Source organism: Ascaphus truei, chromosome 5 (genome assembly GCF_040206685.1).
Source record: "Ascaphus truei isolate aAscTru1 chromosome 5, aAscTru1.hap1, whole genome shotgun sequence".
Taxonomy (NCBI): domain Eukaryota; kingdom Metazoa; phylum Chordata; class Amphibia; order Anura; family Ascaphidae; genus Ascaphus; species Ascaphus truei.
The window spans coordinates 297,903,991-297,976,079 of NC_134487.1; the positions used below are offsets into that span (position 1 = coordinate 297,903,991).

Consider the following 72,089-nt stretch of genomic DNA (forward strand, 5'->3'; position numbering starts at 1 on the left):
GATGTTAGGGAACCGATCCCTGAAATGATCGGTCTTCCCGGGGGTCTAATAGGGTCCTTGTGCAGTTTGGGGATGAAGTAAAACACTGGTATTTTGGGCTCCTCCACCATGAGAAACTCTTGTTCTCTCTTGGTTATCACTTCATCCTCCAATCCTTTATTTATAAAAATTGTGAGTTCTTGCTCCAGTATGTTTTTAATCGTGTAGTTTAATACATTTTCTTTATTTTTTCTACAGACGGTGAGTTGTTTAGTGCTTTTTCGGAGTGTTTTGCTGTTCAATCAATCTTCTGCAGTTTTTTCATGCTGCTTGATATTGGCCCACCAAACCCGCAGGACATGACTCCCATATTGAATTCCCAGTGGGACCACTGAACACCGGCACCAACATTTTTTTAGTATAATTATGTGGGGGGGAAAATAAAGAAAAAATGTAAAATGTTGAGCAGACGGGATTGCTGTTTTAAGATTACCAACACTATGCTTCATTTTAAATACATTGTCACAGATTCCCTATTATAGGAGACCCCTTACTCTTTATACAATATATTGCAGGCTCATAGCAACTGTCTTGGGTTGAGTTTTCCATACATTTGGTAGCTTTATCATCAAAATAGAAAAGAAAAATAGAAAATTGTTACACCTAATTTTCCGTAATGTTCTTTTCCTGGAAAGTCCATCCGTGGCAGTGCTCAACCATTCTCTCCCAAGAGTGATAATTACCGGTAATGTTTCTAGTTATACATTTCAGCTTTTGTACTGAGACTACCTGGGGTGGGGGGGGAGGAGGGGCTATTCATAGGTGTTCCCACAGGTAAAGATTTCTGTCCTATCTCAGCTGGAGGGTGGAACTTAACCCATTGGTGACCACTGCCATGGGGACAACCAGGAAAACAGAGAAGGCCTTTCGCAGATCTATTATATTGCTATGACATCCTGACCCATTACAACCTGGGGATGAACCATGGGGCCGTTTATAAAAGAGGGGGGGATTCTGTTTCTATTTGGTAGCAGCGGCAGGGCAGGGTGAAACACAACAATTGAGGAGGTTCCAGTCATACAAAATGGGAATTGTCAGTTATTTTTATTTGCCGAATGTAGTGTGATGACATCTGTACTTCCGTTGGCCAGGACAAAGGTATTTGGCACCGTAGGCAAACCATCAGTCGCGCGCGCCCTAATGTTTTTGACGGAATGTCTTCTATTTTGATTGGATCTGCCCGACACAATCCCCTCTCTCTCTACACCCCCCCCCCCCTCACACACTTGAATTAAAGGGGTTTAAAATATTACTGCATTTGATCTACTTTTTTTTTTTTATCAAAAGTATATAACAATTATAGTCACCTGTACATTTTGTCATCAATGATGCTTCAAAAATATATAAAACAATTTTTTTTTTAAATGTTTGTAAACTAGATTCATGTTACACGCTATTATTTTTAATATATAATAAATAGGCCAGCACAAAATATACAATATCAAAAAGACAGAATGCAAGTTGGTTTACTTTCTTTTATTCCTTTTAAAAACAAAAAAAAGGTACATGGAACGTTAAAGATTTTTATTCATGTGCTAATGAGGATATCCTTGGTTCAGCACAGGTGGCTCAATGAGTGCTGAAGCAGGAATATCCTGCAAACCTGACCAGTTGGTGGCCGTTGAGGACTGGCGTTGACCACCCCTGTCTTAAACACTTCATCGCAAAAGGGGACAGCACCATGTAGCAGGCTCCTCTGCCAGGGGATAGTTTACCCTGATCAGGAAGGAATACACACATACACACGATATGAAAGCCTTACAAAATGCAGTATTTTTGGTTGTGTGTTTAAAGGCTTTAGTGTTCTTGCTGCGCTAGGGAGCAGCAACCGCTAAAAAGTCCAGGGTACATCGTTCATCCCTCCAGTACCACAGAGATCGTCGTCCGCTTCAAATAAGCTCAGGAGCTCGCCCACTGAAGAAGTTTCCTCAATTGCAAAATCCAGATGGGAGCCATCACCTAAAAAGGCAACATGGCTAATTAATTAAACCTAACCTAACCCAGGTCCTCCAATTTCAGCTCTGTCCCATGCCCCTGAGAATTCCACCTTTAAATTCCAAAAAGGGCTATCTGTTGCCCATATAAACATCCGGAGCCTGCTGCCCAAACTGGACGAACTAAGGGCATGGTGCCTTATGCATAAACCCAATGCCATCGTTCTTACAGAAACATGGCTATCCCCTAAAACCCCTGATTCAAATATCGCCATTCAGGGATACTCCATTTTTAGGAGAGATAGGTCAAAGAGAGGAGGAGGGGTGTTATTTTATATTGCAGACACCTTACAATTTACACTGTTAAATTGCCCCCCAAGCCCACCCTCTTTTGAAATTCTAGTTGGCAAAATCTGTCTCCCCTTTTCTAAGCCCATCTTGCTCGCTGGCATCTACCGTCCCCCTACAATCCCTGACTGATATCACCCAATTTCTTGGCTCCATTTCCTCTCTGAATGAGAAGAGTGAGCTGCTAGTTCTTGGGGATTTCAACTTCAATTGGCTTGACCCTAAAAACCACAAAATCTAGATACAACTCAAGTCACTTAACCTATCACAACTCATTTCCCAACCCACACGGATAAACCTGAAATCGCATAACCATTCCTTGCTAGACTGGATTCTCTCCTCAAACCCCAGCAGAATCCAATCCTCTGGCATCCTTCCTGACATTTTCAGTGACCATGCAATAGTGTACTGTGTAAGGAAAATTAAACCGCCCCATTCAAGCCCTAAAGTTCTCCTCACTAGAACATTTAAAAACTTTAACCCACAACAGTTTCTGGATGACCTTACCAACTGCCCATGGCACAGAATCGATTTAATTCCCGACCCTGATTCTGCGCTCAACAATTTCCAATCCGAGTTCTTAAAACTCTGCGATACCCATGCTCCACTACGCAAATAAGGGTACAGAGGGCCCCCCTTCCATGGGTTACAACTGACCTTATTGCACTCTACCAGCTCAGGGATACCTTGTGGAAAAGCTACAAAGTAACTGGCTCTACCAAGGATCTCAATCACTACAGATGCATGTGGAATATGTGCACAAGGCAAACAAGGCACGCAAAAGCACAATATTACTCTGACAATCTCCACCAAAATACATCAAACCCAGCTAACTTCTGGAAGGTTATCAACAATATATTCCAGCCTCCTAACCATCAACAACCAAGTAATATCACTAAGGGGGATATTACTCTGAAAAACCCCACTGACATTGCAAATGCATTCAATGATTACTTTGTGGGGTGTGCCACTAACTTATTAGCGAAACGCAGCCCAAACCACAAATCTGAATCTCATCCTGGGAGTACACACATAGCCCCACTCCCTCCCAACACTGCCCACAATTTTCAATTTGGCCCAGTATCTGAAGAGGAGATTATACAAGCGCTCCTCAAACTAAAACTAAGCAGCCAATGTGGACCCGACTTACTACAATCTAGGTTCCTACGACTTGGTGCCCCAGCCATTGCCAAACCAATTGCGTCCATAGTCAACTCTATCCTGTCTGCAGGCCATATCCCTAAGACCTGGAAAACTGCCAGAGTTGTCCCAATCTTCAAAAGTGGGGACAAAAACACTATCTCAAACTACAGGCCAATCTCACTTCTCCCAATTCTATCCAAAGTCATGGAAAAATTGTGTCCACTCCCAATTAAGCGATTTCTATACCAAGACAAATTTCCCTAGCCAATTCCAATCTGGGTTTCGTCCCAAACACTCCACCGTAACTACCCTGCTAAAAGTTTGCAATGAAACCCAGTGTGGAATGGAACGGGGACAACTCACTGGTGCAGTATTCCTAGATTTTGCAAAGGCTTTTGACACAGTTGATCATGCTATCCTGCTTAACAAACTCCAGAGCTCTGGAATATGGAAGCATGCTTTAAACTGGTTTCAGTTCTACCTATCAGGAAGATCCCAACATGTGTCCATCTCAGGCTCTAACTCCAACCCCCTGGATATCATCTGTGGTGTCCCACAAGGCTCTGTTCTTGGGCCCCTACTCTTCTCAGTGTTCATTAATGATCTTCCCACAGCTTGTAAGGAAGCCTCAATACACATGTATGCAGACGACACAATCCTATATGCACACAGCCATAGCCTCTCTGACCTTCAACACATACTTCAGTCTGACTTTTTGAGACTCGAAAACTGGATTTCCCAAAACAAACTGTTTTTAAACACTGACAAGACTGTAACAATGGTATTTGGGACCAAGACTAAATTTTTAAAGCTTCCAGCGACTGAGCTCCTGATTAGAACCAATGCTAACACCACCCTAACCCCTGTCACTAGTTTTAAATACCTGGGCTTATGGTTTGACTCCCACTTAACATTCAGAATGCACATTGATACCCTGACAAACAAGACCTATGCCAAACTAGGGGTACTTTACAGGAACAAATCCTCCCTAAGTCTCCTGGTCAGAAAGCGTATCGCACAGCAGATGCTAATGCCAATTATTGACTATGGAGACATAGTATATGGCTCGGCACCTCAAACCCACCTTAGCAAACTTGACACCCTCTACAATTCAATTTGTCGTTTTGTTCTCCAATGCAACTACAACACACACCACTGCGAAATGCTCAAAGAACTAGATTGGTCATCACTCGAGTCTAGGCGCAAAGTTCACCTTTCCAGTCTTGCCTTCAAATTCTTCATGGGCAAGCTACCCATCTATCTGAACAAGCTCCTCACCCCTACCACATGCAGCACGTATCATCTGAGATCAGACTCCAAAAGACTGTTCATGGTCCCAAGGCTCAACAAAGTATCCGGTCGTTCCTCCTTCTCCTACCGTGCACCCCAAAACTGGAACAACCTACCAGAGACTCTCACATCCACCACCAGTTTAAGTTCTTTCAAATCTAAGGCTGTCTCGCATTTTAATCTGGTCTGTAACTGTTTCATACGCCCATAATTTATATTATCTTTAACTCTGCATGCAATGTCTTGCATATAATGTATACCCTGCACATTATGTAACTGTATTTGTAACCATGTATTATTTGTCTTACTCTGTGCCCAGGACATACTTAAAAACGAGAGGTAACTCTCAATGTATTACTTCCTGGTAAAATATTTTATAAATAAATAAATAATTAAAAGGGGCCAGTTCCACGTCGCAGGCACTTTCAGGTCTGAAAACAAGGACTCCGGAGCGCAAAAACTCCCAGGGTATCGATAAAATACAAAAAGAGTAAGAATATAGTGCGATACGTTTAAATAATGTATCCAATAATGTGGCGAGAGCTTAGTCTCGCTCACGTGGTGTTAGATGTGCTCAGGCATTTTCAAAAAGGTCATAGCTTCCTTTGGTAAACGATGAAATGATGTTTGTGGAGAGAGCAGGGCACCAGCGTCCAACAGGGCACTGGCAGGGGCAGGGCACCAGCGTCCAACAGGGCAGGGCACCAGCGTCCAACAGGGCACTGGCAGGGGCAGGGCACCAGCGTCGGGCAGGGCACCAGCGTCCGACAGGGCAAAGCACCAGCGTCCGACAGGGCAGGGCACCGGCGTTACGTTTTATAGCCTTTAAGTGGTCTCAATGCCTTTATTATTACCAATTGTAAGAGTATCACTTATCAGCATAACACAATATTGTACTATGCTTGTTTCTCTGTCCTATTGGGAGGATTATTAGTTCTTGCCATATTGAAGACACGCTGTTTACCAAAGAAAGCTGTGATCCTTTTGAAAATGCCTAAGCACGTTTAATACCGCGTGACTGGGACTAAGCTCACCACATTATTGGATACATTATTTAAACATATTGCACTATATATTCTCTCATTGTATTTTATTTATACCCTGGGAATTTCTGTGCTCCAGAGTACTTGTTTAATGTCTAAGATGTTTGGGGAAGTCTTGTTTTGAAGCCGCTATCATCCCTAAAGGTCGTATTATTCTGTTATCTTTATAGATGTATAAATAGATGTATTTTGGAGCACTTCCACATCGTGTTTTTCTATCACCGCTTCACAATATTGATATTCTTAGTGAATTTTGAACTTTAGCCTTTTTTCCCCTTTCTTCTATTCTCAGGTCTCAACTAATTTTATTAAACAGATGTTCAGCATGCGGTCCTCACCCGGAACCATCCTACAGAGACCACGTATCGCGCAGATATTCATCGTTATTAATGTAATGCACTTTGAGAGTTTGTTTCATAGATTTGGCAGAAACCACTAACGGAAAACATTAACAATCGGCTCGAGTCCGGCGAGCAGCGCACCGCTCTCTAAGGCAGGGGTGCGCAAACTTTTCCCCGTACGCACCCCTGCCTGTCTCCTCGGCGCCTTGCGCCGCACCCCCCCTGCTTAACCCCGATGTCAAATGACGTGCGGGGTCATGTGATGGCATGTCGCCATGGTAATGTGACCTCTCTGCGTCATTTGACGTCGGGTTACCAGGACGACGTGTCGCTGGAAGGGAAGTGTATTATAGAGGTCTCGCGCGGTCCCCCGGCATTTCATTTAAATGCCTGGCGGGAGAGCGTAGGACCTCTATAACTGCCGCACCCCCCCCCCCCTCCCAAAAAAATATCTAGCGCCTCTCCCTGTGCTCAACAACTTTGGCGGTCTGGGCTCTACCCTTAGTTCTGCCCGTGTTAAGGCGAGATTCCTGGGTCTGGGAAACCTGTAGCCGGTACGTCTGTGCAAAATATGATGCACACCAAAGAAAATAATAATAAACAAATGATAAGTATACCGGTGCTCCCGAGAAAACCTGTTTGTAATACGCGAGAAGATTCAGATAAGAAAAACGAATCGGGACAATACGTATTTCTAAATAAACTGCTCTAGCCGTCTTTCTCCGGTGGAGTGGCGTGATTTTAAGTGTCTCAAACGTCCGATATAAATAGTCCCGAATTCCTAGGTGTCCGTAATCCGGTGCCTCACGCCAGCGCAGTCAGGGTCAGTCACAAAATCCTGCGATGTTTCCTCCTGTGTCTGACATTGCGCACACGCTTCCTGCGTTGTCAGGATTGTTGCTAAGCGACGATCCTCTCTCCACGCAATACACAAGTTCTCTGCTTCAGCGTTATCATATTTATAAAGAAGACAAGATGTTAAGGTGACAATCGGTAGGGATTCAGTCCATCTTTCCACACTCCCTACACCAGTAGTAAGTGAATAAACGGGTCTTGTGATTTAAAAACAGTAAAACAAACAACAACAAGGTAATCTCTCATTAATTCCTTCTTTTAACATCATCCATAGAAGATTTAAATGTTATTTTCGCAATCCAGAGAACTGTCTACAGGAATATTTATGCGGCTGCTGCCGCTGCTGTCCATGCAGTCTGGGGTCTGCTAATTTCATCTATTATAATTTATAGTTTCAAAAGGCGAGTTCTCTTCTGGATTAATCACTTTAAGTCGTTTGTTCTCTGGATTGCTGAAATAACATTTAAATATTTTTTTGGATGATGCTAAAAGATTTAAGAAGGAATTAATAAGAGATTACCTTGTTGTTTGTTTCAATAAATACTGGTGCAGGGAGTGTGGAAAGATGGGCTGAATCCCGGCTGATAGTCACCTTAACATCTTGTCTTCTTTATAAATACGATGACGCTGAAGCAGAGGACCCGGGTATCATGTGGAGAGAGGATTGTCTCTTATAGCATCAATCCCAACAACTGAGGACGCCTGCGGGGGTGCAGGATGACGTCAGATGCGGGAGAAAACATTGCGTGATTTTGTTGCGGAACATTGACTGCGCAGGCGCGAGACACCTGCACAGGATTACGGACACCTAGGAATTTGGGACTATTTACATTGAACTTGAAATCACGCCACTCCACTTTAGAAAGACTGAAACGTCGATTTAGCTGTTGGCCCCAAATACATTCTTTGAGAAATCCGCCGTGTCCAGATTCGTTTTTTCTTCTCAAAACCTATAACCTGGCCGGCTGTTTCCAAAGGGGAGGCCAGAGAAAAGAGCAAATATATGACAATTACCCAATTGTAGCCGGATAAGTGGAGGCACGGGGCGATATAGCATCTTCCCTGTACCAAAGAGTGTGGGAGCAGGAATTAAATCCATAAGCTAGGCCAGTGGTTTCCAACTTTTTTTGGTTAAGAAACCCTGTGAAATTCTAAGGAAACCCAACCCTCTCTAATAGCGCGTCTGAGATCAGATGCATAGTAAGGAACCCCAACCCTCTCTAATAGCGCGTCTGAGATCAGATGCATAGTAAGGAACCCCAACCCTCTCTAATAGCGCGTCTGAGATCAGATGCATTGTAAGGAACCCCAACTCTCTCTAATAGTGCGTCTGAGATAAGATGCATTGTAAGGAACCCCAACCCTCTCTAATAGCGCGTCTGAGATCAGATGTATTATAAATTATTCTGTATTTGATACAGTTTTCAAATGACCAGAAAATTGCAGGGAACCCTTTAGGGGTGCCCGGGGAACCCAAGGGTTCCTAGGAATGCTGGCTGAAAAACACTGAAGTACGGGGAAAGGTCACAGCTGTGGCCTAAAAGAATCCTATTTGCACTCACTATTTACAGATGCTAGGCTAGGAAAAATTCAATCCTTGGAGTTGCCCCCATAGCCATACATAAACAATTTAAAACCATATTTATTGAACATATATGCAACAAATGACTAGTAAAAACAACCACTATGTGGCTAAAAGTGGGGGGAAGACAGTGGGGTGTGGGGAACATGTGTAGTGCTTCTTGTAACTGAACATAGTTCAGTTTGTATATAGAGAAGAGCGGCATCACAGGATTGTGAGTGACGCGTCTGTGCTGAGGGCATAGAGATACTGAGTGGATTCACTACATAAGCGAGAAGCTGAGCACTCAGGCTGTGTGTAAATACCTAAACGGACATAAAAGTATATTACTTGTTCCGGCCGCGGCCATACCATAGTGACCTCTCCCTCACATATACACAGCATAGTGACGTCACTCAATTGCGGAATATCCGCATGTAGATACGATTATAGGGGGCTGGCAAAGTTGCCAAAACAGTAGCTATCAGCATACTTTGACATATGAATTAACCAGTACATACCCTCTACCCCCTATCTACACGTATTTGGGATTACACCCCATTTGGTCCTGATCAGTATTAGAAGTCTCCCATTGCTCTGGTAACAATACCAATACTCGTTCCCCACACCCCACTGTCTTCCCCCCACTTTTAGCCACATAGTGGTTGTTTTTACTAGTTATTTGTTGCATATATGTTCAATAAATATGGTTTTAAATTGTTTATGTATGGCTATGGGGGCAACTCCAAGGATTGAATTTTTCCTAGCCTAGCATCTGTAAATAGTGAGTGCAAATAGGATTCTTTTAGGCCACAGCTGTGACCTTTCCCCGTACTCTAGAATTACCCTTTCCCGTATGCACCCTATTTTTCACACACCCTTATGAATACCTCTATATAGTTGGAGAGCGGCAGCCATCTCTTCTATTTTGAAAAACTCTGAACTAAGCTTTTCCAAACCGAAGCTTAACCACTGTACCGTACTACCTCCCATATAATAGAAGTGGTATACTGCACTGAATTAGTTTGCAGTAGGCATTATCGTACCAAGGAGATGATCAGGAATAAGGAACGCCGTGAAGCCTTCATTGTCAGGAGATACCTCAAATTCGTCAATTTCCGATGGCGATAAACCCACCATCTTCGTTTGCACCTGGAATGGGGGGAAAAAGGAATTCATTTTGATATAGGATTTGATCAATTAGAATAATCTGAATAAGCGGAATTATCCGTTTTAATTAAAAAAAATTTAAAACTAGCAGGCTGGGGAAAATAATATAAAAATGCATTCAGATGAGGGTCAATGGGCCTGAACATTATAGAAAAGACCCACTTACTTCTCTGGAAAGGAAGTTCAAAGCTGCAGGGGATTTCCTTAAAATTTCACTGGGAGTTAAATTAGCGGAGGAGTGCAACCTGTAAAGTGTAAGACACCAGCACAAGGTTACATGGAACACACTAATTTACAAGACACATATCAGGCCATGACCCTAAATATTTCAACAATGACTGCTTCAGGAACCTGAAACACACACAAGAGATTCAGAGTCAGCAGGGCAAGCCAAGCTTCAACACATCAACGCATCTCATGTGTGGCAATAAGACGTTTGAAGAAATGGCAAGTGCAATGTGAGATTATTCAACATAAACGATTACAATGGAGCATTTTTCTAACTTCTCTAATGAAATAAAAGCTGTATATTGTGGATGCAATGCCACATTTTGGCCATAACACTTTTGTTAAATCTACACATATTGAAAAGTAATAACTGGTGTTATATTAATAACTCCTATTATAAAGTACTCCTTCATTTCAAACCACACCAATTATTTTTGCAGCTTTTGTGCAGATTTTTGGGGTGCTTTATGGTACACACGGGCCTGGGCGTCAGGTGACAAGCAATATTAGTGTTCTTGTTCTTCACAGGTGGGTAAGAAGGGATATTCGCATGTCTGCGTCATACAAGCTATTGTAACCAAACCGCTAATTATGTGCATACACGCGCGTGCAAGTGACATGTTGAAGTAGCAGAGCGCAGTTTGATATGTAACCTGTGGGTGGTTTCTTTTTATCATCTTTGTATTTGGAAGCCAATTAATGAGAATGTTCCTGTGACTTAACGATTCGCTTTGGACAGTGATCCCTTCACGGCCTTCCTGGGCACTACTGGGGGGAAATAGCCACAGGACTGAGGTTCTTCTGGACATAGCACCTGGGAGGCACTTGGGAAGCTCACCCAGAATCAGGTAAACTAAAAAAAAACAAAGACGCAACATAACCACAAGGGGGCGAAAAAGGTCTCAGGCCAGGTACAATCCTCCTGGTAACACTCAATCGCATTGTTTTGCTGGTTCAGCCTGGATACTTTTATTGTGCTTTACATTCATGTATTGAAATAGTAAACAACTGGTGAATTGTAAAAGTAGTTCAATGGTTTGTAATGTCAGACACTGATATGTAAAAAATTCCTGGAACGTTGCTGTATCGTGCAAACCATAGAACATAAACGATAGAAGCACATAGTAGTACCTTTGTGAAGTTAGTATTTCATTCGCGATCTGTGTCCCTATGCTTCCAGCACCAAGAACTATTCCAGTGGACATGCCAGGGACATTTATAAAACAGCAAGGATCTATAGTAATGAAATGCAGTATTAGTAATAGCACTCCCTTCATATTCATCAGTAGGCATTATGTTATTCAAAATACACAAATGATGTTTACAGCTAGTTTGATATACCCATGTATGGAGAGATATAGGTGTGTGTGTGTGTGTGTGTGTGTGTGTGTGTGTGTGTGTATGTATATATATATATATCCATAACCTTAATATATATATATATATATATATATATATATATATATATATATAAATTGTGAAATATATGCGCTAATCAACATTCAATCAAACTATACTGAAAAAGTAACAGATGCAGTAAATATTTTAAACTCAAAGTGGGATTATATACCTTCTGATGAATGGGATCTACCAGGGAGAGATGCCGTTTCCACTGATGAACAATGCCCTCTGCGAGAGAAAAAGAAATAGTGAGGGGATGTTTTTTTTTTTTTAAACAAAATTGCACAGTCAAAAAAGTATAATTGTGCACGAACGTAGAACAGCTTTTTCCTAATACAAGCAAACAAACAAATCAATATAAGCCCTCTAAAAAGCGCTGACCTACACACTGTGAAATTAAAGGTGATTATATCAAAAAATATGTGATTGACAATAATGTGATATAGAATAAAGCAGCCTAAGGAACAAACAAACAGCAGATTATTCCAAATCTGTACAAACAATATATATACACAAATTAATCGTTCCTGGCGCTGTGGATAAAGTCCAAAATACCGTGAACCAACAAGGCAGTCTCTAATGCAGGCTTCCTTAAGCGGGTTATTGGTCTTGATAGTGGTGTTTCAGACAGGGGAGTTGTAGTCCTTGTAAATGATGTTCAGCTGTTTCTGGAATAACAGAAAAGACAACAGGGCACGCCAATTGCGTAGTGTGTTTCTTCAATTGTCCCCCTATCTAAATTCCTAGAATCCTACTTACAGGATATGGGCTGGCAACATTCAGTTGAGAGAATCTGTGACATCCGTCCCTTTCCTTCAGATCATCTCACGGATTCCACGAAGAAACACACTACGCAATTGGCATGCCCTGTTGTCTTTTCTGTTATTCCAGAAACAGCTGAACATCATTTACAAGGACTACAACTCCCCTGTCTGAAACACCACTATCAAGACCAATAACCCGCTTAAGGAAGCCTGCATTAGAGACTGCCTTGTTGGTTCACGGTATTTTGGACTTTATCCACAGCGCCAGGAACGATTAATTTGTGTATATATATAGCTTTTTCCTAATGAAGGGGAAGGTGTGTCCAAGTGTTAGTTCAGGAAAGTTATGAGTGCATATCTAGTGATGCGTGTCTACTTGTGCAAAGTTTAAACGCCAGTTTGTAATAAATCTGTCAAATCTCACAGCCGATTTACGACGGGGGGTGGGCTTATGTTGTTTCCATGGGGAAAATAATATTTAAGTCTTAGCAATGTATTAGGAATTTCAGATTTCAACAGATGTGTGTTTGGACCAAATACGTGATTTCTCAGTTCTTCGCCAGTGACCTCTCTGGGGGAAAATCCTGATATATAGTAATGTTATTGGGTTTTCTGTTTTTGTTTTATCCTTTTATTTTGAGAAACTGTTCTGCATTTATTGTAACTGTATGTTCTTCTAATGCTTTTTCTGTAATCTCAGCACTGAATTTATATATATATATATATATATATATATATATATATATATATATATATATATATATATATTAAAACATTTAATAAGTGATGCTTTGGGCTCTGAATGAACTGTTGCACGTTCTGGAGAGAGTATTTACATTTTCGGACACATTTTGCTACAATAGATTTGTGTGTGTTAAGTGCATAGTTTTTCTATCATAACCAGGGACCTGAGAACCTGACAGATTTGTTAAGATTACATCTTTTATTTGCATTTCTCGGGTGGTGGCAGCAGCGTATAGATATGACTGCAACTGAGTAATGGGTTAAGGTACCTTACACAGGCAAAAGGAGAGTGTTTTAAGCCTGGTTGCATATGTAAGTCACGTGCCCACTTGCGTGCTGTTCGTGACAGTTGGTATATGGGGATGGATTTAGGGGAGATATTGTCCATTTGAGGGACCTTTGCGGCGGTGAAAAGTGGGACCGCATGCGAGCTGTGTATTAACCCCTTGTCCCGCATGCAGGTAACGTGCTCACAGGTGTGCCGTACTTGACAGTGTGCATTGGTTTACAATCCAAGTGTTTGTCCCGCTTATTGGAATGAAGGCCAGGAAGAAAGGGGAGGCGTTGAAAGTCTCCTACTGGTAACTGGGAGGCAGGTGGGGGGAGAGAGACTTTTGAACTCCTCTGTTCTTGGGCTGAAAGATTTCATTGATGCTACAATTTAGATTTAGGACTTACGAAACAACAGTGTTGATGGATACAATGTATTCCAGTTCTTTGGTCCATGGGTTAATGAAGCTAAACCACTGGCTTTTTAAGGTGATGAAGGATCCATGTTTTGTCTTAAATTTGTAGGCATTGGTCAGAACTTTCGCCTTGCTTTGCAGTACTAAAGAAATGCAAAAGATAATGTTAATAGATGACAAATGTAAGCTCATAACACACAAACCTATTCTGCATCACAGCTCTGAATGACACACACTGCTCTCCTACATACTATTGCTGCAGCGTCCAGTTACTGGTCAAATATTTTACAATACTCTCGGGCCCTTATTCAATATGATGTGAAGCCTATTCTTTGTGTCAGGAAAAGCTCTGAGCTCTATTCAAACAAAAGGAGCTTAAAACCTTCGCTGACAGGAGAAGTGGTTTATGGGCATATTAAACAAGGACCGTAAAACAGTTGGATTATGTATACTCATACAATGTTGTTTTAAAAGGGCCTTATACAGAGGTGTGGAATTTTCGCAGCACTTTGCAAACCATGCGAAATTGACCCTTTGTTTTGCACGTAACAGTTCACAAGCATTTCTTTGTGTTGCCTAAATTTACGAGACAGACAGAAATAGGCATGGACTTCTATACCTCCCAAAACGTTTATTTCCCAGGTGTGCTCACAAATCTCTCCATGTGTTGTATAGAGGAGCAATTTGGGAGGTATACAGGTCAATCGGTCCTCTAATAAATAGGACTCCCTCCATCTCTCTGCATTCAGGCTTGGGGGCGGGGGGCGAACGCGCAGAACAAAAAGTAATGAGCACAGTTGGGACAGTTTCGAACATCGATGTCCCTGAAATATCCTCTTTTATGGACTTCACACTTGCAGATCACAATTCTGCCAATATACAGGTCTTTTACAGAATGGCCTAAAACAAGGGTGCGCAAACTGGCGGGCGCGAGATTTTTTTTGGGGGGGGGGGGAGGAGGTGCGACGGTTACAGAGGTCCCGCGCTCTTCCCCAAAGCATTTAAAATAAATGCCGGGGAGTGCGCAAGGCCTCTGTAACTTACTTACCTTGGCTTCGGGCGACGCGTCACCATGGCAACACAATGTCACATGACCCCGTGGCATCATTTGATGCCAGTTCCTAGGTAAGGGGGTGGGACATGAGCATTGTGGCTGAGAAGGCAGGGGGACGCAGCGCATAACGTTTGTGCACCCCTGCCCTAAAACATACACCAATTTTGATTTTTCTATAGGACACGTAGAAATTTGGTTTCATTATACATAAGGTTGTGTGATACCTTTTTAGTGGACCAACAGGAGGGTTTCCCCATTCATGGAACGGTGTATATATTATTATTTGTAAAGCGCCAACATATTCCGCAGTGTGGTACAATGGGAGTTATGTATCTTATACTATATTAGTGAAAGCACTGTATGTTTGCCTGCCTGCATGCATGCATGCCTGCCTGGATGTCCGGTGTCCCTAGGGGAAATCTCATTGGTCCCTTGGCCCGCCCGCCCCCGCACACCTCTCATTGGCCTGAGGCGGAGTGACGGGCCAAAGGACACACAGGGACACACACACACACAGGGACACACACACACACAGGGACACACACACACAGGGACACACACACACACACAGGGACACAAACACACACAGGGACACACACACACACACACACAGGGGGACACACACACACACAGGGACACAGGGATACACACACACACAGTGACAGACACACACACACACACACACACGTGTGTAGGGGGGGTGTTACCTACATTAGCGGAGCTCACAGTGTTAGCAGCACCTGCGCGCACCTCCTCCTCTCCCCGTGTCTCCCGCGCTTTCACCCCGCCCCCCCCTCTCCCGGCGCCGCTACAGTCAGCGGGACACACACACTATTATTACCCCTTCAGCGCCCCCCCCCCACCCAGTGTCAGCGGCCGTGCGAGACCCCCCTCTATATCTCCCACCTCTCCCCCCCCCCCACACATATACATGCCCCCCCCTCCCCGGCGCTACAACTCACCCCTCCCCGGCGGGGGAACAGCCAGTGGCCAGGCAGGCTGCCTCGCGGCGCCGAGTACCCAAGATGGCGGCGCCCGGGACACAGCGGGGGAGCGGCCACAACACGCTGCCTCCCGCCTCAGATCCACGTGGGACCTGCCGGATGGGTGAGTGAGCGGCCTTCACCCCCCTTCACCTCTCCTCCACCCCCCCTTCACCTCCCCTCCACCCCCCCTCCCCTCCAGTGTCAGTGTCTCCCCGATACCCCCCCCCCCCCCCCCCGGCGCCGCTACAGTCAGCGGGGGAGCGAGTGAGCGCCCGGGACACAGCGGGGGAGCGGCCACAACACGCTGCCTCCCGCCTCAGATCCACGTGGGACCTGCCGGACGGGTGAGTGAGCGGCCTTCACCTCCCCTCACCCACCCCTCACCCCCGATCACCTCCCCTCACTCCACTTCTCCCTTCCACCCCCCTTCACCTCCCCATTTATCTCCCCCCCCTCCACACCTCCCCTCCACCCCCCCCCATCACCCCCCTTCCCCCCCCCCCTCCGCTCCCCTTTCCACCCCCCCCTCCGCTCCTCTTCCCACCCCCCCTCCGCTCCTCTTCCCCCCCCTCCACCTCTTTTTCCCCTTTCCCCTCCCACCCCCTCCCACACTTCCACCCCCTCCTCTAACCCTTCCCCCCCCTCCTCTAACCCTTCCCCCCCCCCTCCTCTAACCCTTCCCCCCCCCTCCTCTAACCCTTCCCCCCCCTCCTCTAACCCTTCCCCCCCCTCCTCTAACCCTTCCCCCCCCTCCTCTAACCCTTCCCCCCCCTCCTCTAACCCTTCCCCCTCCTCCACCCCTTGCCCCCCTCCTCCACCCCTTGCCCCCCTCCTCCACCCCTTGCCCCCCTCCTCCACCCCTTGCCCCCCTCCTCCACCCCTTGCCCCCCTCCTCCACCCCTTGCCCCCCTCCTCCACCCCTTGCCCCCCTCCTCCACCCCTTGCCCCCCTCCTCCACCCCCTCCTCCCCTTCCCGCCGCCCTTCGCCTTCATGCCCGCCTTACCGCCTCCCAACCCCCGCCTCTGCCTTTCACCCGCCCTTACTCCGGCCGCCTCTGCCTTTCACCCACCGCCTCACAGCCGCTGCACGCACTCAACAGACACCCGCCACACTCGACACATACCTGCCGCCACACACACCTGCTGCCTCCCGCCCCTACGCACCGACATCACTGACCCACCGCCTCACACCCTAGCAGGACCCCCACTCACAGACAGCACTCACAACCCACGCGCCAGCCGCCGCCTCACACCCTTGCAGGACCCCCACTCACAGACAGCACTCACAACCCACGCGCCACCCGCCGCCTCACACCCTAGCAGGACCCCCACTCACAGACAGCACTCACAACCCACGCACCACCCGCCGCCTCACACCCTAGCAGGACCCCCACTCGCAGACAGCACTCACAACCCACGCGCCACCCGCCGCCTCACACCCTAGCAGGACACACGGCTCAGATTTTTACATCACTTATGGCACCAAAATATACATTGTACTGTGATGTGGTTACAATAAACCATTTTTATACAACATCGTATTACATTTTCTTCCATCTTTCTTTTCAATATTATTATCCAACCTTTACAACAAACAGTCACCTTTTGTTCCACGATTTATAAATAATACTACCTATTACGCATTTACATCCCGGGCAACGCCGGGTCTCTCAGCTAGTATTACATAAACAGATACAAATAAGGACAAACCGAGTGCAAACAGATACAGAAGATAACGGGGGCCCTGCACATGAGAGCTTACAATCTAGAGGGAATATACAACGTGTTCTAAACCACACAGGCCTCATCAAAAGCTTTATTACACAACAATACAGAACCATCTTAATGGCTCATTAAAAGAATCCCAATTACAAGCCCTTCAGCTCTTCATGCATTATGTGGCTAATGGAACTTTACACTGCATAAAAATACTACTGTAAAGGTCTTGTAGGAGTTTTTATTCGAGGAGGGAGATAACAAATGGGATATTTACCAGTTTTGTGCTGATCTGTTAGGTGGCTGTGATCATCCTGATGGAAGTATTCATAGCAAGAAGTCCCTAGAAGTTCCTGAGGTAGGTATCCTAAAATAGCTGTAGCCCTAATGCAAAGAGATACAGTGCTACTGTTGTTACATAGAATATACAAATCTCAGCAACACTGTTTCACCAACTATTTAAAAATCTATCAATATTCTTCTGCAACTCAGGGGTTAAAGGATCTAACGCAGGCGTGGTCACCATCAGTCCTTAAGGGCAACCAACAGGTCAGGTTTTCAGGATATCCCTGCTTCACCACAGGTGGCTCAATCAGTCCCTGCATCAGCACAGGTGGCTCAATCACTCTGTTTGTTTCAACACAGGTGGCTCAATCAGGGCCTGATTGAGCAGCCTGTGCTGAAGCAGGGATATCCTGAAAACCTGACCTGTTGGCGGCCCTTGAGGACTGGCGTTGGCCACCCTCTGGTCTAACGGTTAAAACGACCATGTAGAAACCCTTTATGTTTAGCCGAAGAGTATACACTTTGACACTTAAGGGTTTCCCAAACCAAGCAGTTGTTCCTCAAAGATCTGCCATTGGCTTAAGATATTAGGAGGTTTCCTCAGGGTACAAACAGGAGACTTTTTGAGCAGTTTCAGTGGGGGGGACAGAGATGCAGAAATGTTGGCCTTTCAGATCCAATCATTTATAAACATGCAATTTACTGGTTAGAAAACCACACCGTTTGCAGTAAAATACAACATACTTCTCATTTCTTAAAAATGAAAAATAGATGTATTTGCCCAAAGTTTTCAAATATTTTAATTTTCCATTTCTGCAATTTTATACTTCCGATTTGTTCTTTCCCTAAAAAACAAAACGGTGTACATTACTTTAAAAACATGTAAGACGCATAATGCTTACCGCTGGTCCACATAAACAAATTTACCATCCATGGCATAGCGTGTAACAAATTCAGCGGGTTTGACTTTAATTTGTGCACTGCTTTGTGGAGTAATATATGGATGTAGCCTCCCAATGGCAACAAGGCAACTAAAGTTGGTGGACTCTTCCTTGGTGTCACAATCCTCGGTCATTCCCACCTCGCTTGGAAGCCAGCTTCTCAGATATCCGGTGCAGTGGATAGTACAATACATTCTATGATCTGCATGCAATGTGAGAATACAATCATTAATACAGCAATGTATCCATCCTTCACTGCCAACTGGGGTCATTACAGCACTGGTAAAGGTAGAATTTTCAGGAGCAAAGACTGGCTGCCCTGAAGAGCTTACAATCTAACGCATGTTATCTGAAGTGCAGATTGATAAAGTGACCTGTTCAAGATCAAAAGTAGACAGGGAGATTTAAACTAGATTCTACTAGTGTCATGTACCACTAGGTCATTGTTTTATCCCATCTATAAAGAAATGCAATGTCCCTTTCTAACTTTATTTTTTCATCGTTTTGTAGGTGGACAAACAAACGAAAAAAAGATAGGTTTAAAAACAAAAATACCTTTTTTCTCCGAATTAGGTAAAATGTCCCTTTCCTCCTTGATGGGGACATGGCCGCTCTTCATACGGCAAAAGAAGGACCTTCTTGACCCGCCATGCAGTCGAGAAGACCCAGCATGAAAGTCTGTGTGTACTTGCAAACCAGCTTTCAAAATAGTTTAAGAAGACTGTGTCAGTTCAAAAGATGCCGTCGAGATTAATGAGGAAACACATCTGTTTTGATACAATAAGGAGTCCTTAAGGTGGGGAATTCTCTACGTCCCTTAACCCTTTTCCGCTGGCCGAGGGGCCTGCAATAAAATGCTTTGCTGGCCCCTTTGATGGCAAGAGAGAGAATTTTCTCTTTAAAAACAGCAGTTTCTTCCAAATTATAAATCAAACAAATCGCATTGGGTATTTCTTTCAAGCCTTAAAAATTGTGTTTGAAATGACATGTACATCTATCGATTTGTATAGCATATGACAGCACTGATAAACGCACCAAAATAATAACACAATGGCAATAAAGCTTTTTAAAGATACATCTCTCTGTGATCTTCAATCTGTGCCACTTAGTGTCAGTAATATTAGTCAATGTAAACCCATGGTATTATTTGTAACACTAATACCCCCCTCCGTCTTTTTTTCAGCCCCGGGGATAACTTGGTTCCTGAGATACACACCGGGAAGGCTGCTGCTGGCTACTTACTGGTATTTCAATTCACCGCGTCAGAATAGGAAGATGCTGCGGTTTCCTATTGGCCAGTATAACGCTGGAGGTTTAAATGGCCCCAGCAGTACCTTCCCTGGTACCAGGTGGTCCCCCAGAGGTGAAATTAATGCTATTCAGCTCCAGCCCCCCCCACCCCCCAGCCCCCCCCACCCCCCACCCCCAGTTTCCCACCCATGTAGAAACTCCTCCTTTAATTAATATTCTACCGGTCAATAATAAAATAAAAAAGAGCAGATGTACAGATGCATCTAAAACAGAATAATCCCTGCTCAGAAGATTGGAGCAGAAGGAAGTGCAGCGTGGAAGAGTTTAAACAGGAGGACGCCTATCCCTTCAATCATGCCCCATGGAGGACATTAGGCAGCTATTAGTTGGCGTATTTTCTAAAACCTTTCATTGTAATCTCAACAAAAGACCCACTAAATAATAATTAGGTTAGTTCCATAGATAGTATAGTGCGACATTAAATGGATACACAAATGCCTATCCAGCCAAACATATATACTGAGTTTTAATTGCAATACGTGGTGAACAGAACTCTTACTTACACCGGGAGGCTAGAGCAATATTTCTCGAGTGGCAGCAAGAGTGCTCTACACTCATTAAATGTAACAAATTAGCCCCATAATTACCATCCAAGAAGTGCTACTTCTGAAGACTTCATCTAAAACCTGATGTGCGTTTCGCTGCCTACGGGAGCTTCATCAGGGGTGGAATGTCTTCTTACAAGGAGTGATATCATACACTACTGTTGTCAAGACGACTCACCGGCCACATGTTAACCCCTCAATTGCTTAACCCTGCTGCTGTCTAGGAGACCGATTAGTAACCACATGTTAACCCCTTCATTACTTCATATTACATACATGCCAGGTATGAAGAAAGCTTATTATGTATTTATCCGTACAAGGAGGTAAATATACCAATTTGTGGCCTAAGAAACCAGCTAGCACTCACAGGGTAACCCATATACTGGCTTTACCCTCCCGATGTCTAAGAGATTAAATAAACCGATAGTTTACCAAGGATATCCCTGCTTCAGCACAGCTGGCTCAATCGAAATGGAGCCACTGATTGAAGCAGAGATATCCTGAAAAAATGACCTCCTTGAAGGAGCAGCACCAGAACGTCCTCAACCATACAGTTTGTTATTTTAGAGGCTTGACATTTACTAAAGGACTAATATTCTTATTATTTGATTATTTTTCCTGAATTTTTACATTTGATACTAAACTTTATTTTGGATTGTGTATTCCCCTGACATATAGATAACATTACAATTATGATTTTATATATATATATATATATATATATATATATATATATATATATATATATACATACAGTGGTCGACAAATCACCAAAAAATCTACTCGCCACACAAAATAAATCTACTCGCCACCTAGTACCAAACGTGTGCTGCTTGGGCCAATAGGAGCTCGCCACGATGTTAAATCCACTCGCCCGGGGCGAGCAAATGTATAGGTTTGTCGAACACTGTATGTATGTGTATATATATATATATATATATATATATATATATATATATATATATATATATATATATATATATATATATATATATATATATACACACACACACATATACACACACACATTACCGCATAGCAGCAAAAAGGAGACAGCACTCAGGTGAATGAAAATTAATGTATTAAATACAGCACATAACTGTATTTAATTTTCATTGGAGTTATGTGCTGTATTTAATACATTACTTTTCATTGCAGTTATGTGCTGTATTTAATACATTAATTTTCATTCACCTGAGTGCTGTCTCCTTTTTGCTGCTATGCGGTAATGTATACTTTTAATATTTATATGGGACATGCACCTATTCATTATTGAATTTCTATTGGAGTGCCAGTGATTTTTTATCACACACATTATATATATATATATATATATATATATATATATATATATATATATATATATATATATATATATATATATATATTATATATATATATATATATATTAGATATGAAACAATGTGAAGGAATTGGGGGACTGCAGAGAGGATGCTACTATCAAACTAACTAGAAGATACTGTACAAAAATAACAAACGAATAGGCACACCTAAAATGTGCAAAACAATGTCTTATTGACCCAACATTTTGGCTACCCTCTGGAGCTTTGATAATTTTTTGTGTGCATCATACCTGCATGTGTGTGTGTGTGTGCATCGTACCTGCGTGTGTGCGTCATACCTGCGTGTGTGTGTGCGCATCATACCTGCATGTGTGTGTGCATCATACGTGTGTGTGTGTGTGCATCATACGTGTGTGTGTGCATCATACGTGTGTGTGTGTGTGCATCAGACTTGCGTGTGTGTGTGCGCATGCACACAGTTTTAGTCCAAAATATCATTTAAAAAAACACGTAATGTTACTCAAAAATTAACTGCAAGAAGTTATGTGCAGTGCCCTCTTTACTCCACTACTATACATGTATATTATGTTTATATATTTGTGCTACTGATTGTGCAAGCGCTTGTTTATAGCCAAGATATTTCCTCAGCACATTGTCTGATGCTTTTGTTCCTGTAATGCTGCTATTAAATCTATCTTTTTAATGGTTATTTCTAAATCAAAGTTAGGGGTCTGGATCACCTTAAGTTCATCAGCAAAGACCTGATTACTAGTCTCTAATAACCTAACGTAACAACATTAGTTCCTTGGAATAACTGGACAGAATCCCGTCCCAACCAATAATGAAATCTTCTGATGTTATGTTTTTTGATAGCACCAAACTGTATTCTCTGAAGCCTTCTGGTTTCATATTGTTTTTAATATAATTTTGTAGGCTTGTGATCTCCCATCATAACTTTGCCCGCTTTATAAAACTGTCAGAAATCAGGTGACAAATTCTCACATTTTTAAAGTATCCTTCGGAGTGACACACTTTCTATCCCAGGAAAACACTCCCCTGGCGTCCTCCTGCCATGAGTTATATCCCATTTACTAGATGGCGTAAAAGAATATAAGACTTTTTTTTAAATTCATGGGGTTTTCTACAGGATCTTGGATAAAGACCTTTCAACATAATTTAAAAACAAACTATTACTCATTCTGAGAGAGAGAAAATCTCTATAAAAGGAATTGGTAGAGCTGAATTTGGATGGTATGCATGCATGTATATATGCACACACACATATACTGTATATATAAAGTATCCCAAGGTATCAACATTCTATTACCTCCCCAAAGATTACAAGAACCCTGTTCACCTTCTAAGTATACCAATTGTCTACAGCTGTGGTAGGCAACATGATACACATCCAGAGCCACATTTGGGGCCCTTAAACCCACAATATATATGGTGCACAGGCAGAAGGGATGTTGTAGCTGTGGGTAGGAGCATCTCCCCGCTACGGTCAGCAGCTTAATGCCAACACGCTGACCAGTACTGTCCCACTCCTCTTCTTACCGCGGGAACTAGTGATTAGCACAGGAGAGGAGCGGGCCAGTATTTATCAGCGCAGCAGAGGGCGGGGAGAACCTACGGTCCATACCAGCAGCCTGTCCGATCCCTCTGCACAGGGAGACAGAGGAAGAGTGGGCTTCTGGGTCAGTAAGCAGTTGGGGGCCGCAAGTGAAGCCCCCCTAGGACCATCAATGGTCTAAAAGTATAGAGAGAGAAAAGCCAGCTATGTTACACCAGTAATAAATCTGATCTAGGGCTAAAGAAGGAAGGGTAATGCAGACGCACAGATGTAGCAAACTTCATTGTTAAGCCAGGTAAGACAAACTGGAATACCACAGAATATCAACAATTTCAAAGGATTCAAAGGCAGTATTAGTGCAGAATACAACTTATTCCACCATAAGGGTACAACAGAGCCAGCTACATCTGTATAATACCGTTGGCATCACCAATAACAAAAGCAGGTATAGCAGCAGGGTGATGTAGTCCATCAAAATGTGTTGCTCGCTTACTTTTGGCTTCAATAAGTTTCTCATGCGGGGTCATATCCGAGGATGAAAGTTGCTCCTTAACTTTGGCAACATCTTTGGGGTGCAAATAGTCAAACAAGCTGTGTCCGATCAGATCAGCCTGAAAGGATAGAGAGGTCTTTGAAAAAAACACGTCTATAAATTCTGCGTTGCAGGGTGCACATCGACAGGAGGAATTCCAAGGGTTGTCTTTTTTAAACAAGGTATCAGTCACAACACATTTGCCCATTTAAACATGTATTCAAGTGCATTAGATTACACTTGTGTATATCTTCATGGTCCAATTGATTTAATAATCCCACAGTTATTGCCTTCTTTAAATGTATTTGTTTAAGGGCGCCTCAAACGACAACTGCCCTTTTAACTCAAGTCCTGGTGAAGTGCGGATTTCCAGGCAATCTTTCAGAAAAGAGGCAAAAACTAGGCCACGATAAAATACATTTTTTTTCTGAGTTAGGGTGACCATTTCCTGAAGACCTCAATTTGCATTTTGATGCAAAATAAAGAGGAAAATCGGGTCAGGAACCCAGAATCACGGACGTGCGCACAGCTTTAGTTAGTTTGTGTCACCCACCTGGGTGTACTTCAGTGTTTTAGAAACGGAGTCAGAGACAAAAAGGAGGTTTCCTCTGTCGCACCCAACCACAAACAGGAACCCGTCCGCAGCCTGTAATAAAAGGAGCAACATCTTCAGCTGAGCAGGAGGAAGAAAACAGAATGTAACGATGCACAATGTGTGCTGAGCACAGCAGTATTAAAGGGAATGGGACTGGGTCCCTATAACTATAGTGGTGCAGCATAGCATTTTTATACATGACGTTGCAACCACTTTGCACAAAGGGTAATGTTAAGTTCCAAAGTAAACATCCCTAGCTAAATGCTGTTACATAGTAGATGAGGTTGAAAAAAGACGTAGGTCCATCAAGTTCAACCTATGCTAAATTTAGACAACAGATACTTTATCCTATATCTATACTTACTTATTGATCCAGAGGAAGGCAAACAAAAAACCCCATTAAGGGGAACAATTAATTCCTTCCTGACTCCAAGAATTGGCAATCGGATTAATCCCTGGATCAACATCCTTCCCATGTATACTTATTTGGTATATCCCTGTATACCTTTCCCATCTAAAAAGACGTCTAACTTTTTTTTTAACAAATCTATTGAATCTGCCATCACAGTCTCCATGGGTAATGAATTCCACATTTTAACTGCCCTTACTGTAAAGAACCCTTTCCTTTGTTGCTGGTGAAATTTCCTTTCCTCCAACCTTAAGGGATGGCCCCGAGTCCTTTGTACTGCCCGTGGGATGAATAGTTATTTTGAAAGCTCCTTGTATTGTCCCTGAATATATTTGTATATAGTTATCATATCCCCTCTTAGACGCCTCTTTTCTAATGTAAATAAATCTAATTTATCTAGCCTCTCCTCATAAGTTAGATTGTTCATCCCCTTTATTCATTTGGTGGCTCTTCTCTGCACCCTCTCTAGTTCTAGAATGTCTTTTCTAAGGAGTGGCGCCCAAAATTGTACTTCATACTCAAGGTGTGGTCTTACTAATGCTTTGTAAAGGGGCATAATTATGTTTACATCCCTTCCATCCATTGCCTGTTTAATGCAAGATACGATCTTGTTTGCCTTTGCAGCTACTGCATGACATTGGGCACTATTGCTAAGCCTGCTGTCATTGGCATCAGGGAAAAAAAAAAAAAAAGACTCGTATTGTTGTGGAAAGAGAAAGATGGTACATATATTGGTATGAAAAGTGTTAGAGGTGACAACAATGTGTGTGAATATACAGTATATATACACATGTACACACACACACACACACACACACACATCTCTCTGTGATTGGGTGAGTGACAAGCCGTTCAGCCCGAGACAGCCAGTATAAAAGTAATTTTTCTAAACGGATTTTAAAAAATAAAATGCAACACCACACGCGATAAATGATGAATAAGCTGGAATTTGTGCTGAGATCATTCACAGTGTTTACATTACAAATTAGGCGTAATACAGAAAGATTTAAAGCCATACGTTCAACTATGAAAAGTACATTTGACTGTAAATACAATTCATTGCAATTAAAAAAAAAAAAAAAACCTATCCAGTCTTTATATTGCAACATTGTAGCTAGTGATCATGGATATGAATGATGAGGTAGTGCTTTGTATAAACTTTAACAGAATTATCGGTTTAGAGATTAAATATAAGTATTTATTGCATAACGAACATTTGATAACACCATAAATATAATACATACTCGTGTATGGACATGTCATAGCTCTGAGATTTATGCCTACTAAGCTCTACAGTCCATATAAGCCCTACTATGTAGCATATACATCTTTATTGGGGAAACACATGAATAGCCTTTAGATATATAACAGGTAACATTCCGACGTAGGAGCACTGTTCTCCAAACCTCTCCTCATGACCCGCGGCCACACCAGGTTCCTGAGACAGCCACCCAACATCCTATTAGTATGCAAACAAAAAGGTGCATTCACCTGGATGCAAGTACATTGGTTATTCCCAAAACCTGGTGTGTCGGCGGGTCACGGAGAGGGGTTTGGAAAACACTGAAGTATAGGAATTTCTCTCAAGAAACAGCCCAAAACTTCAATCTATTCATTAATCTTCCTCTACTTGAGCTTTAGCTGAAGCCGTTTCAGTTGATGCTAGCACCCATGGCAGTATACAGTTGATGCTAACACCCATGCCAGTATACAGTTGATGCTAGCACCCATGGCAGTATACAGTTATTAAAACCAGAGACATAACATAAAACACAGACAAAGCTCAGTTTTTAGCACATCTAGTGAGACTCATACACGGTACAGTGCCTAAATATATATGGATAAATATCTAATAAGTAAATGGTCTTTTAGTTTGACATTTTTGGCCAAAATTGTTGTAAGCCCCTGAGCCAACGCCAAGGCAGACCACATATCAGGGGTCCCTAACGCTAATATAAATTCTTAATAACCTGTTTAATAGCAGGAAGAATGATTTATAGTAAATCTGTCAATATTAGCTGCAAAGTTCTGTCTGACTGAAGCTTTTATTAACCTGTACATTACCAGGAAAAGCACTCTGTATTAGAGATGTCACAGCCAAACTGCAAGCAGGCAAGTTCCCCTGAGTGGAAGATGCTATGGAGTGAGCCCATAACCATTTAAATGTGGGAGGGGGTGAGCTTAAATTAAGTAGGAGGTTGCCAACCTCCAATCAGCCATGACTAGCTGGACAAGAATTGTAAAACATACTGGACACCTAACAAGCTCCTGGAGCTTGTTAGGTGTCCAGTATGTTTTAGTATACAGTTATTGCTAGCACCCATGGCAGTAAACAGTTGATGCTAGCACCCATGGCAGTAAACAGTTGATTCTAGCACCCATGGTAGTATAAGAAACCCAACGAAAACGTACCTAAACCGGATATTGATAATAAACATAAAAATATAATTGGAACCATTGTCTTTACTAACCCTAAGTATTAAGTCTCTGAGCTCATCATGCGGTAAAAATGAAGGCTTGTAACGCTCTTCTATGAAAGGACTGCTGGTATCTGCAAACAAATTTACAGGTCAAGATTATCACAACGGTTTTTCAAGAACAAATATCATAAAACTGTAAGAAATAGGAAATTAGATCATCACGTTGCGACTTTGTCCCAATAAATACTCCAGTACAACTGGATTTCTTCAACTGAAATGGTTGTCCGACTATAAGTAAGGCCCAGACGGGCCTACCAAGGAAAGAACCAACAGTCCAAGGGACCGATCCAATACGCACCCAAGCGGCCAATTGTGCCTCTATTGTTCCCAACCACCAGTGACCCTGCTTTAGGGTACATTGTATTGCCCCACTAGTTGCCTCCCAAGTCTCCCTGTGACAAGGTATATGAGGATGTGGTTGCAGGGAGAGTCCGTTTGCTTTGTGTTTACCAGCTGGAGTCTATAAGGCTTATTTTTAATAAGCTCTGAATCGGCCAACGAAACCGTCGCTGGCCGAAAATTCCCATTTACTTGAATGAGAGTTTTTGGATGATCATGGTTAGATCGGCAACTTCGGGGCTTATTGAATAAGCCCAATGTATCAATAAGTACATGCATGTCGGAGTATGTATGTATGCAATAATGAATGCATGTAGTTCTGAGTGCAAGACCCATCATACATTTTTTTCTGTTATAGTTATACAGCGGGCCCCTGATCCGTCTGCATCAGACCTAGAATATAGGGGTACGGTCTGCATGTGACCGTACATCCCGGATAATATCTCAGGGAGCGTGTGTGAACAATGTAAAAACGCTTTACAATTCCTGTACAAAAAGGAAAATGTAAGACTGCTACGATTAGGCTGCTACACACTAACCTACTGACAAACAAGTGACTAATTATGACTGGTCTGGAAGTTGAAATAAAAACTAAGAAATAAATTAAACCAATAATGCTATTAAACAATAATATAAAGCAATCATGGGATGCATCAGAAATAATACTAGATGAAAAGCAAGTAGAGACCTGGGTGGTCACCAGTAAAATGGCCAGTTTACTAATTGAATGACTTAAGGCAGGGGTCTCAACTCCAGTCCTCAAGACCCCCAACAGGTCAACCGCCTGTGCTGAAGCAGGGTTATCCTGAAAACCTGACCTTTTTTGAGGGGGGTCTTGAGGACTGGAGTTGAGAACCCCTGCCTTAAGGAGGTGGTGTTACGCCAATGATGCAATCCCACGTAGAACCCAACTGAACTAAAGACAGCGATAGGTTTAAAAATAGTCAACTATTTGATAGATGCCCTTCTTTCTAACGGATAGTACAAGCATCTTAAAGTTACTCCGGAGAGTTCATCATGGAAATGTTTGCAAGTGGAAACATAGGCTGTGTTTTTGGTACATATTTTAAAGGGGTATCAATCCATTTTAACCCAAGTATGTTAACCAGTAAATAGCTCAGGGACCACGGCGACCTCCGTGCTGAATATAGCGTATTTGGCTCAGGGGACCGCCTGTAAATAAAAAGGAAAAAAAAAAACACAGGCAGCCAGGATCGCGGTTTTAATTAAAAAAAAACTACAACAAAAAAAAAACAGATGTCCAAGTTGGTGGAAAGATGTATCCAAAAAGGAATGTGTCTAAAATAGAGATGAAATCAGCATAGCGGACGCACAGAGATTGAAAAGACTCACCTTTTAATGACTTCAAGTGCAGCACTGCCTTCCGTAACACTGTTAGTTTGTCTAATTTACGAGGAAAGGGACCGCATTGGGGGATCATAGCAGACAGCTCTTCAATCAGGATATTCATTTTATCCCTCCGACGTTTCTCTGTCTGACTGTGGGCCTCTCTAGGGAAACCATTGAAATAGAACAGCAGTATAAAAGCCATAACCTTCCACCCCGAGGCTTAAATACGGTGTCTAAATCAGCAATCCTGACTGTGAACCATTGGTGGCCCCTAGCATCCATGGACCGCCCGATTCCCAAAATAGTTGTAGTTTGTTTGGGTCTGTTTTGACACCCACACACAAAAAAAAAAAAACCTATTGGGCAGTGGACCACAAACATGACCATTGGGACACCAATAGAACGCCACAGTGTCATCTCCCAAGGACTTTGTGGCTTCTTCTTTGGCTGCTGGAGCAAGCCCTGATCCTGGCAGCCATATTGTTTACCCAGTGGATGCCAGGTCTCCGTCAGAAACAAGGGCCCACAGATATTAGGGAACACTGATGAGTTCTGGAAAAACCCCAGCATTAAAAACTTGCATACATATGTATCTGTTCGGAAAACCTGGCCTGTTGGTGGCCCTCGAATACCGAACCAAACTGATATAAAGTGGCAGAGGTGGGCAGCCCCATCCTCTTGCTTTCTATCCACCGTTTCAGACAGGGGAAGCCTCCCGCCCCCCCCCCCCCCCCCCCCCCAAGACGTGCTGGTTACAGGGGTAGCCCTGAGAAAACTTTTCGTAATAAGGCCATTTTCAATAAAGATATTAACTGACAAATTGTAATTATCTGTAGATCAAAATTGGCTGCATAAGACTCCACATACACTATCACACTGGACATGGTAGATATTGAATGATACAGCACATTAGTGAATCATAGAAAACTTGGCATTTAAACGTGGTTAAGCGTCTTGGCTAGTTAGGTTTGTATTCACTGGTTATGTAAAAAGCAAAACAGTGCTTAGCATTGCCATGAATCCGATGGCTAGAAGGGATACCATTATTAGCATGCTGATGTTCTAAAGTGTAGAAGAACCTGCCAGTTAAAAGATTTGATATATTGAAATTATTAACAGCTTTCCCTACCCCTTTTTCCTTTCTGTACCCCAATACTTTAATTAAAATAAATAAATAAAAATGATTCGGGGTGACTTACAAATATGCCATCTCCCCTACCAGACAGTGAAGGGGAAAATGCAGTAGTGCTGGGAGTCATTCATGACACCGGAAGCCTTGTGTGTGCACAAAGCAGTATTATTACTTCCAACCTCCGCTACTTCTCCTTGCCCTGAACTTATTTGAAGTCCTCCTTTGCCCCCCAGCTCTTAATTGCACATCCTCTTTACCCTGTCGTACCCAACCTACCAGTCATGATTTCTCTCCCTTCACTAAGCACTCACATCCTCTCCATACACCTCATTAGCTTGTTGCACAAAATAAAAAATACTTTACTGGAATAAAATATCTGTAAAATCTATCAAATATCTCCCTCCCCCCCCCCCTACCCTTTGAGACCTTTTACCTGCCTTGGAGATCATTAACATCTATTCCATCTGTGGTTCTGTTGGGGGAAAACAAAAGATGTATTAAATGGATCTTGTATAAAAGGTTTATCCATAAAGCATAACTAAAACGCAAACGGTTACACTTTGTAGCCTCCAACCTATGCATTAATCCAGCAGCGTCAGCAGGCGGTATATATTTCCCATCCCTATGATTCAGTCTGCAGAACTCTCACGTCTTGTTTCACTGGAGTCTTTCTTCCTTGCACAGATCATAGGCTAAGCAGATCGCTCCTGTACGCAAAGTGAAACCGTGCTGTGGTATGCGACAGGGGGGCTCAACTCCAGTCCTCAAGCCCCCCTCCCCACAGGTCAGGTTTTCAGGATATCCCAGCTTCAGCACAGGTGGCTCAATCAGGGGCTCAGTCGAAGACTCTGATTGAGCCACCTGTGCTGAAGCAGGGATATCCTGAAAACCTGACCTGCTTGGGGGGTGGGGAGGGGGGGGGGGGTGGCTTGAGGACTGGAGTTGAGCACCCCTGCTATATGACATATTAAAGGGACTTATCAGATCAACTAGAACAAAAAAATGTACCTGTTCTTCATGAGTTTAAGACATTGGAAAAATAGAGTTATGTATACAAACACCATGTGCCTTTTCCCCGTTGGTCCGAGTAGTCCCCTTGTGTCCAGAGGGCAGAGGGCTGCCAGAGGACAGCAAAGGAACTACTTGGAGCCAACACAAAAGTGGCGTGAATGAGTTAAAAGGTGTTAAAATCTGCAAAGAATGTATTTTATAAGATCATTCACCTTCCGACGGTCTAAGTTATCCCTACTTCTCAATTAGATTGCAAGCTCTTCAGAGTAGGGACGGCTTTTCCTAATGTTTACTTTTATGTCTGCAGCGCTTATTCCTATTATTATGTCCCATGTATTACTGAATGGCACTACACAAATAAAAGATCCATTACCGCACATACAGATCCCTCCAACTCCAGACCTCTCAGTCATACACATTTTTATTCGGCAGGAATCCATGGAAAGAAGCACATGCATCATCATTTCAGAGGGCGCAACCCCCTTGTCAGGTGCAAAGTGCATCCCGAAATCACCCCCGGCGATGGAGCCGATAAGGAGGGACGTTTAGAACACTCACTGGCTATCGGAATCACTTATTTTACGTTTTCTCGGGAACTCCACTGCATATGAACCGATGGAGCTGGAGCCGAGAGCTGGAGAACTCGGTTTAGGGCCCAAAATGCTGGAGACTGCAATGCACTGATCCGCTTCCATCAACAAAGTATCTGCAGGGTTAAATACAGAGCTTGTAAACCAACATCGTATATTAGAACTATCACAGCAGCTTAGAAGTACAGGGTTATGGATCTCTTTCCTTACACGACAGCAAGATGAAATAGCACCACGAATATCAAATGTTGAAATGTTTTATGTTCAATCCTCCCATATATTAGAGCAGATCGTGTCACACACATATTAGGGCCCTGCTTCTCCCGTCTACATTACTGTGGGCAGCACTATCATACACCCAGTAGCACAAGCACACAGCCAACGGTTCACATTTGACTCTCTCCCTCACACTTTGCTCTCACATTCACAATGTAGCTAAAACCTGACGTTTTTTTTTACCTCCGTAACATTGCAAAGATACGCCCTTTCCTCTGTCGCTCTACTGTTAAATCTCTAAGAACGGGGTGTGCAAAGTTTTGGCGCTGTGCCCCTCTGCCACTGCTCCTCCCGTGCTCGCGACCCCCCTTGCTTTCCTAGAGCATGAGATGACGCTAGGGGTCATGTGACGTGACATCACGTGACCCCGCGGCTTCGCCACAGCAACGCGTCTTCTGAGCCAAGGTAGGATAGAGTACAGAGGCCTCGCGCTGTCCCCGGCTTTTAATTTAAATGGCTTGGGGGAAGAGCGCGGGGCCTCTGTAGGCGCCACTCCTCCCCAAAACATCTTGTACCCCCCCCCCAGTTTGAACACCCCTGCTCTAACAGACCCTCATTCTCTCCTATCTCGATTATTGTAACTTCCCACTGTTCCGCCTTCCTGCCCCTAACGTGTCTCCCCTACAAGCTATCTTAAACGCTGCAGCCGCACGCGTGTGGGGGGGATGGGGCAGTGATGCAGCTGCACGTGGGGGAGAGCAGAGAAACAGCCATGTGTGGGGGGGGGGGTGGGGGGCAGAGGGCTGGGTGAATGCATTTTTGTGAACAAAATTCGATTTGCAGATGGATATTCGCTGGCGTTTTGGGCAGTAAAAAATAAAATAATAATAATAAAAAATGTGTCCCCCTTTGCCCGCCTTTTCTGCGAATGTCATTACATCCGCGCGCGCGTGTGTGGTTTGGAGGGAGGGGGTAATATTTTACTAGTCCCAAATTCTTTATATATCACCTGAAAACAACCCGTGGAGAGACACCGGAGCTACCTGGGATATAGGCCAATAGGATATGAAAAGTACATTGTAATGATTCCCATTAGCTTATCTCCCAGGTATCTCGCCACATGTTTGAAAATGGGTTTATTGGGATATATAGCACTTCGGACTCTATATAGGGCTTTCCCTCTGACTGTGCGGTGGTATTGGACACACTTGAACAAAGTTAGGATAATGTTACTTCTTAAATATAAACAGCTGCAAAAAAGCGCCACATTGGCAGCGAATCCAGATGTCGGTGAAAAGCTAATTGCAAGAGCACTGAAGGCATTAACAGAAAGGGCTAATAAATGCATGATAGTGATAAACCGTTTGAGCACAGCTAGACAAAGTGTTCCCTGTGCCAGGGAGTGGCACGAAGGATTCCTACAATTAACAATTTATAAGATACGTGTCCGTATCCGTCATGACCTCAGAACATCACTGGGATATTTGTTTAATGAGCTGTCACTGCATGGCTATTATTTCCTTAAATCAACACTTGCCACATCAGCACAGACCTAATTATTTGCATACAGTCGTGCTGTAGGTTCAGGCCTTGGATCATACATACATACATACGTACGGGGATTTCCGGAGCTGAACGGTGTTAATTTCAGTGCCGGTGACCCCCTGCTTCCAGAGATACGTAGGGGGTGCCACGAGCAGCAACGGTTGGAATGTGTGGATCAATCTAAATGGCGTCTTAAATGTCCTGCTTCACCCGAGTCAATAGGAAGTCGTGGTGTCCTCCCTGGCGTCTTCCTATTGCCCCACGTAACCAGGATCTTTAAGCCTGCGGAGCAGCTACCGGCACCGAATATGGAGATAAGTATCCAGAGAAGCAGGGTTTCCCCGAGGCTGAAATTAATGGCGTTCAGGTGGCCACCTCCTTTCTGCCGCCCTCCTGCTCTTTGGGGGGGGAGGGGGGAGGGCAGAGATGCAGCCGCACGTGGGGGGGGAGGGGGGAGCAAAGATGCAGCTGTGCATGTGGTCGGGGCGGGGGGGGCAGAGATGCAACCGCGTGGGGGTGTGGGACGTGGAGATGCAACCGTGTGGGGGGGTGGGGCGCAGAGAGGCAACCACGGGGGGGGGGGCGCACCCACGCATGTGTGTGTGGGGGGGGGACAAAGATACAGTTGCGAGTGTGTTGCACCAACGTGACATTGCACTGACATGACAACGAGATGCCGTGTGACGCATTTGCCGCTGGAGTTCCAAAGAAGGACGGCAGAAAGGCGGTTCGAGAGTGCGGCAAATGCAGGTGGGGTCGCAATTTTTGCCGCCCTAGACCTGGGCCGAACGGGAAATCTGACACTGCGTTCAGGTCTGCGGGGACAAACAGACGCTTTGCTCCTTTAAAGGCATAATCCTTCCAAGAACCAGCGGCGTGTTTAATAGGTCAATGTAGATACCCAACTCCTTTTTTAGGACACATCAGGAAAAAGGAGCCCCTTTCATATTTTTTTTATCCCGTCTTATATATTTCTCGCGCAATCGTCATGAAAATGTGCACAATTGTAGGTTTGTTATATAGATTAACACTATACAAGAAGCACAATGTAGACAAATCAACTGATGTTAACTAAATTGATGTCACCGTATTATATCTACACGTAGCAGATACGCTGCGGGAGGTTCATGTTTAATAAACGAGAAATAGGAGTTTTTCCTTCGTAGCTTGTAAATGTGTTAAAACTGTTGTAATCTAATCTGAAACACTAAAATGTATTCTAAAGTTTCAGTTCAGAGTGTTCAAAATGTCCTCATTCTGCTGCAACGCGCGCCCGAAGACGAGGATGCTGCGGTCCGATTGCATAACTGCGTTGAGCCAGCTGCTCCCACTCCCGAACGATACGCTGCGGTTTTACAAATTCATTTTTTTACGTCCTAGAAATGATCCTTTACAAGGATTCAAGCACTTTATAACGCGCTTATCTTCTTCGCTAAGCAGCATTTTGTAACTGCGCTTGATGAGGTCATCACGCCGTCACCGATTCCCAAGAAGTCATTACATTATCAAATAATTCATAAATGTAATTATCTACTTTGACAGACCTATAATTGCTCAAATGTTCATGAAACTGTAGTGATTTTTCTGCAACATACGACAAAAACTAAACAGGTGTGGGGGTACATTTAAACTTCCAATGTTTCCCTGCTTAGGAGAGCTTTGGGTTATACGGTTTGTGAACTCTTGGATCTTAATCCACGCACTGTTTGTTTGGCTAACGACCTAATTACTAAAAACAACAAACAGATAAAAGTGAGTGACAGCAAATGATCAGCTCGTACTGGAATTCCCCAGGCCATTGCCAACGCATTGCACCACTAGCCTATCTGGCAGAGGGAGGGTCCAGGAATGTAGCATATACAATAATATGCTTAAGCTTTGCAAAATCAGGCTCCACTTCCTTAATGATTCATTATTTTTTTTATCCTTCACAGTTAATATATGTACACAGTGCCATCCAAAACCAGGAGGTGGAGGAGTGGGAAATCCCTAAATGAAACTGGAAGAGTACTGTAGTGGCTTTTGCGGCCCTGGTTCCAGATAGCGCTGTGCAACGCCACATTTCCATACAGATGCCCCCCATTAGTGTGTATGTTTGTGGCGCGGGGAGATTGAACTGGTGAACTAGGACGCACCAGTCTCTCCACTTCATACTAGTTAAAGGGGGGACTAACGAATCCAACTGCAATCGTCATTTTGGTTGGGAACATCATATGGATATTTAAAGGACTGCACTGTATGGACACTTTCTACTGTATTAAGTGCCAGGTATCCCATATGGTCTTTGTATGTTGTAGTAGTTAAAGGTGGGATTGGGGTCTGTGTCAATGTGTTTATTTGTACGATGGTTCCAATGCAGATATAGATAAAAAAAAAAATAAAGTATGGTGTTCGTGTTAGGCTGGCAAAGAGAAATATGGCTGAAGTTTGAATGCGCGTTTACCAGTTCCCATATGGAAGAAGCTCTACAGAGGAGGTGCTGCTAATGAGTGTTAGAATTGTAGAGATAACATTATTTTTATTATGGTACCTACTCTTCACCAGGGGTGTTCAATCCCAATCCACATGACCCCCCAACCCCCTCCCAACAGGTCAGATTTTCAGGATATTCCAGATTCAGCACAGGTGACTCAGAGGCTCAAATCGAAGACCTGTGCTGAAGCAGGGACTTGTTGAGCCACCTGTGCTGAAGCAGGGATATCCATAAAACCTGACCCGTTGAGGGGCTTGAGGACTGGAGTTGAGCACCCCTGCACTACATGCCCCCCCACAATGCCCTATTAGAAATGGAATGGATGTTCTGAACACACTTTTCAGTCATTTAAACCCCTATGTTCATTTCAGAAAAGTAACTCAAATTAGCCCACTGATTGATTTGAAATTTGGAGAGCATGTAGGACCATATATCCATCAGCAATGTGAAGGGGGTGTACAGCAGGGGGGGGGGGGAGAACGGTTTGAAATTAAAATAGTGTGTAAGGAACCCCATATCAGCATTGAGTCCTATTGTTTTAGTGTCAAATACTTATTTATTTTATTTATAAAATATTTTACCAGGAAGTAATACATTGAGAGTTACCTCACACTGCTGATGGATATACAGTATGGTCCTACATGCTCTCCAAATTTCAAAGTCACCCTTTCATCCATTTATTGCCCCATCTGTTTGTTTACCCTTTGCAATGAATTCTCCACATCTCAGGTCCTCCATTATCTTGTTTTTTTTTAACATCTGTGTGAACGTATGGCATCTCTGTAAATCAGTATTTAAGACATGAGGAAGAGAGAGACCTCTCGGAAGCTCGTCTTATAATATCGATTGTTAGTCCGAATAGAAAAAAAGGTATCACCTACAGTAATACTCAAGTACTCACTTACTCTGCACTATCACAACTGGGCTAACGGGGCTATTTCTACGTTATACACTGAAAAGATTGGGAATGAAGCCATAAAAGAAACACTTTTATGCTTTAAACTTTCTCCTATATATTTTAACAGGCTTTTAAGTCGGAGCCAACCTAGCGTCAAAAGTTTGACAATGCACCTGTAATTGCAAACATGCTGCCTCGGCAAGGCGTACAGACAGATTTAAGAAAGCAATATAGATTTTAATGACGCAGGCGCACGGAGCCGGAGGGGAGGGAGGGCTAGCATTGAAAACACAAGCATTTATTTTTTCTTTTGGCAGGACTAGAGTGAGAGGAAATTAATCTTATCCATAAAAGAGACAGAAGTCTGGAACAAAGAAGTCCTCTCCACTGATTTGCAGCACTGGGAGAAGGCAAGACAGAACAGTCCCACTAACTCAGGGGTTCCCAACTCCAGTCCTCAAGAACCCCCAACAGGTCAGGTTTTTTTAGGATATCACTGCTTCAGCACAGGTGGCTCAGTCTAAGAAGCTGGGATAGCCTTAAAACCTGACTTATTGAAGGGGGTCTTCAGGACAGGAGTTGAGAACCCCTGCACTAGCCAAAACCTTTATCTATACAGCCAGCCAGTCTGCTTTGTACACCATGTCCTTTTAAAGAAATTGGAGCAGGATTAAAGGACACATTTACGGCAAGGTTACAACAATGTTCCCCCCACTGAGCTGTTTGCAATCCAAATTATCTTTAAGAATTGTGACACGACAGAAGGCACCATCAAAGTGACAGAACATAAAGATCATGTAGCCCACCAGTCCTGTTAATTTTCAATATGAACTCTAAACCTTTAGATACTTTTTGATCTATTTTATTCATCAATTCCTAACCCACGACACACCCTTTTAAAATCCCTACTCTGGCTTAATGGGACTGCATTTGCCAATTTTACTGTAGGATATATATATATATATATATATATATATATATATATATATATATATATATATATATATATATACATATACATATACATATATATACATATACATATACACACACACACACAGTGGTCGACAAATCACCAAAAAATCTACTCGCCTCCCGCACATCTCTGGAGAGCTTTTTCATAATAAAAGTTACTTTCCACTCTGTATCCTGTTCACAGCAAAATTAACTACATTTAAGCATATCTGTCAGAGACAAAAATTAACTCATCATGCACCCAGGCCACCAGAAACACAAGAAAAAGCCATTCTCTTTACATTTATATTGGTCGACAAATCACCAAAAAATCTACTCGCCTAACAAAAAAAATCTACTTGCCACCTAGTACCAAACGTGTGATGCCTGGGCCAATAGGAGCTCGCCACGATGTTAAATCCACTCGCCTGGGGCGTGCAAATGTATAGGTTTGTCGAACACTGTGTATATATATATATATATATATATATATATATATATATATGTATATGTATATGTATATGTATATGTATATGTATATGTATATGTATATGTATATGTATATATATATATGTATATGTATATATATATATATATATATATATATATATATATATATATTAAATCCGCTGCGCTTTCAATGCTGTATTTTTTTTTATATAGCTCTATTTTCACCTTCCGATTACATATTTAATTGGGAATTCATCCAATAGTTTTCAGTGCAGAGCAATATTGGTGTAAAACATTTGTTGTTCGTGTAACTTACTACAGAAATTATTAAAAAAAAAAAACAAACAAAAAACAAAACAAAAAAAACACTGCAGCCGATACACAGTACCAAGTGTTTTGAATTGAATGCATTATGTGGAATAAGATGGGGGGGGGGGGGGGGTCTTTTTTTCTTTTTATGGATTCACTGGACCAAGAAGAAAAAAAACAAAAACAAAAAAAATTCCCACTTTTAGTTCAACCCTTCACTGAAGAACGTCATAGGGATAAATATAAGTGCAAAGTGACTCATACGAGCCTCACCTTGACCTATTTCTCTTCCGAAACCTACAGACAGGTTGTATAGAAACATACTTACACTACACATCTCGTTCCATGTTATACCAATTTCTGCCACAGTTTAAACCTTGTGTGTATTTGGTCAGATTATACATAAAATACCCTGCTTTGGGGTGAGGAATTTACATCTGATCAACCAGCTGGTGAGCTTTACGGTCAAAAATGAGATATTATTGCACACCCTATAGGTTTACATTTTACAAATATTTCACGCCCTAATTCAACATTTTAACAACCCTATTGGACCAGGAAAAGTATATCTTTTTTGCAGGTTTTGGTGACTTAATAGACCAACATGATGAAATAGGGCTTTTGAAATCTCAATTCTTTAATGCAATTTATATATTTTTTAAATGTTTCATCTCAACTTGCCTAATGTTCTACATATATATATATATATATATATATATATATATATATATATATATATATATATATATATATATATATATATATATATCAGGACAGACATGACCCTGCAACCCTTTGATTCCAAGTTACCCACCTAACCACTAGACAGCTGAAGTGTCAGATTAAAAATCCACCATGCCACAGCAAGTTAGTACTTGGCAGTGGAGGCCGGTAACATCGCACTTCCTGTAGAACCGGCATTTCTCATCCGATTCAAGCTTAAGCAAATGTAGTGCCATCCAACAGTGCAATCTTCTGGCTAATTAACCAGAAGACAGGGATGCATCATGCCAACTGCCAGTGTGTAAAGGGCATGGGCACGGCTCACAAACAAGTGTTTATTGCACGAGGCATTGTGATCAGACATGAGTTAAAGTACTGATCGTTTGTGCGATTACAGGAGAGCACATTGGGCCCTATTTGCTAGGAGGTGCAATTTCAGAAGCCGTAAAGTATCTTCTGGTGTTGCAAGCTACCTTGGAGAATAGCACGTTTTAGTAAATATGGGCCGTAATCTTTTAAAGCATCAATAAATCAAAAGATTATATACATCAACTAACTTCACTCCCACTGCAGTATCCATACCAATAATGAGGATATAAATGCATTATTAGTTAGTAATACTACGCCACGTTGCATCATTGGATTATGCACAAATATCAACAAGAAATCCACCTCCAAAATTGAGGTGGTGAAGAATAATCCAGTATCTGGGAGTACAACTGCTAGTTATAGGCCGAGATTATATTCTGCACGTGGGGCGCGCGCGAATGTGACCTGTGCTTTTAGGTGATGGGGAGGCGTGGCCATGACATCACGCGAGTGGTTCGCCCCTCATTGGCTGAACCACTTCGTCACATGGAAGGACGAAATCGATTTGTCTGTCCAAAACGCGGTCACGCCTCAACGTGCGCACGCTCGGACGCTCTATGGGCGGGCTCACAGGATTGAGGTACGTGGTTCATGAAGCGCATGTGCACGCTCCGTCGCAGCCAGTATAATTGCGGCCTCACAGATCTAGCAGGCTTCATTTTGCTCTCTGTGTGATATGTTGGGAGCTACAGTACTATGATATACTTTGCCGACATTGCGAATCCTATGGAAACTCTGATATTCTAAATAATATTGGGTTACGATGCGAGTATCCGAGCGAATAATGTCCTGCGCTACCTATGTATCTCTGGCAGACGAAAACGTGGAAAAACTGTGAATCTCCCTGAGGCTATATAAAGAACAGAATTAATAAAACTAGCAACAGAGTTACTGCATTGCGAGACCCTGTACTTAGGTTGTCTTTGCCCTCTAATGCAGGGGTGCTCAACACCTGTCCTCAAGAACCCCCCCCCAACATGTCAGGTTTTAAAGATATCCCTGCTTCAGCAAAGGTGACTTAATCAGTGGCTCAGAGCCAACTGTGCTTAAGATGGGATATCTTGAAAACCTGACCTGTTGGGAGAGGGGGGGGGGGGGCGGGTGAAGACGTATAGGCATTATCTTAACCCCTTTGCAGCAAGAGGGTCCAGCAAATCCCTCTGGCAGTGAAGTGGATCATGTGGATCCGGCAGTGAATCCATGTTCTTAACAACTAACCATGCCCAGGATGGATGGGTTAGAAATGTTTAGCAATGTGCTGCTCTCCCATTTAAAAAGGATGGGACAACTTGCAAGTGATGCAAAAGGGCAAAACTGGATCTGTGCCATCAACAGACAAGGAAAGAAAACGTCTCAAACGTCTGGGGCAACGTGAGGACACTGACGGTTCATTTACTTACCTTGGGCGTTTCTCTTTACGAGATGCTGTTGGCACCGGGTGCGCAGGTTATTATATTCTCTTTCCCCCCCTTTTTAGAATCAGGAAGCCAATTAAATATTTCAAAACACACCCACACAAGTCTGTGGGATACGGCTTTAAAGAGATTGTGTACAAATATATAAGATACACACACACACACACACACAAAATTAGCAGTAAATTACAGAAGACCATGACTGGATTCCCAATATTTGAAAACAAGGGAACTCTCAATGTATTACTTCCTGGTAAAACATTGTACAGTATATGAAAATTGTATAATATGTACGTGTATGTATATATATATTTTTTGTATCTAATTAATATTTTACTACTAATAATAATAATAATGGAGTATCCTCGCCATGGTCTTTTTGGAGGCGACAATCGTCCATAGTTGGTGTCACTGGAGACAAGGACTATCACACCAGGGATCAATTTGCCAGACAGATAAACTCGCGTTTAACATTAATTTATTGGAAAAAGAAATATCCACAACCATGTACAGTAAATCAATGCACACACACTTACAACTGGGACACTGGGGTTACCCTATAGACCTGGGTGCAGGGACCTCCCTAAAATGATTTCCCCTGTTCTTGGTTCCTGCAAACTGCAGCTTCTCCCAGTTACTCATAGCTGCTTTCCAGCTTCTTCCATTCCCAGCTTCTCCTAGCTGCTGTAACTAAAAACCACTCACTTCACAGCTAATAAAGAGCTGATAGCTCATCTAGCTAGCCATCTCCCCCCCCCCCCCACCTCCCAGGTGTTAGCAATATGACCCAGCCTCTGATTGCTGGTGGGAAGTGCAGCAACAAACAGTTACTTGGGAAGATCACAGTCCACTTTACAACATAACCAACTGAAAACAAAATTAACCCCTGGTCCCTGAAGTGCTGGAACCAGGCTACAGAATACATATACGCATATACACCATAATACAAATGTAGTACTGACAGGTAGGGAGGGGTAATTGCAGACTTGACCCTTATTGAAACATGTGTTCACTCCCAATTAAGCGATTGCTATACCAAGACAAATTTCCCTAGCCAATTCCAATCTGGCTTTCGCCCCAAAAACTCCACCATAACTACCCTGCTAAATGTTTGCAATGAGCTCCAATGTGGAATGGAACAACTCACTGGTGCAATATTCCGAGATTTTGCAAAGGCTTTTGATACTGTTGATCATGTTATCTTGCTAAACAAACTCCAGTGCTCTGGAATAGGGAAACATGCTTTAAACTGGTTTCATTCCTACCTATCCAGGTAGATTCAAACGTGTCTCTCTCGGGCACTAACTCCAAACCCTTGGATATCACCTGTGGTGTCCCGCAAGTATTTGGGCATATGGTTTGACTCCCATTTAACATTTGGGTTGCACATTGATACCCCGATATCCAAAACCTATGCCAAACTAGGTGTACTATATAGGGACAAATCCTCCATAAATTTGCTGGTCAGAAAGCACATCGCACAGCAGATGCTGATGCCAATTATTTATCAAATGTTTTACCAGGAAGAAATTCATTGAGTTACCTCTCGTTTTCAACTATGACCTGGGTTAAGATGACAAATAATACATGGTTACAAATACTGTTACATAATTGAACATAAACATATTTTGTGTTCTTGAATCCTTTAATCAAGTAATTCTGTGTCCTGATCATGATTGTTCTCTGCGGGTATATAAAATGGCTTCTGCTCTCATAAGCTCCTATTCAATATGCTGTGAGACTGCTTCATAGTGTGTGGGAAGGTCTGAGCTCCATTTTAATGTATATTTTTATTTACGCCAACCGGGAACATAGCAATTTACAATTTTTTTACAATATCATAATACCAAAAGACTTGTGACATAGTGCTTCCACTGCAGCCAAGGATTCTGGGTATTGACATGCAAATGAGCACCGTCACCTTTTGCTTCTCATCTATTTTAAATGGACTTTATATCATCATCATCTTGTCCGTTCAGTCGAGTACGACTCCGAGCCACTCTATAGACCAGTGTTCTCCATGTTTTCCGATCTCTCACGGCTTCTTTCAATTCTGCTATGTTCAGTCCAGTATCTTTCTTCATGGTATCTAGCCAGCGAGTTCTTGGGCGGTCTCTTCCTCTTTTGCCACCGATCATTCCAAGCATGACGTCCTTCTCAAGCGACTCGCTTCGCATGATGTGACCAAAGTAGGAGAGCTTTTGCCCTGTTATCGTGGCCTCCAGTGAGATTTTCGGTTTGATCCGTTCCAGAACTGCTTGGTTCGTTATTCTGCCTGTCCACGGAATGCGTAGCAGACGTCTCCAGCACCACAGTTCAAATGCATCGATCTTTCGCCTGTCTGCCTTTCTCGGAGTCCAGGTTTCGCAGTCATATGTTGCTATTGGGACAACGATCGCATTGACCAATCTGCATTTTGTTGCCAGGCTGATGTCTTTACTCTTCCAGATGTTGTTCATACTGACCATCGCATTTCTTCCAAAGGTCAGCAGCCTCTTGATCTCAAGGGTGCAGTCGCCATCGCGATCAATTTTCGAGCCAAGAAAGATGAAATCTTTAACCACTTCAATTTTTTAATTGTTGATCTTTATATTAACATTCACATTGCTTGCTGTTGTCATGATCTTTGTCTTAATGTTCAGGCGTAGTCCAACCTTCTCACTTTCTTCTTTGACTTTCATGATCACATGTTCGAGATCCTTCTTGTTTTCAGCCAGCAGGGTGGTATCGTCAGCAGATCGGAGGTTGTTGATATTTTGTGCCACCTATTTTCACGCCACTCTTGGGCTCATTCAGGCCTGCTCGCCGCATGACAGCTTCTGCATACATGTTGAAAGCTGCTGGTGATAGGATGCATCCTTGGCGTGTGCCCTTTCCAATCCGTGTCTCCGTATGGCGTTCGGACTGTAGCTTCTTGGTCTTGATAGAGTGATCTTACGAGTTTGGTCAGGTGTGGTGGTGTGCCCATTTCCTTTAGGCAGGTCCAGAGCTTGTTGTGCTCAATAACATCAAACGCCTTCGAATAAATCGATGTAACACATGTAGAGATCTTTCTGATACTCACTGTTTTTTTCCATAATCCATCGAAGGTTGGCAATGTGATCACGAGTGCCTCTGCCTTTCCTGAAGCCAGCTTGCTCACCTAGCATTTCCCCATCAGCGGTTGTACGCAAGCGTTGTTGGATAATCTTCAGAAGGATTTTGCTTGCATGTGGTATCAAGGCTATGGTGCGGTAATTCGAGCAATCTGTGTCACCCTTCTTCGGAATTGGGATGAATACTGCTCTGTTCCATTCTTGTGGCCACTCACATCTGCTCCATATGCGTTGACATAACGCGGTTAACGCTACCGCTGGTAAGGCCTTGAGCAATTCTGCTGGTATGCCATTGATTCCTGGGGCTTTTTGGTTGGCTAATTGCTTCATTGCCCATACGACTTCTTCCTCCAGAATATCTGGCTCCAGTTCCAGTATCTCATTCTCCTCCGTCGGATGGTTCTGATGTTCACTTTCATAAAACTTCTGTGTATTCTTTCCACCGATCGCTTATTCCTTGCTGGTCATGCAATTCCTGGCCACTGCTCCCACGAACTGTTGCCTTCCGAGCCTTGAATGTTGACCGTGCCCTCTTCACGTGGTTGTAGAGTTTTTGCTTATGACCTTTCCTGCTCGCTTCCTCCATCTTCTGGCACTGTACATTCCAGTAGTTCTCTTTGTCCTTTCTGGCCTCTCTTTGAAATTCTGCATTCACCCTTCTGAAATCTTATCTGTTCCCAGTAGCTTTGGACTTTATTTACAAACTTTTATTTCCACTTCTTTTTCAGAAACAAGATATTTTGCCTTTTCTGTTTTTAGAGTTTAAATTGTGTATAAACTTTGTTAATAATCAAGACAAAAATAACTATTTTTTTTGTATTACTAATCCGGTGTACAATACTGTGAAATCAGACAATAACAATATCAGTTCAATTAATATATATATATATATATATTGGTCTTTACTGTGGTTAAAATGTGACGTAACAAGAATGTACAAAAGCAAAAACCACTCATTTATAAAGAAACTTTTTTTTTTTTTTACAATGAGAAACATAAATGTCCCTTATTCCCTTCTAAAATAAATGACATTATGAAAAGGTTCTCGGTTTTAAGAGACTATATGGTATGGGGGTAGGAAGAGAGGTATAAGTGGTGGCATTTGTAATAATAATTATTGGGAGAAATATTCCTTAAAAAAAAAAAAAAAGGAAGGAAGGTCCAAGTACATTACATTTAGAAACATTTTTCCTGTGTGTGTTGCCTCACCTGGCAGCTCCGCGTCCCCCTCACCAGGCAGTGCCCCCCCTCAGCTGGCAGTCCCATGCCCCCCCTCACTTGGCAGCCCCCTCACCTGGCAGTTCCGCTCCCCCCCCTCCCCCCTCACCTGGCAGGTCCGCACCCGCCCCCCTCACCTGGCAGCTCCACACCCCCCCCTCACCTGGCAGCTCGGCACCCCCCCCCCCACCTGGCAGCTCCGCATCCCCCCCCCCCCCACTCACCTGGCAGCTCCGCACCCTCCCCTCCCCTGGCAGTGTCCCCCTCACCTGGCAGCCCCGTGCCCCCCTCACCTGGCAGCTCCGCGTCCCCCTCACCAGGCAGTGCCCCCCCCTCAGCTGGCAGTCCCATGCCCCCCCTCACCTGGCAGCTCCGCACCCCCTCCCCCCCTCACCTGGCAGCTCCGCACCCCCTCCCCCCCCTCACCTGGCAGCTCCGCACCCCCCCCCCCTCCCCTGGCAGTGCCCCCCTCACCTGGCAGCTCCCCACCCCCCCTCACCTGGCAGCTCCGTGCCCCCCTCAGCTGGCAGCTCCGTGCCCCTCGCACCTCCGTGCCCCCCTCACCTGGCAGCTCCGGGCCGGCTCCTTCCCGTCCTCCCGTGGACATGGCGCGTCTTCCCTGTACCCCCGGACAGCTTCTCACATGGGCGGGACCCGCGGGACACCCTGCCGGTGCCGGACTGCACCGGGACTGATTGAGCTCCCTCACTCACACACCCCCTTCCTGACCGCACAGCCCCGCCCCCGGCACGCACCCGCGCTATGATTGGGCGGGAAGCTTCCCGTGGGCGGGTAAGGAGGTGGGGTCCGTTTCCATGGTGACGAGGGATGCTGTGCAGGGCCTGGGCACAGGCCAGCTTAATATGGGCCCCAAATAATATGGCCATTAAACCCCACCTACACTCATTTTAATGATGTGAATGAGATCAGTGAGCTGATCAGGTACAAAAGGACCAATTCAGGGGTCTCACCCTCAGTGGCCACCTTTTATGGATATCCCTGCTTCAACACAGGTGGCTCAGTCAACTGAGCCACCTGTGCTGAAGCAGGGATATCCATAAAAGGTGGCCTGTTGGTGGTGACTGAGGTTGAGACCCCTGGACTAAGTGAACCAGTGAGAGGCTACACATTAATGCAAGGGTGGCCAATGCCAGTCCACAAGGGTAACCACCCACCCATGTTTCAAAGATATCCCTGCTTCAGCACAATCAGTGGCTCAGTCAAAGACTGAGCCACTTACACTGAAGCAGTGATATTTTGAACAGCTGACCGGTTGGTGGCCCTTGAGGACTGGAGTTGGCCACCTTTGCATTTGTGAAGCCTGGTCATTTTGCATAGATGGGAAGCAGGATCCTAGCTTACGCTCCGCAACGAGTTACAGGCCTCTCTGGCAGGAAAGATATTAAAAAGAAGCGACCCCCTCCCAAATGCATTTACATCAGGGATTCAGACTGTGGCACACGCACACTCCTGCAGATTGGGAGCATAGAAGCAATGTATTCAAACTAAAAGTATTACAGCAAACTAAAACAAAGTGGGGGGGGGGGGGGGGGAGGAATCCTACACACCAGCACAGCACATACATACACCCTTTAATACACCTGTAAAAAGGCAGCACCGCAAGACATTTTCCTTCATGGTTAGGGTGACCAGATATACAAAAGTAAAAACCGGGACACATTAAAAATATATTTTATAAAACAAATGACTAAAATGAAATCACCAACTGCGCCCCTTCTCCTTTATGTCCCCCATCCTCTCTCCCCTCCCCCATCCCTCCATCCTCTCTCCTTTCCTCCATCCCTCCATCCTCTCTCCCCTCCCCCATCCCTCCATCCTCTCTCCTTTCCTCCATCCCTCCATCCTCTCTCCCCTCCATCCCTCCATTCTCTTTTTTACTTTTCTTTAAAATAATTAAAAAAAAAAAAAACTCAAGGTAAGATTTTGTTTTTAGTTTTTGTTTCACTTCCTTGCCAATCTTCAGCAAACTTTAGGACTATATTTATTAAGGCGCTGTAATACCACAAAATGCTTTCTAGTACCAGTAGACATTCTGATCCATGTAGAGGCCATAGTTTCTTAAATTAAAAAAAAAAAAAAAAAAAAAGAACTGCAGCTTTATTTTTTTACTTCAATAGTTTCATGTGTGCAATCTCTAATTACCTAAAGAACTGTATAGCTGCAGCTCTATTCGTTCTCCATGTATTGAAAGGCGAAATTTGGTGACATAATTAGTGAAGGGATCTGTTTTTTTTCTGCTTCTGTCTCTCAGTGGAAGCTCATGAATATTCATGAGCACTCCTGCATTGACATGTGCTAGAGGGAGGGCAGGGCTGACAAAGGGGTGTGCCAGGGCTTGTGACAGGACATGAAGGGGCAGTGCCTTAGCAAATGGCTGTTAAAATAGAATACAAGAAAATTGGTCTTTCAAATTTGTTTTTTTTAAAACAGAAAATGCTAAAAGTATTTTTTCTTACTACAGAACTGATTAAAAAAAACACACATGCAGGATATTGACTGAACTGCAGCTTTAAGGTATAGCACTGCTTAATAAATATAACCCTTACTCTTCCACAAACCATTTTTTTTATTTTTTTTACATAAAACTTAACAATGTTCTTACTAAACCAAAAGTCATACTTCGAACAGTAGCCAATTATTAGTTCAGTGCAGATTAGCCAATTGATACATTTTTACATTTATGATTTTGCATATAGGGCAAGTTGAGGTAATGTATTTGGAGTCATCAGGATCAAAAGATTCCAGGAAGAAAGAACCCATCATCAGACTTACTGCCTTGCCATATGGCATATAGACCACACAAGCTGCTGAAAAGGAATACAATGATTTTTACCACTTGAATATGGCAGAATTGAACATTGGTCTAAACTAGTTGAGGATTACAGCTGTATCTAGGCGGTGGCAGCTGCCGTCCTGTTAGGCCTCTTCCACAGTGATCGGGACCGCGCAGCACGAACAAGAGACGGCCCTCTATGGGGCCGGCCATAGTCCGCGTGTGCGCGCACACACACGATCAAGCGCGATGGCGCGACCACATTTTCGAAAGACAAGAAATTTGTCTTTTGGCGGGGCAGCCGAGCGATGGCCACGTCACGGCGACGGTTCAGCCAATGAGGGCGAACCAGCCGCGTGATGTCATGGCCATGCCCCCGCCACACCTCCATGTCACAAGCAATCTGAAGTCCACAGTTCGCTCGGGCAAAGGGCTTGCTCATCGCCATGCACTCAGACGCCTGCGCCCGCTGTGGCCTTGGCATGCAAGCAATCCAGTCATGTCCCAGTCAAGCTGGCCCTTGCTAAATGAGCATTTCTGCAGTTTTTTTTAATTAAAACCTTTTTTGCAGAAGATAAAACCCCTGATATTTAAACTCCATAAAACGTTCCACATACTGCCGCACACTAGGGAATATAGAACGACATTCATCTCAATGGTGCTTTAACAAAACGAAAACAATATATTTAAACAGTTGTGAGGAAACAAAGTAAGTATGAATGTAGGGGAAAAAACATGGCAGTCTTTTCTTTTCGATTTTAATGCTCAAGAACAATGAAAGCCATTTTTCTCAATTCTAGTAAGTGACATTTATTTTAACTTCTTGACTTTGCATGTGAACACAAGTTACAAACTCTTCAATAGTGCTGATCTCATTCCAATTATTCTGCCTACGTTTTCCAAACATTTAGGCAAAGCTATATGTTCCCTTTACATAATATCTACTACATACTTAATCATTTGCAATTGTGCAATACAGTAGGGCTCCGCGTTACGGCGTTCCGCTCATACAGCGTTTCCCACTGTATACCCATATTCATTAAGTTCGGCGCTTGTTCCGTTTTTTCCGGCCATTTTCGGTATGACGCGCACAGCAGCAAAGTATCCGGCTCTCACTAAACAGTTTTAGCGCGTGCGCAACTCCTTGTCAGATGCCATTTGTCAGCTAAACAGTCTGTTTACAGCTCTGCAACTTTGTTTTCAAAGGTACAATACAGTACGGCCCCGCTTTACAGCAGCGGCTTGGAACGGAACCCGCTGTATGAGTGGGGCCCTGCTGTACTTGTCTTAAATAATGCTCTCCTCTTCTTTGTAGGTCATAATTACAGTAGGGCTCCGCTTCTCTGCGTTCCGCGAATACGGCGGTTTTATAAATAAATGTTTCCTGACTCAGTGCGTGCACCCCACTGTCCATTAAACAACCCCCCCCCCCCCCACTGTCCATTAAACAACCCCCCCCCCCCCCCTCGACAGGTTGCTTCATGCAGCCCAAGCTCTCCACACACGCTCACTCCCCTTTTCCTGCTCAATCTCTTCTCAGCTCCATTTGCTTCCGGAATGCTGCATTCTGGGACGTAGGAGTAGGGACGGGATGTCACAGGTGAACAGCCTCTTTTTTTGCGAAGAGTGCACAAATGCTATGTTTGGCTTTTCGGCAGGGGCCTGGACCCAAACCCACCGTATTAACGGGGCCCGTCTGTATTTTTATAAATTATTTTACCAGGAACAATACACCCTTAGATACACCTCTCGTTGTCGCATGTCCTGGGCACAAAGTGACGTTAACATTACAATTTACAGTTACAAACATGATTGTCTGTTTCCTGCTTTAAAGTCTTGAAGAAGACAGGAAACTTGGGACAATAAGCAGGTTTTTGTAGGCAGTTCTACGGCGATAAGTGCTGTGTACAGTTGGGGTGAAAAGCCTGCTCAGATAATTCAGTAACTTGTCCAGAAAGTATTTGAATGTGAGACGGGAAAGTTGTACATTGCATCTAGATTAGACAAATGGGGATCACGGGAGAACAGGCCTTTTACACCTTTTTACCAGGATCATGCATTGAGCAAAACGAGAATGAAAAATTGTAAATTTATTCACAGGCAAAGGCAAACACACAATGTTATACAAACTACAGCAAAAAGACACACTTACTTGGGAATTGGGGTAACAACCTAGCCTCTCCTAGATGCAGGGAATCCTATCCCTGATAGTTGCAAAAACAGGACAGAAAATATTCCAGGCAGTTTTCACTGAAGCAGCCTTTTTCTTGCTGGTGACTTGCAGCTGGAAACTTAGAATCTGAGAATCTTAGAGGACTGGAGAACTTTGGAAAACACTTGAAAAACCTTGAGAACACTGGAAAACACTAGCTAATGGGCGCAAGGTGCTCTAATACCTGACTTTCATTCAAAAAAATACTATAACCCAATCCAAAGCGTGAGAAATTTCTCTGTAGCCAATCAGCGACAAGCCTTCTAGACAACAGGGTTACCTGGAAATCAGAATGAACCCAGGGGTATGGGCAATTTGGCAGCTCTAGCCCTGGTTCCCTCAATGCCACCCACAGTGACAGGCTCCTGCCAGTCTGGTGGGACCATTGAAAATGCAAAGGGCGTCCATTGATCTCAGGATGTGGATACTCGAATCCTCCCCTCCTGTCCAAATGGTCTTCACATCTCACACATCCTCTGCACTTTCATTTCCACTGTAGGCGTAGACAGGGGCACGGCGTAGACAGGGGCATGTTCTGAAAGTCCCAGCTGATAATATAGTGCACAAGCAGAAGTTTAAAAAAAAAAAAAAAAAAAACACTGTTCCATGAAATATACATTTAAAAAAATATCCTTAGTCTTTTGGTTATGGGAAATAGAAGAAGCTGCATGTTATTTCTCACTAGCCATGTTCCCCACACTATACAATAAACTTAGGAGTTGACTTTTAAAAGTCCCCTCACAACCTTGTAGATGATTGGAGTACACCTCAGCAACCCTATACAGGTTCTGGGTAACCAGGGAATTTACTGGGTATCCCCCATTAACCTAGGGACCCCATGACATTCAGTGACACCTCACATCCCTATGCCCCATTTACCTTTCTGGGCTGTGCTGAAGCAGGGAAATCTGGCAGTGAGTCACAACTGTTTTCAAGGGAGGATTTTGACTGGAGTGGTGTCTACATGTCCCTGGGAATCTGACCTGATTCTCGGATACATTTTTGGGGTGGCCAGAAACTCTGGTTCACGGTTACCTAGACACCGTCTGATAACACAACTCACACCCCCCAACCCCCCCCCACCCCCCTTTGAAACTCATAGCCTCTCAATCTCCACTCGTTAGCACTCCTGGAAAGGTAAACACACAAATTCTTTATTGCAATCCAATCACATACATTTCATGTACCACAATTAGGTTCAAGAGCTGACACCAAACCCACAAATATGACTCAGAGATAACCAGCCAGGCATAATACCTTTATTGATGGCTGGGTTACCCCCTCACCGTCACAACAGCCAACCTAGTTCAGTAAACATATCACGATGGTGGCTGTTGAAGTTACATAGTAAGACAACACACCATATTTAGAGGTGAAGAATGTCAATAGACCAAAACTAGAAGAAAAATAAATCCCTTTAATTGGCACAGGACTCCAAAGTACCCGTTTGATTTAGAAGTTAACTTTTAATGTGTTATTTAAATCTGTTAAATAGGAGTTAAACCACATAACCAACTATTTAAAGCTAGTAACCGAGGCAAGATTAGCGTTATAGCAGGTTCTAATCTGTAGCTGTTATGGGAAGCTTACAAAATTTAGCCTGTGTCCTAAACACCATACTTACCATTTTGTCAGTGTTTAAAACCAGTTTGTTTTGAGTGATCAAGTTTTCAACCTTTGGAAAATCAATGCAGTACATTTTCCTGGGCAAAGAGGCCAAGACTGCATGCATATACAGGCATACCCCACATTAACATGCGCAATGGGGCCGGAGCATGTATGTAAAGCGAAAATGTACTTAAAGTGAAGCACTACCCTTTTCCCCCACTTATCGATGCATGTACTGTACAGCAATCGTCATATGTGCATAACTGATGTAAATAAGGCATTTGTAACAGGCTCTATAGTCTCCCCGCTTGCGCACAGCTTCGGTACAGGTAGGGAGACGGTATTGCTGTTCAGGACGTGCTGACAGGCGCATGCGTGAGCTGCCGTTTGCCTATTGGGCGATATGTACTTACTCTCGAGTGTACTTAAAGTGACTGTCCTTAAACCGGGGTATGCCTGTATAGAATAGTAAAACCAGCATACATATTTAAAGAAGTTGTCTTACAAACTGTGGGTAGATCATTTATAAAGACAGAAAAAAGTAAAAGCCCAAAGACAGGCTCACAGTTAGTAGCCAAATAGAGTTGGAGCCCAAGGTACACATTTTGATATCTTCCAGATAATAGTTAAAGCAGTTCAGAGAAATGTGCTCCAATACCCGAGTACTGGAGCTGGTTTAATATAATAGTGTGATCAACAGTATAAAAAGCCTTGGCAAAATCTATCCCTCCTCCCCCTGAAGAAGCGTGGTAGACACGTGAAACGTGCGTCGGGACGTAAGACGTCACTGCTAGTGACGTCACGCGAGTGGCGACTTTCAAAAAGCAGCAACAGGAACAGGCTTGTATCGACTCTACCAGTTCTTTTGGCAGATATTTAGTATACCGCTATTGCTGATATTATGGCACTGAGTAGATGTGTATCACTATCAAACCGATACACATAAGGGTTTTACCGCGCGAGTTAACAATACATAGTGGCAATCGAAGGATCACAAACGCATCTGTGATAATCACTCCTACACATGCTGACATTACTGTATATGTATACTTACCTGTTTAACCGTATACAGATGTGAAAATTACCCCTACACATATCGACACTGCTATATGTATATACTTACCTGTTTATCCATATATATGTGTATACTGCGCTAGGTAATAACACATGGTGGCATCTTAAGGATCATAAGCGCATCAGAGATCTACAGGTTTTAGGCTTGATAGGCATGCTAAATAGAACCTACTGCATGCTATTACACGATTAGCCTGAATGATATATTTCCTTCTTTGAAATACCATCTATCATAGAGTATTTCACTAGGACAATTACTCATCTGATGTACCTACAACAGCAGTGACATCTATGTCATTTTCTCTTGGTGATCGCGCGATGATCAGTGTACACCTTAACCCTTGCCCTACCTTCTGACTTTGGTATACCACCACGTGCTACAATTTGAAAGTCCATGATATGAATATATATGGTATTTTTCCAATAGACCTATGAATAAATACATATCCACCACTCAAACAATAGGGATTTTTAATAATGTATATGTGTTTTTAATATCTATGTAGATTTAATAAAATTTTATTATTTTTGACTTCCTCTGTGATTCTGGGAACTACTCAGGCATACAGTATCTAACTGTTGGACCATTTATGTCCACTCAATATGGCACTATTTACATGACAAGCGTCTGCTACTGATAAGGGAACTTTCTGCGATCAGTCTTTTGATCATCACCGATATTACTTTTGGCAAAATCTAGTAATATTGTACCACTCAACTGTCCATGTTCAATACCACATTGGATCTCAAATTTGAAAGCAGGTCATTACTGTGGAGTGATTTGATACCAAGTCTAGAAAATTTGCCATCTTATCAAGGTTGCTTAGTTAGGAATGAACGCATTTCCCCAAGGCTTTGGATAATAGGAGGTAGAATAGACATAGGTCTGTAGTTTGAGACCATGTCTTTCTCACCACTTTTGGAAGACAAATGGAGTTGATTGAGGCAATTGGTTTAGCAATGACAGGGGCACCAAGACATAAGCACTTGAACTGCAATTGGTCAGGTCCACATTGATTGTTTAGCTTTAATTTGGAGAGATCCTGTACAGTCTCCTCTTCAGACACTGGCTTGTATTGAAATTCAGGAGTAGAGCGAGGAGGGTACTGATAGGAGTGTGCTCAGTTTGGGCTTCCAGATCAAGGTCACATTTACATCTTCATAAAGGAAGCACACCCCACAAAGTATTCATTGAATGTGTTGGCAATATAAGCATGAGACAAAGAATGTACTTCATGGAACATATCTGGAATAAAACTAAAATCAGACACATGGTTTTGGATTGTTAAGCCTGGATAACCACAAACATCCTAATTCAACTTTTACCAAGATGCTGTTCTTAAAACGGAATAAAATACAATAATTGCCATCCAGGTTAGCTTTCAGAAGCACTAGCAATTTCTGACCTCAATCCTACTAATAAATGAGGTCTATTTTGCAACCATAGGAGAAAATTAACCCAGCAGCAAAGCAGAGTATCACACCTCTATCTGGCATTAACGATCATTGACGTCAATGGCATTTAACACTGGATTGGGGTACAATAACCCACATTGAGTACTGTGGCTGGGATTCATGAAGTACCAGACTATGATTACCACAAACAAACACCAAGGTGCTCCTTTCTTCCACCTCAAAGCGTTGGAGCACTCAGCCTGTTGTCCATTTGTAAAGGAGAAAGGAAACCATGGAAGAGGACATTACGTGCAACTTGCAGAAAGTCTGTTCTCCAGTGACTGGAGCACCATAGCAGTACAAGAATTCCAACAGTATTTAACATGGAGTGAAGTGTGATTGCAACACACGTCGCTGAAATGGCCATGCGGAAAGATGCGCACATCGGGCCTAACTTCCAGGCGGGACAAACTTCTGGCGCTCTGCACTGTCAAGGTATACAGTCAGGGGAGGGATTGGCTGCAGAGAGAGGACCTCTGGCCAGCCCCACATTTATTCAGAGCCTCATGAGCCACGTGATGCAGACCCCTGACATCTTACCATACAGCAGACTTTGCATTTCTCTTTTGTGAACATTCCTGGTGTCGGCACCTAGGACATTTGTAACCTGGGCCCACGCGGAAGAAATGTATGCGAAGTAAAACTGCTATTACAGGATTTGCAATTTTTTAAATACAAAAGTGCCATTAGTGTGAGGACTTTTGCAATACAATCAAAAAGGCAAAAAATGCAGTATTTGATACAATTATAAAATTCTTTTTTTATTCAAATCACACATTTGAACAAAACCTAAAGATGTAATTGAAAAGGTCTTTATTTAATCAATTTCTGGCACCTCCCATTCAAAGATTAGATCAACACAAACTTAAAAATGTAAGTTTATACACACAAAATAAAAAGATAAAATAGATAACAAAAAAATGCAAGCCATTTAGACTAAATAATATTTACAAGACACTGTAATATAGACACACATAATGATACAGCAAGTTTCAAAGGCAACGCAACCTCCTCATTCATATAGGACATGATTTTTTTCCTAGACCAGGGGTGATCAACTCCAGTTCTCAAGGGCCACCAATGAGTCAGTTTTTCAAGATATCCCTGCTTCAGCACAGGTAGCTCAGGCAACAACTGAGCCACCTGTGCTGAAGCAGGGATATCCTGAAAACCTAACCTGTTGGTGGCCCTTGAGGACTGGAGTTGATCACCCCTGTTCTAGTCGATAACTAAATGAAACATTAGCAGCTAAGGAGCTTTACATCTGTATTGTTTGCTCAGGTAACATTTTACAATGACTTACTTTTCTAATGATTCAATATGCGAGAGCTAAGAATATTGCAATATCAATCGGCACTAAACCTATTTTTACCTTGTTTAGTTTTCTTTCTGCATACTTTGGGCCACTACAGAACATCTCTCTATGACCTACCAAAAGTAACAACTACCATCAAGGATAGTCTCTAACAAGAAAATCAAATGAACAGTGCAAATATTCTTAATGTAACAAATTGATTTTAAAATGTTGGAAACAGTATTTTTTTTCCCCTTCTATTTACTTAACAGCATTGCTGAACCTGAAATGCTCAACTACACTGCGAAATCTCCCACTTCCCCAAAAAATAACTTATTCCAGAAATTATCCTGGAATATATCATTTTTGAATATTTCGCAGCCAACACAGTTATATAGCAAAAAATTATTTCCCCCGAATTAGAAAGTGTGTTAGAAAACCTACCATCCACATAAGGAAGTTTGGTATTCTAAGAAAATAAAACATTTATTTTGTAGTACAAAACGCAAGCAGGTAGTGAGGGAGCAAAATGAGTGTGGAGTTTTCTTGCCAGTGCAGGATTTTACACCAGTAACAGGGGCTGAATGTTGTATCAAAAATAGCACGGAAAACTTAGGAGCAGGAACAGTTTGTGTATGTAAGAATAAGCAATACTATTTCATATGATTTGCTAGCGATATGTGAAACGCATCGCAGACCAAATCCCCTGTGGTACTGTAGGGGTTAATAGAGCAGGCTAATAATCAAAATCAGCAGGATTCTTTATGTCGAATTTTGAGCTTTTGCGCTACACAGCTTCATTATTCCACTAAAAGATTACTTTCCTTTGTTAAATAACTCACTGCAAGCATGGAATCCTTTTGCATAAATATTTAAGGTTCATCAATGGCCTGCGATATTTAATCACACCACAAATTGACACGATATACATTTTATAATTGACTTCGCACCACAGTTTTTCCGCACATTATTCGAGCTGGTTAATACACGCGTGTTTGGAATGGGAATGGCTTTCAACAAGTGAGTTCAAGTCCTTTCCCAAATAAATGTTTGTACAGTATACATTGTAGGTTATAGTATGTTTCAGTGAAATCTGGCAAACTAAAGATACATATTTTTTTTTTTTACAAATGTAAATACCAAGCCACACAAAAAACAGTTCTTGAAAACTATTAGGAATATTATGTTACAGCCAGAATAGATGTGTACTGACCCTTCTTGTCACTAGCGAGCAAAATTGTTTATTTTTCATACGGTAAAGAACGTGTCATTCGCATTACTAGTGCCAAGTCTTTAACTGGCTGAATCTCTGTATCTAAAAATCAATAAACTGTAGCTACTGTAGTAAGCGCCTAAAATGATGGACTTCTTGTAGGTTGCGATATCTTTTTCAGAAGCACGCAAAGCATTATTTATATTTGCTATTAAAACTTTGACTTCTGGAGAGGACTCGAAGCTCTTGAATGAACACTGCCATTGCTTTTGTTGATAATCTTGTAACCCTTGTACTGTGCTGCTACACGGCTGTACTACTGACAAAACCCTATACCCACTCCCCCTTTCTCTTCTGTAACACCCCCCCCCCTCCCCACAAATACTAAAAAATGTGGGAGATGGGGGGGGGGGGGGGGGAACGACAGAGTTCCGTTTTGGTCCAACAAGGGATATGAAAAATGAAAAGGAAACCAATTGCCAACGAAACTAATGCCCCTTTCAGGGCTTGTGTTTCAGCAACAGAGCAATTTGAGTTTGGTTTAGGCAACATGGGGCTTTTTTTAATTGAGCATTTTTAGGCAGGGCGGGCCCTGGAGAAAGTACATTTGAAGAATGTACATGTATATTTAAGCATCTATATTAAAGTACATGTAGAGACAAAATAAAATGAGTTGTCAAACTTTGCCCATATCGGGAGGTAATCAGCTTAGTTTTTTTTATTTGTGAAATAGTAAATATCAGCGCAAACCCATCCCTCTTCAGTACTTCAGTGAAAATAAGGTGGAGACAAGCGGTCAATACAAGCCTCACAGACCCATGGTTACCTTCCAATATGGGCCGATAAAGTAATAAGTCATTCAGTATACTTTATATTTAATTTTAAACAGATACCCAAGGGTATATTTTATTTTTATTTTTTTTAACTTGAATCCATTCCAATGTCACATTTTATAACAATTAATTTGTAGTGTTAAGGAACAAATTATTTTATTTATTTTTTGTGTGTAAAATGATCTACTTCCATCTGCTAAAAGCACAGCGATTTATACCAAGCTGATTACAATTTTTGCGTTGAATATAATCTTTTACAGCTCATACATGCAGAGACTATAATTGACCCTTAACTTATATTAAAAAAAAAAAAAAAAAGAGGGCAGGGAAAGATGTTGGGGGGAAAGAGATGGGCAGATGTTGGGGGGAAAGAGATGGGCAATGTAGGATAAAGGGAACCTCAGAACATTGCTGAATAAATAACTAGAGACATTTACAGTTTAAAGGTTACTATGAAGTCCTAGCACTTTCACTCAACAACTGTCTCTTCAAAACAGAACACGCAGCCCAATATCACGCAATGATCATTCAGCGGTCATCTTATTCTACTGCCCATTTTCCTTGTGTTGGTGGCAGTGTTGTTTCCACAGACAGGTTTCCCGAATTTCACAGTACGGATAACTCCACATAAAGACAAAAATGACCCTTTCTGCACAATGGCAGCGTAGCCACAAAGGGGTAAAATGATATGTACGCGCTCTCATTCCAGTACCTTTGTATAATAATGTTATCAAATATTTTTCTTTTCAAAATGGGAAAATAAAAAGGCCAGCTGGCTCTGCCAACTTGTTCCTGTAGTAGTCAGAAATCCTAATCCTGTAGAATTTCTTCTTGACGTCAATGTACACACCATGTCTACAAATATTCTGATGGATTGTTATATTTGCCAAGCAAGTCTTAGACGGCAGATACCTGAGTAGTTTATTTTTCTGTTAGAGGGGAAACCTTCTCATAACTTCCCAGACTTCCTGAAGGATGGGATAGAGCCTCGCTGTGTTAATCCTTCAAACCGCTTGTAGGTGTAGTTTAGGAAAACCCAGTCTTTGGATTTATAGTCTGGCTCTGTGGTGTTTGGCACTAAAATCACAAAACAAAATCGAAAATGTACTATACAGTGATATGTAAACCATATAAAATCTCAGGCTGTATCAATACTGCACGTGCTGACTTTCAATAAGGATATCATTGAGCTAGGAGGAAAGCTTTAATTCCAAACTGCTTATAGAAGAGGTTACAAAGAGTATAGACTTGTCTCAGGCTGCGGCCATAGTGCGCACGTGACAGTACAAGAGGGCGCGTGCGCCTGTCGCCTCAGCGATCTGTGGACTCAGATGACACCCGCAATGGGTGGCGTGGCCTGTCACATCACCAAGCTAGTTCACCCACATTGGCTCAAATGCTCACGTGATTTAGCCGTGACGCGAAAAATCAAATGAATTAGTCTCCAAATCCTGCCGCGCCATCGCACTTCCACGCACAGTACGGCCAGACTGGTTAAGGTAATGAATTTGTTTGTGCCGCGGGCGCCGCCTGCACTACGTCCGCAGCCTAAGTCACATTACCGACAGAACCCTTTAAAATATGTTTTGCATTTATGTAAAATGACATTTGATTTGGTTGAACCTAAAGACTACGAGCAGAGCGATGAAATAAAATCGTGAAAAACTTAAAGCTGAAATTGGCATCAACCCAGCAAGTATACATAACTTGTGAGATACCGCTGACCATAGTTCAAATATAAATCATAAAGCATGTTTTAATTCCTACTGGTGCAAAGAGGATAATGCTGACAGACAAACACACATAAGGAGACAGAGAATCCTCCTGAAAAGATCCTCATTAGCTGCACACAAAGCTAGGAATATTGAGCAGGGTTTGAATACCCACTATATGAGTAATTTAATTAGCTGTGAGGTACAGGTAAGCAATCGCTCCCAGCTAATTAAATTACTCATATAGTGGGTATTCAAACCCTGCTCAATATTCCTAGCTTTGTGTGCAGCTAATGAGGATCTTTTCAGGAGGATTCTCTGTCTCCTTATGTGTGTTTATATCAACCCAGCAAGCTCTGTCTCCTTATTTGTGTTTATATCAACCCAGCAAGCTCTGAAACCACTGAGTGCAAACACAAGATTTCAGGGCGAGACTCCTGTTCCCACAATGAAGACAAACAGTTTAACCAACATCTTTAAAATGACATGAATTACATTACGTATACATCTCTGCTTACCTGGCTGCAATATATCATTACGTATACATCTTTGCTTACCTGGCTGCAATATATCATTACGAATACATCTCTGCTTACCTGGCTGCAATATATCATTACGTATACATCTTTGCTTACCGGCTGCAATATATAATTACGTATACATCTCTGCTTACCTGGCTGTAATATATCAGACTCTGGGAATTCATCGAAATTGGAAGTGTCATCAATACTTTTGATTTCAATGGTGATTGCTGCTGGTCGCTCTCTTTAAAAAAAAAAAAAATGCACAAATATGTATGGAGAAAATACAGCTTTGCTGTTATAATTTATGCTGCATTATTTAAGCCTCAGGTTCTCAACCCCAGTCCTCAAAACCCCCCTCCCCAACAGGTCAGGTTTTTAGGATATCCCAGCATCAGCACAGGTGGCTCAATCGGTCTTTGATTAAGCCACCGGTGTTGAAGCTGGGATATCCTAAAAACCTGACCTGTTGGGGGTGGTCTTGAGGACTAAGGTTGAGCACCCCTGAAATTCTACACACGGGAATGTGATATCTGGATGGACTGAGTGCCTGCCACGGCTCTTTTTCTGAGCAGTGACACATCAAAGGGGAAGTACTGCAGTTTTTTTTCTCCCTCAACATACGTGGGTAATGGGCCAGAAGGATATAATTCCTGAAACTTTGTCCCCCTTCTTGAATGTCTTTTTGCTTATGTGCCTGATGCTTTATATGAGTATTTCATGCAAATAGTGTGTTTTGATGTGTACCCCACCTATTCATTATAGTGGCCTTATTTTGTGGCATCTTGGCTATTGATTTTTCCTCGTACAGTATTTATTAGTTTCTTTTCCGATATATGAACATGGCTTTCACTCCATAGTGTTGTCAGGAAAGAAACCTCCTAGAGATACCGGATTGTCCGTGTTTTTTGTTTGTGTAGTTTAGTCTTGTCCGTAGTTTTTCTACTTATGAGCATTCAACATTAATTCATCATGTCGTATTACATTTTTTACATACGAGGGCATGTGACATGTAATATCTTATATTTGTTAGATGATTTACAGGGATCCTTCCTATTACCTGCACCTAGTTAGAATAGAGTGTACATTTGTTTAGCAATTGGTGGTGCTGGCTGTCATTCTTTAGTTATACCCCTGAAAGGTACCAAAAAAAACCCAACTATTTTTTTTTTCCTTTTTACGATGTCGACACATAACAGGAACAAACAATGCACTGTAAGGACTAAATATTGGCTGCACAATATACTAGCTTTTCAGAAGCAAAAGACACCTATAAAAGGCCGACTTCCTATTCTATTGCAATGAAACATGTTGCACAATACAAAGCAGTAAAAACATGTAACTTTCTACGGAGGCCAAATTACATTGACAGGCCGAGCAAAATATATATATTTTTTATAAAAATATATATATATTTTATAAAAAATATATATATTTTTTTTTATCCGCTAGGCAGGACTTTAAACTCTAGGCAGGTTGTGGCTTTGAAAGCTCAATAAATAGTGGGGGATTCCTAGTTCTGCCGAACAGATTATACAGGAAGCTGATCTTTAAGCACACGGGACCAACGAATTTGAAAATAGAAAAACAGTCTGTGGATGTGAGGACTGAGTAATTGAAAATATAGTTCATCGGGGCAGTATAAAACGCACGGGCAGAACTGAAGGAATGTTAAACATGTAATCACTGCAGATCATTCAAGAAATAATATACCTGATGTGTCCCCAGTCAACACTGTCGAAAAATGGATGAGTCTTAAGCTCATCGACACTACTGGAGCCAATTCTGTTTTCTGAATCAATGCAAAACCTACAGAATACAAAAAGCATTCATTTTTCAATATTTTAAATGTTGACGTTGAGCACTAAAACCCTAAAATTAGTCAAAAAGATTTATGAAAGCGTTAATTTTATTGAAGAGACGAAAATAATGTATTGTATTGCTCATCTAAACACGTAACAATGACCACAGGTCAGCTACGCCACAGAAAAATCTATATTTAAATATATTTATTCTACCAAAGCCCTGCCGAGAAGCCTGACCTGAGAATTAAATCCTTGGCCTTCTCCGATATCGGCACCTCCGGAGGAAACACCAGGGTTTCTTTCCAGTTCATAACTTTCCTATAAGTTTCTTGGGGCGTTTCTGAGCAGAACGGAGGATATCCTGTATAAAAAGATTATTAAATATTCAGCAAATACCCTTTGTACATTATTAAATAGCCTAACAATAAAGAAAGACTGGTCAACCAAAATTAGCCGTGTGTGTCATCTCGCCATTATTTTACGTTTACATCAACAAATTCTGAAATAACCAAGAGTATAATAAGAGTAAAAAAAAGAATTTACAAAAACGTATGTATACAGCTGAGAATGAAAGAAAAGGTTAAAAAATATATATATACATAAAATGAAATAATGGCATTCTGTCAGACTTCAAACCTTGCTGAATTAGTTTGGGGGGGGGGTGGAGAAACACTTTGTACCCACACGTGTCTTATACGGAAATGTATTGTTATGCTTTGTAGTAGCGCTGTGTATATGGATTTCTAGGCAACTGTTAAAGAACCTCCCGCCCCCCCCCCCCCCGCCCAAATAAAGAGACACTAAAAGAACCTTACCTATTAACATTTCATACATAATAACTCCCAATGACCACCAGTCACACAGCTTGTTGTAACCCGTCTGCATAAACACTTCAGGTGCTATATAATCTGGAGTCCCAACAGTGGAGTATGCCTGAAACAAACCAATTAACCTTTAAAACACAAGAAAGATAAAAGCTTAAATCATAATATCTCACCTTAAAGGAGAAGTGTAGGAAGCAGAGGGTCTCCGGCGCTCAGGGGGCACCCAGCTTCCCGAGGTTCTGCCCGTAATTTCAAGGTTTAAATCCCAGCGTGACATGGGCAAATAGGAAGACGCAGACAGATGACATTACGACTTTCTATTCGCCCAAATGACGCAAGATTTATACCTCCATTTTGTTTCCCCCAGTATGGACAGTACTGGTGGCAGCTTCCTCGGTATCTCAGGAAGCCCCCCGAAGCGGAAATTAACTTTATAGCTCCGGGGATCCCCTGCTATATCCAGGGAAAAAAACCAGTACCCCTTTTATAGTTTGTCATTTCTTGCAGAAAAAAAACCCACTACATTTTCACAAAAATTTGAGCAATACAAGGTGTCTCAGGAGATCATCAAATCATTTTTAAATATAGTAATCTAATTAAATATTCTTTGGCAATCGTGACAACGTGATGGCCTCATCAAGTGCATAGTTACAAAATGCTGCTTAGCCAAGATGGTCAGCACGTTATAAAGTGCTCGAGACAGAGCAAATATTATGGTCCAAACATGTTTCCTGATAAAAGATGGTCCCTAGGACGGAAAAAAATAATTTGCAAAACAGCGCATCGTTCAGGAGTGGGAGCAGCTTTATCGATTATGCAATCAGACAGACATCGGCGTTCTCATCTTCGGGCGCACGTTTCAGCAGGACGACACACGCTGAACTAAACCTTTATCCTTACAACAGTTTAACACATTTACGAGCTACGAAGGGAAAATTCCCATTTCTTGTTTAATGAACCACAGTGCACGTGGTACTTGCTGTCTGTGATACCAATTTAGTTATTTGACTACATTGCGCTTCTTATATGTATTTAGAATTTTTTTTAACGCGCTAATCACCAAGAAACTATACTATATAGTTACGCTACTATAATAGCGTATATGTAGCGTTAATTTACATAACAAACCTACATTTTCATGTGGATTAATCAAACATTTTATAAAATATGATTAAATTGAACAGGGGGGGTGTAGCTATGTAATGCTTTGCGGCTATAAAAACAATTGAGACTTAAAAATATATATATTAACAAAACGTAATCCCTTCAATTCCAAACATTAGACATAGAATTTGGACGGTATGCCAGATGGAAATGCTAACAAGCTTAGTCAATGACACTGGCGAAAATTTTGAAAAAGTCTGGGCACCATGGTTAGTCCAGAAAGAAATTCGGGGAGTGGAGAGGTCCTCAATTTGGCTTTAATAGGAGCAAATGCGTTCTCCCTTGAGGGAGTGCTTAACGACGGAACCTACAACACACTAAGATAGAGGCACCCCCCGCCCCCCCCCCACCCCAAAACCCCGTATGACCAGGATGGGACCCACAAGACAATGAGAGAGACAGATCAGTTAAGAACCAGACGTCCTACGGGGTACGCAGAAAGTCCTCAGACGCAGAGAACCAGCATGGGGGAGGCAGAAGCGGAACCACGGAAGGAGACCCTTTAACTCCCATACTCCCTCCCCCCCCCCCCTCCTTTCTCTCTTTTCTTTTTCCATTCCCCTTGTCTGTCTTCCCTTCCCCTTTCCCCCCCCCCCCCCCCACCGACTCCTAGCCGGAGATCCCCCCCCCAGTATGTCTGTCGGTCTTCCCAGTATGTCCAAAGACGTCCACCAATTTACAATGAGGATTGTCACATGCAGTAAACTGTTACGGTACGCTGCCGAGAGACTATCTACTGTATGTATATTATGTACTGAACAAAATAAAAAATTTAAGTTGAAAAAAAAAAAATATATATATATATTGTTCATATTTACTTTTAATAATCCTTTTTATGCTTTAGTGACCCAGAAATAAATACTTTCAGTTAGTTTGTATAAACGGTTGATCTTTTCCCCCCCATCACTTGACATTAAAGGAAACGACGTGTATGGGCAAAGTGAAACAGGGCGTAAGATTTAGCACACTGACATGCGAGTTTACTGCACAGACTGGTAATTAGTAGACTGCCCTAGCCATGCACTTTTTCCATTGTCAGTTTTTAACTATTGGTTTATCTGGCATTGAATAGAGCAGGGGGGTTCAACTCGTCTTCAAGCCCAACCAACACGTCAGGTTTTCAGAAAATCCCAGCTTCAGCACAGGTGGCTCAATCAGTGACCTGTTGGGGGACGGGGGGCTTGAGGACTGGAGTTGAGCAACCCCATGCATAGATCAAGCATGTTTTAATGCATCAAAACATTAAACTCACCAACTGCCTTCTGTTTTTCTTCCATGTTTCAGCCTTTCGCTTCGAGTTCATGTTCTGAAAAGCTGTTTAGAAACAAAAATGTTTGACAACCGCATATTGGACTTGTGAAAGAGCATGTGCTATACATTTTACTACACGGTACCATGTGTACTAAACGGAGCTATGGCACAGACGCCTTACGGCCCATTCAATTAAAAGTGCTATAATGCGTCTTCTGGCAACTGAATGCATCTCACGGCATAGCATTGCTTAGTTAATATGGGCCTACGAGTAGAAAAAAAACAAAAAAACAGAAGTACCGATTAGAGATGTATGTATATATGTATATATGTATTAAATGTATCTTTATTTATATAGCTCCATTAATGTACATAGCTCTTCACAGCAGTAATACACGTGACAATCATAAAAATAGCAAATAATACAAATAACACAATGCGATGAAGTGCTTCAGACATAAAAGTGACATTTAGGAAAAGGAGTCCCTGCCCCGAAGAGCTTACAATCTAATTGGTAGGTAGGAGGAATGTACAGAAACAGTAGGAGGTGTTCTGGTAAGTGCGTCTGCAAGGGGCCAAGGTTTATGTAAAAGGTGTATAGTATCAGCCACGAAGCTACCTCGTATGCTTTGTTAAGGTGGTGTGTTACCAATATCACAGTCTTAATAAGTAAAAGCCTGTTAGGGCTTTATGTAGACACAGAAGATACAGTCCTAAAGAGTAACTTGCAAGATTTTAAGGACAATACAAATTTTGTACACCAAATGTCTTTCAATGTATTTCCATCTACCCACTCCTCGTCCCATTACGCTCACCTACACTGGCCCCATCTCCCTAACATCCCCCTCATCCCAGTAGTCAGATACACTGCTCCCATCTCCCTAACATCCCCCTCATCCCATCCACCTCTCATGCCATCCCTCTCACCTACAGTGCTCCCATCCCCTAACTTACCCCTTCTCCCATCACTCACCTACAACATCCCCCTCATCCACACATTACTCATCACAGATATTCCCTCCATTTAAAAACACATTTAATTTATAAAACGTTAAAAATACAAAAAATGTTTTATGTATTTTTAACATGTTATAAATGAAATGCGTTTTTAAATGGGAGAAGGGAGAAGCACCAGCCCCGTATTGAGAGCAGCCTGCAGCTCTGATCGCGCAGCAAGGTTCGATCAGTTCAGCCTTGTTTTTTTAAGGTCTGTCCCGGTTACCAGACATTCTTTAAAATGTCCCGTTTTTCTCTGTCCCGGTTTTGACCATCAGAGCAAGGGGGGGAGGGGGGAGACACACACAGGGTGGGGGATTGAGAGACACACACAGGGTGGGGGATTGAGAGACACACACAGGGTGGGGGATTGAGAGACACACACAGGGTGGGGGATTGAGAGACACACACAGGGTGGGGGATTGAGAGACACACACAGGGTGGGGGATTGAGAGACACACACAGGGTGGGGGATTGAGAGACACACACAGGGTGGGGGATTGAGAGACACACACAGGGTGGGGGATTGAGAGACACACACAGGGTGGGGGATTGAGAGACACACACAGGGTGGGGGATTGAGAGACACACACAGGGTGGGGGATTGAGAGACACACACAGGGTGGGGGATTGAGAGACACACACAGGGTGGGGGATTGAGAGACACACACAGGGTGGGGGATTGAGAGACACACACAGGGTGGGGGATTGAGACACACACAGGATGGGGGATTGAGACACACACAGGATGGGGGATTGGGAGACACACACAGGATGGGGGATTGAGACACACACACAGGATGGGGGATTGAGAGACACACAGGATGGGGGATTGAGAGACACACACAGGATGGGGGATTGAGAGACACACACAGGATGGGGGATTGAGAGACACACACAGGATGGGGGATTGAGAGACACACACAGGATGGGGGATTGAGAGACACACACAGGATGGGGGATTGAGAGACACACACAGGATGGGGGATTGAGAGACACACACAGGATGGGGGATTGAGAGACACACACAGGATGGGGGATTGAGAGACACACACAGGATGGGGGATTGAGAGACACACATGATGGGGGATTGAGAGACACACACAGGATGGGGGATTGAGAGACACACACAGGATGGGGGATTGAGAGACACACACAGGATGGGGGATTGAGAGACACACACAGGATGGGGGATTGAGAGACACACACAGGATGGGGGATTGAGAGACACACACAGGATGGGGGATTGAGAGACACACAGGATGGGGGATTGAGAGACACACAGGATGGGGGATTGAGAGACACAGGATAGGGGATTGAGAGACACAGGATAGGGGATTGAGAGACACAGGATAGGGGATTGAGACACACACACACAGGATGGGGGATTGAGAGAGACAGCATGGGGGATTGAGAGAGACAGCATGGGGGATTGAGGGGGACACAGCATGGGGGGGAGACAGCATGGGGGGGAGAGAGATGGGGGAGAGAGATGGGGGAGAGAGATGGGGGAGAGAGATGGGGGAGAGAGATGGGGGAGACAGCATGGGGGGAGAGAGACAGCACGGGGGGAGAGAGACAACACAGGGGGGAGAGAGACAGCACGGGGGGGAGAGAGACAGCACGGGGGGGAGAGAGACAGCACGGGGGGGAGAGAGACAGCACGGGGGGGAGAGAGACAGCACGGGGGGGAGAGAGACAGCACGGGGGGGAGAGAGACAGCACGGGGGGGAGAGAGACAGCACGGGGGGGAGAGAGACAGCACGGGGGGGAGAGAGACAGCACGGGGGGGGGGGAGAGAGACAGCACGGGGGGGGGGAGAGAGACAGCACGGGGGGGGGGAGAGAGACAGCACGGGGGGGGGGAGAGAGACAGCACGGGGGGGGAGAGAGACAGCACGGGGGGGGGAGAGAGACAGCACGGGGGGGGGGGGAGAGAGACAGCACGGGGGGGGGGAGAGAGACAGCACGGGGGGGGGAGAGAGACAGCACGGGGGGGGGAGAGAGACAGCACGGGTGGGAGAGAGACAGCACGGGTGGGAGAGAGACAGCACGGGGGGGAGAGAGACAGCACGGGGGGGAGAGAGACAGCACGGGGGGGAGAGAGACAGCACGGGGGGGAGAGAGACAGCACGGGGGGGAGAGAGACAGCACGGGGGGGAGAGAGACAGCACGGGGGGGAGAGAGACAGCACGGGGGGGAGAGACAGCACGGGGGGGAGAGACAGCACGGGGGGGAGAGACAGCACGGGGGGGAGAGACAGCACGGGGGGGAGAGACACAGCACGGGGGGGAGAGACACAGCACGGGGGGAGAGAGACAGCACGGGGGGAGAGAGACAGCACGGGGGGAGAGAGACAGCACGGGGGGAGAGACACAGCATGGGGGGAGAGACACAGCATGGGGGGAGAGACACAGCATGGGGGGAGAGACACAGCATGGGGGGAGAGACACAGCATGGGGGAGGGGGGGGGAGAGACAGCATGGGGGGGGGAAGAGAGACAGCATGGGGGGGGAAGAGAGACAGCATGGGGGGGGGAAGAGAGACAGCATGGGGGGGAAGAGAGACAGCATGGGGGGGGGAAGAGAGACAGCATGGGGGGGGGGAAGAGAGACAGCATGGGGGGGGGGAAGAGAGACAGCATGGGGGGGGGGAAGAGAGACAGCATGGGGGGGGGAAGAGAGACAGCATGGGGGGGGGGAAGAGAGACAGCATGGGGGGGGGGAAGAGAGACAGCATGGGGGGGGGGAAGAGAGACAGCATGGGGGGGGGGGAAGAGAGACAGCATGGGGGGGGGGAAGAGAGATAGCATGGGGGGAAGAGAGACAGCATGGGGGGGAAGAGAGACAGCATGGGGGGGGAAGAGAGACAGCATGGGGGGGAGAAGAGAGACAGCATGGGGGGGGGGAAGAGAGATAGCATGGGGGGGGGGGGAAGAGAGACAGCATGGGGGGGAAGAGAGACAGCATGGGGGGGGAAGAGAGACAGCATGGGGGGGAAGAGACAGCATGGGGGGGAAGAGACAGCATGGGGGGGGGAAGAGACAGCATGGGGGGGGGAAGAGACAGCATGGGGGGGGGAAGAGACAGCATGGGGGGGGAAGAGACAGCATGGGGGGGGAAGAGAGACAGCATGGGGGGGGAAGAGAGACAGCATGGGGGGGAAGAGAGACAGCATGGGGGGGAAGAGAGACAGCATGGGGGGGGTTGAGAGAATGGAGGGATGGGGAGAGAGAAAATGGGGTGTGCGAGGAAGGGGACAGAGAGGGGCGGAGAGACAAAGGGGAAGGGGCAAAGTTGGTGATGCAGTTTGTTTGATTAAAAAAAAATATTATGTCCCGGTTTTTACTTGGTCAACCTAGTCTCCGTACGAGTTTTGTAATGCTGCATTGCTTCATCATATGTTCTATAATTTTCTTATATTATGGAATAAGATATTGTAATTCTATGAAGATTTGTGATGACGTTTTCAAACCCGATGCATGTCACTGTGTAGGTATTTAATAATTGAAGAAGGGGATCATATCATCTTCGGCAGGTCGCGGAGCCCAGCGTGTAATTGCTTTGTCAGGTTCCAATGAGAAAATACAAGTTACTTTGGCAATCTCTAAGCCGGATGCTTCATTTTTACTGCATGTGCACACTGCTGCCCTGGTAGTGCACTTGTACTTACTGAAGTCACTTGGAGGGTTGTGGGTAAGATTCCTGTAAAACTCCGTTCTGTGCGCTTTCTTCAGCCCTGTGCACAGTCCAAAGTCTGAAAGTTTGACATGACCCTTCAGAAAAAGGCAAAAAGCAACATTATTTATCTACTAAAATGTCAGATGTTCATCACAAGAGCACTGCCCATGTTAGTTTCCTATCCCACTGCATAAAAAATAAAAAAACTCAGTCTTTAAACAGTCCAATTGTTTTAAAATGAATGTCCAATTGTATGAATAAATAATCTCAAATACATTTGTGGTATACTAAAATTGCACAATATAATCTACCAATTATATCTATATCTATATCTCTCTCTATATATATATATATCTGGGCTGTACAAAACTGACCGTTTTAATTATTTTCATTAAGCTAAAAAAAATATATATTCAATAACTAACATTTTTAGTCAGGCTGGTATCTGGCATGCAATACAATGCTTAGGCTAATCTACTCAAACTAAAAGCCCAAACAAATGCCAATTGTACACACCTTTGCATCCAACAAAAGATTGTCTGGTTTGATATCTCTGTGGATAAATCCCAGTTGGTGAATAGCATCAATAGCTAGCACCGTTTCAGCAATATAAAATTGTGTTTCCTCTTCTGTCAGGGTGTCCTTCTTCATGAGTAATGTCATCATATCACCTAACCAAAATGGAATAAAACATTTGGATTTAATTCGCGCTCCAATAATATTAATGGCTATGTTTTTTGAGATTATTCTTTTTTTAGAAATCTGCATTTCACATTTTATTTCATACAAATAATGAATCGTTTTATTTAGCTACTCGTGTCATGTGCATTGTATTTGGGTTACCTCCAGGTAAGAACTCCATGATCAGATAGAGATTACTTTTATCTTGAAAACTGTAAAACATCTTCACCACCCAAGCACCATCTGCTTCCACCAATATATCACGTTCTGCCCGGATATGGGCCACCTAAGTTTAACAGAAATATAGAAGCATGTAACAAAAAAAACAAAAACAAAAGAAAAAAAGTTTCCAGTAGTAAAATCACAAACTTCAAACAAATTTCAAGCAATTCACTTGCAGAACGTACTATTCATTTCCTTCTGCTTCACCACGAAAATCACAGATATTCTAAAAAATAAAATGTAGTTCATATTTTGAATTAGTGATGCCCCTGAAACAGAATTGTTATGTTTAGATTTGAATGTGCTTTTCATACTAGTCACATTTTTTTCAATCCAAGGGGAAAAAAAAGGGAGGGGGGGGGGCCACTGGCTCAGTTTCACGCAAGCAAGAAAACAAATCCAGCACCATAGGGAATATTTTCTTTTACTGGCACAAGAAAATAAATAAAATGAAAAAGCTCTGGGATTGTAGACTTTCCATTGCACAAAATCATATCCTTCAGATCCAAAGATCTTCGATCCGTTTCAGAAAATGGGGGGGGGGGGGGGTGAGGAGGGGGAGAGAAATCAAATCTGCTTTCAAGTTCTCTACCAAAATAAAACGGTGAGGGAAAACAGTTATATCTTCTAAATAGCCAATGTTTTGTGTTCTCTAGCTTTCCAATTCATTGGAAATAATAATGCAACTTCACGCCCCTACTTCCCATTCCTTGTAGAATTATAGGAGTTATTTTAAAATAGCAAAAAAGGAAATATCTCCAGAGTGGAATAAGAAAGAAGTCAATAAAAAAATTCTGAAGAATGGAAAGATTTTAAAATATATTTAGTCTTTTAATACATTTTTTTTAAATCTAACTGATCCTTTAGCCCAGGCGTGGGGAACTCCAGTCCTCAAGGGGCCCCACCAGTTAAGGATACCCCTGCTTCAGCACTGGGTGACAAGTCTTTGACTGCACTACCTGTGCTGACGCAGGGATATCCATAAAACCTGACCTGTTGGTGGCCCTTGAGGATTGGAGTTGCCAACCCCCTTTTCTAGCCTCACAAAAAGCAGGTGTTTCAGTAGTCATTTCTTGTTACATACCCATGTCTAAATGTTAAATATACGGCTCACAAAGGGGCATTTCGTTACATACCTGTTCCTTCTCAAGCATATCTGCTTTTCTTAGTATCTTCATTGCATAGATGTGACCTGTGTCTTTCTTCTGAACAAGGCGTACCTGCAAATCGATTACAAAATTATATACGTGTTTTAAATGCCAAAGAGAAAAAAAAGGTAATGCAAAAAAACGCTTCTGCTAAATAAACAAAATATTGTGAAGTGTGGAGATTAATTAAAATCAAACACAATGAAACCTCATATACGAGTTAAGGCTGCCTGACATC

The 72,089-nt window shown here is 43.2% G+C and overlaps 2 protein-coding genes across 4 annotated transcripts in view; both read right to left on the bottom strand.

Moving 5' to 3' along the window:
* Positions 1–1,500: 1,500 nt before the first annotated feature.
* BMAL2 (basic helix-loop-helix ARNT like 2) lies at positions 1,501–46,106 on the bottom strand. Of its 3 annotated transcripts, XM_075602828.1 has the most exons (16): positions 45,930–46,105; positions 31,669–31,816; positions 30,533–30,571; positions 28,971–29,128; positions 27,270–27,349; positions 24,348–24,440; positions 23,756–23,873; positions 19,085–19,228; positions 18,491–18,731; positions 17,581–17,687; positions 13,540–13,690; positions 11,523–11,581; positions 11,084–11,186; positions 9,891–9,969; positions 9,601–9,706; positions 1,501–1,998 (listed from the first exon to the last, which is right to left on the bottom strand). In XM_075602828.1, exons 1-16 carry the CDS (start codon positions 45,970–45,972, stop codon positions 1,871–1,873), a joined length of 1,797 nt encoding a protein of 598 aa, XP_075458943.1. In that variant the 5' UTR covers positions 45,973–46,105; the 3' UTR covers positions 1,501–1,870. The 3 variants fall into 3 exon arrangements, with proteins under 3 accessions (XP_075458943.1, XP_075458945.1, XP_075458946.1); XM_075602830.1 differs by lacking the exon at positions 19,085–19,228 and having other exon boundaries at positions 45,930–46,106; XM_075602831.1 differs by lacking the exon at positions 45,930–46,105 and having other exon boundaries at positions 30,537–30,571; positions 31,669–31,774.
* Positions 46,107–57,416: 11,310 nt separating this feature from the next.
* Positions 57,417–72,089, bottom strand: part of STK38L (serine/threonine kinase 38 like) — a 45,874-nt gene continuing 31,201 nt past the window's right edge. Inside the window, exons 5-14 of the mRNA XM_075602832.1 lie at positions 71,840–71,923; positions 70,644–70,767; positions 70,317–70,471; positions 69,793–69,895; positions 65,127–65,188; positions 62,702–62,819; positions 62,124–62,247; positions 61,795–61,890; positions 60,234–60,325; positions 57,417–58,925 (exon numbers count right to left, since the gene is read on the bottom strand). Coding sequence (XP_075458947.1) covers positions 58,798–58,925; positions 60,234–60,325; positions 61,795–61,890; positions 62,124–62,247; positions 62,702–62,819; positions 65,127–65,188; positions 69,793–69,895; positions 70,317–70,471; positions 70,644–70,767; positions 71,840–71,923 — 1,086 coding nt within the window. The 3' untranslated portion in view covers positions 57,417–58,797. The remainder of the gene's footprint in view (positions 58,926–60,233; positions 60,326–61,794; positions 61,891–62,123; positions 62,248–62,701; positions 62,820–65,126; positions 65,189–69,792; positions 69,896–70,316; positions 70,472–70,643; positions 70,768–71,839; positions 71,924–72,089) is intronic.

What these genes read in the sequence shown, in the direction of transcription:
- BMAL2 (XM_075602828.1), bottom strand. Translation starts at nt 45,972, where the DNA reads ATGTCCACGGGAGGACGGGAAGGAGCCGGCCCGGAGCTGCCAG. An exon ending in GTTAATGATCTCCAAGGCAG is followed by an intron (nt 29,129 to 30,532) that starts GTAAAAGGTCTC and finishes TGGTTTCCCTAG; the next exon opens with AGAGGCCCACAGTCAGACAG. An exon ending in TGAACTTCCTTTCCAGAGAA is followed by an intron (nt 9,707 to 9,890) that starts GTAAGTGGGTCT and finishes CCCCCATTCCAG; the next exon opens with GTGCAAACGAAGATGGTGGG.